Source organism: Argentina silus, assembly GCF_951799395.1.
Source record: "Argentina silus genome assembly, chromosome: 14".
Lineage (NCBI taxonomy): Eukaryota > Metazoa > Chordata > Actinopteri > Argentiniformes > Argentinidae > Argentina > Argentina silus.
The window spans coordinates 1,866,936-1,927,883 of NC_139668.1; the positions used below are offsets into that span (position 1 = coordinate 1,866,936).

General features: G+C 41.5%; 1 protein-coding gene across 2 annotated transcripts; it reads left to right on the forward strand.

Annotated features, from left to right (window-relative positions):
• Window positions 1–21,980: 21,980 nt before the first annotated feature.
• Window positions 21,981–56,149, forward strand: adarb1a (adenosine deaminase RNA specific B1a; the record flags this gene model as incomplete). Of its 2 annotated transcripts, XM_083684813.1 has the most annotated exons (11): window positions 21,981–22,080; window positions 27,455–27,481; window positions 40,921–40,995; window positions 44,089–45,017; window positions 46,385–46,499; window positions 47,720–47,888; window positions 48,318–48,469; window positions 48,818–48,986; window positions 49,946–50,127; window positions 54,170–54,348; window positions 54,529–56,149. In XM_083684813.1, the coding sequence occupies 11 exons, from the start codon at window positions 21,981–21,983 to the stop codon at window positions 54,703–54,705; spliced, it is 2,274 nt and encodes a 757-aa protein (XP_083540939.1). In that variant the 3' UTR covers window positions 54,706–56,149. The 2 variants fall into 2 exon arrangements, with proteins under 2 accessions (XP_083540939.1, XP_083540940.1); XM_083684814.1 differs by lacking the exon at window positions 27,455–27,481.
• Between the last annotated feature and the right edge of the window lie 4,799 nt (window positions 56,150–60,948).

Here is a 60,948-nt window from a genome sequence, read left to right on the forward strand (position 1 = left end):
AATGTTTTATAGAGAAACACCAAAGGCAAACTTGAAATCAATCTGCAAACTTGTCTGTTTTCATTATTGAGCACCATATTCTAAATGAAATGATGTGTTCCTCCGGAGGCTGGACTTTATTAACTTGCTAATAGGGAGAGAAAGAGAGAGAGAGAGGCTCTCCATAGGAAATCACAAAGGCTAATATTAGCTCTCTGTTATAACACATGGGAAGACGCAGAATGAATAGAGCGACTGCTAATCTGATCTAGTCATTCCCTGTGTAGAAAGAGAACCATGAACATAGAGATTCAATTTCAACCTTGAGAACAATCTGGTAATTAACAAAGGCCTAAAATGGTTCATTACAAGGCTCCAGAGTCTGGTTCCGGCGAGCTGGAAATGCCAAGACACGACAGGATGCCTCTTCTAGTTTCAATGGACAGAATCTCTCTATTCAAAGAAATTTCCAAACCATCTTTATATAGGTACTCCTGCTGGAAGCATTAAAATCTGAAGACACATCCCTCTACTGGGGTATGGAAGTCAAGTTTCCCCGTTTGCTCTCACTACAAACAGCTTACCATTGGTCACATTCCACATTCGCTGTTGTTGTTATTTTTATGTTTCAATGAACTTTTTCATGAGTTTGGGTTTTGAGTTTGGATTATCATAGTTAAAAGATGATTGGAAAACGCATTGGATTTTTCTGATATTTCAGCCAAATAATGGCTTCCTTGACTTCCATCGATGTGTCTTTGGTCCTCATGTTGACAGACACAAATAGCAGACTCCAAAGGCAAATGCAAAGCCTAAAATCAATACTAGACATAGACAACTCTCTTATGCCTGCACAAATGATGTGACGTAACATACCTGACTAACCAGAAACATCTGTCAAGCCAGTTTTCCAATACCTTTGGTGCCCTGAAATAGGTACGATGTATAAAAAAAGGTTGTAATTTCTAAATGGTGAAACTAATCTGAAAAAAAGAAAAAAAACATTGAAATAAAGCTGAGAAACTCTATTTTAACCTCATACAGCAGTAGTTGTTTTTATTTCAAATCCAAACTGTTGGAATATAGAGCATAAAAGAAGACAAAATGCTTCCTATTTGCAACACTTAAGGAGGGCACTTTATCACATATCACTACATCACTTCTTCAAATTCATTTTGTGTTTATTATTTCCACATAATTTCCATTTTACATTAGAATAACTAATGTATTCCTTTTTTAATAGACACTCTGCTTGCATAAATGTGCTTCCTCAGAGGATGAGACAAGCAAATGAGTGTCTCCTGCCTCCCCTGTCCCTCCTCCCTCTGCACAGATAGTCAGGGCAGCTCTGTTCCAGGCTGTCTGTTTCCCTGTGTTCTTCTCTAAGGTCTCGCCCTGCTTCTGTAACATGCATTTGTTGTGCTGTCGCGCTGCTTTAATGAGTCAGAACTGTCTTTGATAAAGAAAGTGAACAGGCCAGGAGACATGCTGCTCATTAAAGAGATCCTACACCCCTCATATCCTCAATCATTTACCACTCTGTGTAATCCCTAACATATCTCCCCACATTGCACGCGCGCACACACACACACACACATGCACACACACACACACACACACACACACACACACACACACACACACACACACACACACACACATACACACACACACACACACACACACACACACACTCTCTTGCCTGGCAGGAGATATGGATATAAGCATGTGTGCTCAGTGCTCATACAGAGATGTTATGTGTGTGGGTAGTTTGAAGTGTGAATAGGGGTAAACAGAGGATGTAAAGCTGGTGGGTAGCAGGATATCAATGCCAAAACTTTCTCACCCCCTCTTATTTTTCTGGTCATTGGTTTTGTCGTTAATACATTTCAGTGCAACCAATGCACAACATTTTTTACGAGGCAAAGGTTGGCTATTGAGTTCTACAGTAATTGACTATTGATTCCAAGCACCCACTAGAATGCTCATACTATTATACTATAAACTCCTGTTTGGTAGATCTTGTTAGTAATATTCCTTAAGTGATGTCTTTATGTATGAAGCTGTCTTCCCACGACGCTCTCCCTGCAATTCAGTCTGAACATGAGTGTCTCTGCATTGCTGAGCAGATGAAGTATGACCCTGCCGGATGCTCTGTGACATGTGGAGAGTGATGGCACCCTGTTCTGCACATATTCATCAGAGAGAGCCCTGCACTTGTAGCCATTCCACGTTTATGAATTATAAATCATGTTGGGGTGCTGTTAATGGGGTTTTTGATGGGTTGTCTGGCAGCTCATGATCTGCAGGCCTCCTGGTTCAAACAGCGTATGGATCAGAGGATGGGTTGATGTCCTATTCTCTATGTCCATTTGAAATGAACGGCAAACAGACTTCTCTACCCTGTGCATTCACTAAATCAATCCACAGTCCAAGTTTCAATCCACTTTTTTTCAATACACACAAGGATGAAAGAACCACGATACAAAATATACAAGAACAATCAACAACAAAGGACAAGTAGCAACAAAGAAAACAGGCAACAACAGGCAAGTGTATCCCTCTAAAGTGTCTAATGTCTACCATACAGTGACTGCCCTGTAGTATGTCTGTAGACCTCATTCCCTAATCCTTTCTGATTTCTAAACAAACTCAATCCTAATGTCTATCCTTATCTCAAATTAGACTAGGTCAGGAGAGGACCTGTTTATCCACTTGAAACCTCTTCGGCCCACAGGGAGTACTATAATACTTTGTAGAGCCACCTTTTGCTGCAATTACAGCCATCAATCTGTTTGTATATGTCTCCACTAGCTTTGCACACCTAGATTGGAGAATATTTGCCCATTCTTCCTTGCAGAATTGTTCGAGTTCAGTCAAATTCCGTGGTGAGCGGCGATGGACTGCTCTCTTCAAGTCCATCCATCGGATTTAAGTCAGGGCTCTGACTTGGCCACTCAAGGACATTCACCTTTCTATCCTTAAGCCACTGCGTTGTTCTTTTGGCGGTATGTTTAGGATCGTTGTCGTGTTGGAAGGTGAATGACCTGCCCATCTTCAGCTGTCTAGCAGAGGGACGCAGGTTGTCCTCAAGAATTTGGGTGTACTTGGCATCCATTTTTCCTTCAATCCTGACCAATTGCATAGTCCCCGCTGAAGAGAAACATCCCCACAACATAATGTTGCCACCACCATGCTTCACAGTAGGTATGGTGTGTTTTGGGTGGTGTGCTGTGTTTGGTTTTCGCCAAACATAGAACTTGGAGTTCAGTCCAAAAAGTTCAATTTTAGCCTCGTCTGACCATAAAACCTTTTTCCACATGGCAATAGAATCTTCCAGGTGTGTTTTTGTATAGCACAAACGAGACTGACTTTTTCAGAAAAGGCTTCTTTCTTGCTACCCTGCCATACAGGCCAACTTTGTGTAAAGCTTGCCTCTTGGTAGCTTCTCTGATCAATGTCCTTCTGGTTCGGTCATCCAGTTTGGACGGACGGCCTGATCTAGGCAAGGTGTTGGTGGTGCCATACGCCTTCCACTTCTTCATGATGCTCTGAACGGTACTCAGAGGGATAGCTAAAGCCTTCGAAATCTTTTTGTAGCCTTCACCTAACTTGTGCCTCCTACAACTTTATCCCGGAGGCCTTTTGAAAGTACTTTTCCAACCGTGGTGAATTCTTTGCAGAACCATGCACTTCTACTAGTGGAATCCTCAAGAAACAGCTGGTTTTATTCTGAAGTAATCAAAACCACTACAATTGATGTCAGGTGGGGGGCAATTAGCCTGGTGTTTGATCTGGAAGTTGATTGGTTGCACCTGAGCAAGTTTATAATGGTATACTCTAAGGGGCTGATCACTTAACCAAACCAGGTATTTCACTAATTAATTTTTAATAATTGTCCAGAATTTTTTATTTTTTTATTTTCACTTTGATGATGAGGGTTATAATGTGTACATACAGCTAAAAAAAAGTTAGATTTGATTTATTTTAATTTCCAGGGTGTAATGTGACAAAAGGTAAAGATTTCACAGGGTATGATGACTTTCTATAGGCACTGTATAGGCTGACCCCATAAACCTGCAGACATAATTACCTTAATTTTAATTAATAGGTTTGGGAAACTGTAGGTTTGGGAAACCTGACCCACAGCAGGTTTGCGTAACCTGTGCAACAGCAAGTTTTCCTGCTTTACGTTTGCTTTATTTTCAACCACCCCATGAATGTAACCTGCAAATAGCATGTAAAATCAGACCCTCATAAACCTGTATTCTGCAGGTTTGCTTTACCTGCACATGTCCAGGTTTCAAGCAGGTTTCATTTATCTGCACCTTGTCACTCATGGCCTGACCCTGACCCATGGCTTGCACTCTGAACCTACTCTACTACATCAGTGACTCCCAGAGAGCAGCATGTGCTAGCTCTAGCAGAACGATCTTGCGTGGGAGGGAGAGGGGAACTGTGGGAGGAATTGACTCAAATGGGCAATTTGGAACATCAGGACTGATCAGGGTATTCAAAGCAAAACATCTTGACTGATTTTTTGTGAATGTGTCTACTATTGAATAATGAAAAAACAAATCCATTAGATTACAGGGTAAAATTCCGCTTTGACTGCGAGTTTCAAGTCTTTATGTTAAGAATTGACCATTATGCACAGGGTGTAGAAGGCTGGGACAGAATGCAGGAACATGTTAAGTGGTAACTAAGCCACTTCCTGTGGCTATAGGAAGCTGAGGTTCAACACAGGCATCACTATAAGTTCACAATGGATTGTGTAAAAGGACACTGTTAGCTCAATCACAGCCCACAGGCTAAGGGAGAAGGCAGTGGTTTTCTATGGGGCGACCACTGTGGAGGGTTAATTTGCATACACTTGCGTTAATCGGGAGAGTGGCCTCAGCTGTTCTGAAGATGTGACTCAAAGCACATCAATTTGAGGGGTAGGCTTCAAAAGCGGCCTACTTAGTTGTCACCATAATCAGTGGGGATGGTCCAGATAACTTTCTTTGACCTCCCAGATTACATTTTTGGACCTTCATGAGGGGTCTTCCAGATCACATTTTTGGACTTTCCAGATTTAGAAAAATATAACGTGGAATAAGACATTGAAGCTTCCATGAGGTTGTTCTGTGTCACATGTTGGGGTTTGGGGTTGATTAAAGTGCCGGTATAGGTCTAAAAATTATCTGAGAGTGCCACAAAAGTGTCTGCAAGTCTTAGCAAAAACCTGCTTAAAAACAGGTTCCAAAACCTGTTATTTCCAGGTATAATTGGAGCCTGTTTGTACGTATGTATGTTGTAGGTTGATTCGTATTCCTGCCCATCTGCAGGTGATTGAATCTGCACAGCTGCAGGTTAAATATTTATCTGCCACTTTCAGGTCTGCGGAGGCTTGTATGAATGTTATATATGCGGGTATTTTCAAAGATAGCAAGCTACTACACTAGTACTGAGGATGTGCTCTAGTGACGAGTAGCAGAGTATGCTGGGTTGATGTGTTTAAACTTATGTCCTTCTGTGGTGTAGGAGGTCATGTTAACTTAAAGCGGAATTTTACCCTGTAATCCAGTGGATTTGTTGTTTTCATTAGTCAATAGTAGACACATTCACAAACAATCGCATTTTAAAGCAATCTCTGAGTCAAGATATCTTGCTTTGAATGCCCTGATCAGTCCTGATGTTCCAAATTGCCCATTTGAGTCAAAGCAAGTAAACACAGACCTTGTCTTTCAATAGCTATGATGCAGCTGCAAGCGTATCCACACAAAACGTATAGGTGTTACCTATCAAATGTCATCATATTTGTAATATTATAAGCAGTTTAGTTTGGGTCTGGTTTTTAGGCGGAAATTAGTCAAATAGGGCATTCAGCAGAAGAGGTTTTAACATGGCTCACAAAAAAGAACAATCTGCACTAAAACCTTGTTTGACCGATGTTGCTGTGTAGGCCACCATGCCACCAGGGCATCCCAGAGGTCCCACCCTGCCACCCACTTCTCTCTGTTATGCAGATATAGGTTAGAGGATATTACCATCACTGTGTTTGTTTTTACAGGGATGTATTGGCACAATAGTGTGAAGTTTGATGATCCCTGACGCTGATCCACTTCCTGTTCCACTTCTCCAAGATCCTGTGAGTAAGACATCATGTGTGGATTTAGGAAGGCTGCTCAGACTGCCCAGATTTGGGTTTGTCAGAAAGATGGAACTTTGGTTTCTGGGAGCCGCTTACATAATGTTTACTGCAACTGCGTAGGTTTTAGAGTGGACCGGACTTAGAGGAATCTGCCACACACCCAACGGTAGCTGAGGTGCAGGAGATAGAAGGAATTCTCTGCACACTCAGCTTCAATGCAACATTTCATGCCAAGGTTAAAACAAGCACCAGGAGGCACATTTATCTATTGATTGAGTTTAAGTATATTTTGTTACATGTAAACGATGTACAAATAATGTATGTTTTACACTTAGAAAACAGGATGAGAAGGGCATAGCCCTTTCTGAATATTATTTAGGTAAAGTAGAATCTAGCTAGAGGTGTTCCATAGTGCAATCCAGATTTTGCTTCCCTGCACATTTCTCTGTCTGGAGTTTTGATGCCTTTGTAACACCTCAACAACTTAACTGCTGTTTCTAACTGCTTATGCAACCTATTTGTATTGCCTCTTCTTCTTTGTGATCAAAGTTTTTTTTATTGATTACAACATGAAGACGAACAGAACAACAACAAATGACAATAACAACAGTGAACAAGATGGTGGCAACAGACACATTACATTCAGTTACAATATACAGGTTGGACGATAATTAGTATATAAAAAAGACAATTCAGTTATTTATTTGATAAATATGTTATGTCAGAGGATATAGTTTTCCACGCCCAGTCTTGGCAGTGATGCATTCCTGGTTGACTCTTTTCTGTAGGTTACAGATCCAAACTATGTTCATGGGAATGTCTGGAGTGATCCACTGTTGCAGGACTATCTTGTTGGTAGATATGAAATATTGATGCCAGCAAATATCATTTTCAGTTGAACAGGTTGATTGAGATTGAGATAATTCAGCAGACATAAAGACACGGTCGATGCAAAGTGGATCTTGGTCAGTTCAGACCAACATTTACATACTCCCAAATAGTGATTACAGCAGAACACAAAACATCTGTAGAAATGTTCCAGGGATATTCAAGTTAGGAATATGACAATAATGGTGTGGCTGTTGTTTAATTTGGTACCTCCTATTGTAGAGTTTATATTAATATCAGTTCCCACATGAAGGTTTGGCTTTTGGCTATATTTTGTTAATTTTGTTAATAGCAAAACATATCTAATATTGATAATCTGACTCCAATGTAATTATCACTATGTGCAAAGAATTGTTGAGTTTGTGCTGAATTAGTGCAAGAAAGGTCAAACAGAATGAATCAAATGAGCCTGTAATAATACTGTATACTTATTATTTATTATTTACTGAACTATTACAAGGCGAATACTTCATAGAGAAATGTTACATCTTAATAGAGAGAGAGATAGAGGGATGACCACTGGTCATTCAAAAACAATGCTGCTCACAACATGATGATAACCTCACAACAGGACACAGGAAAAGAGAAAGAGGTTTTCCCTGACCTCCTTCGCTTTTTATATCACTCTAAAAAAGTATTTAAATTAGGAGCTGTTGATCAGGAGACCCAACCACAATCGATCTTATTACATCTGAACTTATGACATCACAGGTTTGACACCTCAAGACATTCCATAGAGCTCACAGCCATTTTCCTTCCAGGGGATGGTAAACTTAAGAATACTATATTGTACTATATTATATATATATATACTATAATGTGTTGCATAAACTCACCTTAGTGGATACGTTGGTGTGCCAAATTCTTAGATGTTGTGTTCAAATTGGACCACACAGTATCCCAATCTGGATCAAAACCAAGCTTGTTCAGCTTCTGGTCCCACAAAGATATGAGAGGGAAAGGCCTATTCATTGTATGTATTAAGATACTGTATGTTTTAAAGACAGTGCCCAAAGAGTTTAAAGTGCGTTTGATTCAATCTGACATAAGGAGGGGAGGCACACGATACGCCTGCAGAGCTGATCTCAGTTGCAAATAAACAAAGTATGATGATGCTGGAAGAACAAACCTCATTCTGAGTTCCTGGAATGAACACAACCTATTTGTGTCACACTGTCGATGTCACCAAAAGTAAGTGAGAGTAAATTACAATTGTTCCACAATGGAGTAGATTTACCTCAAAGGGCGTCCCATAATCTTTTGCATTGTGTTATGCCTTCATCATCATCATCATAATGATACCAAATCTGTAAGAACAGAAACTGCTGAAGGCGTCCTTCTCAGAGCTACTGAAGGGGTTGATTATCTCCATCTCTGTACATGTTGAGCTCTCTGGCCCCAGTCCGTTTTAAAGGCTGAATGAGTTCAATATTGAACTCTGCAATGCCAACGGCCATGCACATCACTCAGGATGGATTCAGGCCAATGCAGTCAAGCCAAATTAAATCAAATTACAGGGGTGGAAAATTAGAGTTTACTGCCTCTGATGATGAAAAGCACTTGTTTCCCACACCATTCTTTGTGAATGAATGCAATACCACCTCTTCCCTGTCCAAGCGCCCCTGTGTGAATGGTGATTACTCTAACTGGTAGAAGTTGTTCTATTGCAGTGGGATTTATTTCACGGGCTCTATGGCAGCTAATCATGAGCATTATATTCTCTAAATAGATGAATGCATTGCTTTATGAATTCATTGTAAAGTCCATTACCCAGTATTGTAACAAATAAGCCCATACATATAGGCCCATATACTGTTGAAATACAGAATATGCCCGGCAATCATGTAACAAATTATATTTGCGTAATGTACTGTATGAAACAAAAGGAAACAAAAACAGGGATAAATCCGATCCATGTTGTCAGGTGATCAGTATTTTCTTCACTGCGTTCTGTCATGTTTCATCTGTCCAGTAGTGTACCATCGCTGGAATGCTTTGACAGAGTAGATTGAAGCCTTACACACTCTCACGCTCTCGTCTCTCTGAGATTGACAGTTCTTTGTGGCCACGTCCTTCACTACCTGAGGGCAGAACACCAGTCGCCCTCCTCTGTCTGGCTCCTCCTGTCCCCTCCCCTCCCCTCTCCTCCTGTTCCCTCCCCTCCCCTTCCCTCCCCTCCCCTCCCCTCCCCTCCCCTCTCCTCTCCTCTCCTCTCCTCTCCTCCCCCTCCCCCTCCCCTCCCTGACTGTCTGTGTCAGAGCACACTGCAGACTTGTAGTTAACCAGGCCGCCAACCTGCCTGCCTGCTGCCTCTGCTAGCATACGACTGCAGGCCATGCAGACCAGACAGGCCTCCAACGCAAGAGTTTCCGAGGGTGTCAGCCACTGCGTCACACTGCTATCCTATTGATCAGCATGGCTGGGGTGCAGAGGCATGGGAGGAGAGGGGAGGGGAAGGGAGGGGGATGGGAGGAGTAGGGAGGGGAGGGGGATGGGAGGAGGGGGGGGGGGGGGAGAGGGGAGGGGAGGGGAGGGGATGGGCGGGGAATGGGAGGAGAGGGGAAGAGGATGGGAGGAGAGGGCAGGGGAATGGAAGGAGAGGGGAGGGTAGGGGGAGGGAGGGGAATGGGAATGGGAGGGGAGGAGAGGGGAGGGGAGGGCAGGGGAATGGGGAGAGAGGGGGGGCAGGGGGAGGGGTGGGGGATGGGAGGAGATAGGAGGGGAGGGGGATGGGTGAAGCATACTGCAGATGTGTCGGTCACGGCAGCATGCGGAGTGGAGGGTGTATAGGCAGGGTTTAGGGAAGCTCACAGCCAGATGTGTCTCCTGGTCTGAGCGGCTCAGTATCGGGACAGCTGTCCAGTAGACACACACACACACACACACACACACACACACACACACACACACACACACACACACACACACACACACAAACACACACACACGTACACACCAGTCCTGATTTACACGGCACACATGTTATCTGTTCGCCATCGTTTGACGCTCACTCTGTCGGCTTCTGCAAGGTGTGTGTATTTATTTGGACAGCGCTATTTGCACAGCTGTAGGTCATGTCGACTCAGCAACCCAGGGGGGTGTGGTGCTGCCCTGGGGTCTCGTCCTGACGTGGTCGTGCAGTGCATCTGGAGTCCTGACCGGAGGGTGCACTGTATTGTAGCTGTCACATCCAGTTCAGATGGAACTCCTTCTGCTAGAGAAGTGAAAACAAGGACAGGTCACGGTTTGGATTGTCGCTAAACACTAACGAAGCGTGATGAGTGTGAGCGTGTCCTTCTCGTGTCCTTGTGTCCTCAAGCCTGTGAAGTCAAGCAAAGCAGGTTTCATCGTGGTGTGTATTCATGGCCCGGGACGGACGCAACCCCTCAGTTTCCCAGGGCTTTTATCTTTATGGCCACCACAGTCAATGAGTCCCCAGAGCACGGTTGAATTACATGGATTCCGAGGCAGTTCGATGCGATGTGTCTCTTACTGTATTAGAACACGTCTGTCTTACAGGCTGCAAGTGTCTGACTGATTCTCTTGTATTGACGAAAGTGAGTACGGCGAAAGGGGCTCCAAAGGGAGTCAATATTATGGTGGGAGGGGGCACAAGAGGTCAAACCCCAGACCCTCCACCCTGCATGGCAATCTGCAAGTCACAGATCTGCAAGTCATAGATCTGCATGGAGAGTTTGCATATCATGATGTTTTTACAGTATGATGTTTGGACCAGCAAACCAGTCATTTAGGCATTCTGTCGTCAGCAGTGTGCATCTTCTCTAGGGTCTTTTTCTGGGCAGATTATATCTGTGTGGATTATTTTCCACCGTCAATCCCCACTGTAGGTGATCATCCTCCATAGGCCCAGGAATATAACCCTATCTTAATCTCCTTTCTTGGAAATTATTCTGGAAAACAGATTAAATGCAGAGTGTGAAAGCACCATCTGCTCTTGTGAATTTCACCCCCATATGACTGTGCTGACATGTGCTGTATGCAGATGAATATATTGTGCTTGGAACAAATTCTGTACATCGATCCCCCTAAGAGCTGAAGTTGCAGTTTTTATTGATGCAGATATAATGGTGTAATGGTGTGTTTTCCCATGGTTTTCAATGGTATCATTACACTATATTGAGCGATCGGCGTTAGCCAGGCTACCATTGAATATGCCAAACCGCCTTGGCTAATTTCCCAGCTGTTTGACCACCGATTTTGATGCCATTTCGTATGTCTGTCTGCTCACCATGCCAATGTCTACACATCCACTCAATACTGAAACTAATTTAGCCGTTTTCATTTACCAGGTACATAAAAAAACAACCAATTAAGTTGCGGCAGTAGTACAGTAGTTTCAAGGTATGGATGGATGGTTGGATCAGGGCTTGGCTATTAAATTCTCTGAGGTCAATTCAGTAAAAAAAAGGTTTAGTAAACAATGTGTGGTTTGGGTATGATTGAAACTATTTTGTTTTACCCATAGCTAACAACATGATCAACATTGCAGCTAGCCCCATGGGGTTACATCACAGCTAATTTTGCCTACATTATGTGAAAGCTAGGCAGATAATCATAATGACATTGCTGAAAGGGATGCCTTTGCCATTATAACGATATATGCCCTGTGTTGATTTATTTACATTTACATTAATGGCATTTAGCAGACCCCTTTATCCAAAGCGACGTACAACAATACATTTGTTTAAGTAAGTGAATCATCTATCCAAGTCATCATAAGACAAAGTAATCAATGTTCACACCAGGGGCCATTGGCAGTCGTAATGCCAGTAGGCTAATTTTTTATTTATTTATTTATTTACTAGCAGGAGAGAACTTGTACAGGGGGGTAGTGAGGGTGAAGCGGTCTTTAGGAGGGACTGTTAAGATGTAGCTTGAAGAGATGGGTTTTCAATCTACGGCAGAAGATCGAGAAGTGACTCTGCAGTCCTGACCGTTATGGGAAGCTCATTCCACCAGCGGGGCGCCAGGACAGTCAAGAGCCGTGACCGAGTAGCGTGGCCACTGCATCCACGTAGAGGCGGCAGTGCCAGGCGGGCAGCCGAGGTGGACGAGTGGAGTGATCTTGCAGGGGTTTGGGGGCTAACCATTGCTTGCAAGTAGGGAGGGGCTATTCCCTTTGCTGCCCGGTAGGCAAGAACCAGGGTCTTGAATTTGATGCGAGCTGCTACCGGGAGCCAGTGGAGGGCGTGGAGGAGGGGTGTAACATGGGAGAATTTGGGGAGATTGAACACCAGACGAGTGGCAGCGTTCTGGATGAGCTGCAGAGGCCTGATGGAGGAGGCGGGGAGTCCGTCCAAGAGTGCATTGCAGTAGTCAAGGCGAGAGATTACAAGTGCTTGGACCAAAAGTTGTGCTGCTTCTCTGGTGAGGAATGGACGCATCCTTCGGATGTTGTAGATGAAGAATCTACAGGAGCGAGCTGTCACTATGATGTTCGCCACACAGGATAGGCAGTTGTCAAGGATCACCCCATGGTTCTTGGCTGTATGGGAGGAGGTCACAGTAGAGTTTTCTACTGTGATGGAGAAGTCTTGGAGAGGGCAGGCTTTCCCTGGGAGGAAGAGCAGCTCAGTCTTGTCAAGGTTGAGCTTTAGGTGGTGGGCTGACATCCAAGCAGAGATGTCTGCAAGACATGCCGAGACACATGTTGCCACCTGTGAGTCAGAAGGGGGGAAGGACAGAAAAAGTTGAGTGTCATCTGCGTAGGTGTGGTAGGAGAAACCATGTGAAGAAATTACAGAGCCGAGAGATTTGGTATAGAGAGAGAACAGTAAAGGCCCAAGGCCTTGGGCCCGATGAGCCATAAATCTAGCTTGCTATCTGCTCCAATTCCGGTAATGTAGTTCAGGTAGTTAAAAAACGTTTCTGAAAAGGTTTGCTGATAAAAAGTTATGTTGATAATATTTCTGGTTGTCATTATACTGTCCAAACAATGGGCCTGACAGCCTTGAGCGATCCGCTGATTTGTGACATACTTCAGACGAGGGTAGCTGCTAGCTAGCTAGCAAATGCATAAAATAAAAGAGAATACGCAAGAATGGATGTAAACTTTGAATCCTAAGCAACCTTCCCGGTGCTGAGCATATGTTGTTTGAAGTACAGTAGACCAACATACAGCACTAAAGCAGGTACTGTATCAAAGCTGTGTGCTGGAAAACCTTGTTAGTGCATCGGTAAAGTTATGGGTAGTGGTGCTCATTTTGAATTTCTCTCTGTCTCTGTCTTTTGCGGCTTTTGACGAGCCATAACTTCTCACTTAAAACTATTTTTGGTCATTAATAAAGTATACACACTCAGCTGCCATCATTAGAGGTCCCCAGACTACTAACCAGAAGCAGATGAAACCTCTACAGGCCTAGCTGTTTGTCTAATCTATGCTTGGTCTCACTGTCTCACTGCAGGAATGTGAGCCCTCAGATCCAGCTCTGCTTCCCTTGTCTTGTTTTTCATGCTGGATCACAAATGAGCTTGTTTAGGTTTCCATACATGAGTGATGCGGTGATGCTTGTCCTACTCTCATTCAAGAGGCGTAAAACCTGATGCATTCTGCCAAGTCTACTGGAGCGGGAGGCATCCAGAGGCTGGGAACACACCAGGGAAAAGGCTCAACTGCCCCCAGGAAGAGAGGGAAACTACCTACTCACGATCTCACAATACATACGCAAGTATGTTAACATAATGCTAGAACATTCAGCCCTCTTCAAAAATGCTGCTGCCTCTCTCTGGTTCTGAATAATGAAAGCTCTACATGCCCCTCAGGAAGAACATTCTCCAAGTGAGACAGTTTATGCTTCTCATTGCGCTCTGGGAATGTTGGATGTCTCTGCGTGGTCCAGTCTGGTGTTCGATAGAGTCAAAGGCTGTTGTAGGAAAGATGTTGACCCCACTAATACCACAGTAGTCGTGGGTCTGATGATAACAGAAACTCTCCACCCCAACAGTCGCTCCTCCTGGTGAAGTCTTTGAGTGAAAGCTTTGGAATAACTGTGCCTATTATACTGTATTCATCAATGGTCTATGCGCAGGCAAACTACACTCCATATGAACCATAGAAATCTGAAATGAAATCACTGGTATTCAAAATTACCAGCACATCTGCTGTGGTTGTGCCTGAGTGACCTGCCCTAGAGCGGGTCGGAGGCTCTGATTACTCCCCCATCCCAGTGTGATGATGGGGAGAAAGATGAAATGATGTGCTGACACCAGTAACTGATTATGCTGTCAAAGTGTTGATGAGCCCTGCATGCGGATGAGAAATGAAGGGAAAAGAGCCGTCTGTTTAGTGGCTCTTTTCTCTCACTCCGTAAAACACAATTTCTATGCATGAAAGAATGTTTATTGCTTCGTAATGAACAAAGGTTTTGAGGAATGACCTGACCAAATGATCATAACTAAAGGCTTTTTTGAATAGGTAGATTTTGGTCAAACGTTTCTGCCAGTGCTTAAGCTCATTTTAAAGTATGCTATAGCATTCAGTCAAAGATAAAGGGAAAAACACAATGAGAGCATTTATAAACATTGCTTTGGTTTATGCTGCAATGTTTGAATAGAGGACCTTGGTATCTTCATAACAAGCGCCTGCTTAACCCTGGAGCACAATTCGGCTGTTATTCATAAGAGATACAGTAGGCCTACGTGCAGATTTTTATAATGACACAGACACACACACACACACACACACACACACACACACACACACACACACACACACACACACACACACACACACACACACACACACACACACACACACCTGGTGGAACAGGACTGTTGCTATGATATTTAACTGGGGTCACTGTGTCCTCTCTCTTCTGTTCTGCCTCTGAGTACAGCTGTCCCTTCACCTACAGTATGATACTGCAGGACTAGCTATCTGTTATGTGCTGGTCTGAATGGTGGTTGCCTTTGCTTTCAGGCATCTCTGTTGATATTGGAGAGTTTAATGCTTTTTAGTAATTTCAGGGCAAAGTGTGTGTTGTTGAGAATACGAGGTTCCCTCCGAATTTAACCCCTCAAAGAGCAGAGTATAGAAAGGAGAAGAGATCCCCTGAGGGCAGCAGCAGGATGAGATCCCCAGAAATGCCTGTGCATATCTCAGAGACACAGGGGGGAAGGCATAGTCACAAACCTCCTAGAAACTTAGGGAATAGCCCTTGCAGCAATCGGGCATGGCCAGATATGACTAGCTATAGACCAAGAAATTGGAAAATCGTCAGAGGTAGATTCGGTTATCTAGGAGGTTCAAATGGGAGTGTCGGTGGACTTGTCAAGGAGAGTTGATAAATTCATACACCAATGATGTTCCACATTCAATTATTACCAATGGTGAAAATAGACAATTATAGTGCCCTGCGTAAGTAATGGGACAGTGAAGCATTTTTTCTTCTTTTGAATCTATACTCCAGAAGTTTGTTTTGAAATCAAACAATTACCATGAGAATCTCAGCTTTTATTTGATGGTATTTGCGTACATATTGGTTTCACCATTCAAAAATTACAACACTTTTTATACATAGTCCCCCTAATTCAGGGTACCCAAAAGTAATGGAATAATTGGCTTGACAGTTGTTTCTTGTAAGTCAGGTGTGTTTTGTCGCATAATTTGTGCAGGCATAAGAGAGCTGTCAATGCCTAGTATTGATTTACATTTGCCTTTGGAGTTTGCCATTGGTGTCTGTCAACATGAGGACCAAAGCGGTTTCAATGAAAGTCAAGGAAGCCTTTATTCGGCTTAACGATCTGGAAGAACAAAAACATAGCCAAAACCTTATGCTCACCATAATTAAACAAAAAAACAACTGTCCCACTGATCAGGAACATTCCAGAAGGTAGGCGTGAATGTGTCAGAGACTACCATCCGCAGAATACATCACCAGCCGAACTACAGAGGCTCCACTGCAAAGTGCAAACCACTAGTTATCTTGGTCTGGTCTGGTCACCTTCAGTTTGCTAAAAAGTACCTTACAAAGGTACAGAGGTCTGGAAAAAGGTATTGTGGACAGATAAGATGAATAGTATCATGTACCAGGGTGATTGCAAGAAAAAAGGATCTGCCCATAATTGACACCATACCAGGAGGTGTTAATGTTAGGGCATGTATAGTTGCCACTAGAACTTGCTAACTATAATTGATGATGTTACTGCTGATGGCAGCAGCAGAATGTATTCTGAAGTGTACAGAGACATCTTGTCTGCACAAGTACAAGCAAATGCCTCAAAATTAATTGGAAGGAGCTTCATCATACAGTAAGACAATGACCCAAAACATACTGTCATAGCAACTAGGGAGTTTCTCAGGGCCAAAAAGTGTAACGTTTTGACTGGCCAAGTCAATCTTCAGATTTGCATCCAATTTAACTCCTGATGATAAGATTTTGGGCAAAAATGCAGGCCTGGCAGAGCATCACCAGAGACATCCAGCGTCTGGTGGGGTCCCTGGGTCACAGACTTCAGGCAGTTATTGCATGCAAAGGATTGTCGACCAAATACTAAACATGAGGGCTTAATTTGCACATTTGATAAATCTGTCCCATCACTTTTGGGTACCCTGAAACAGGGGGACTATGCATACAATGTGTTGTAATTCCTGAATACCATCAAATAAAAGATGAGAATCTCTACTTTAACCCTGTCGTAATTGTTTGATTTCAAATCCAAACTTTTGAAGTGTAGAGCAAAAAGAAGAAAAAATGCTTCACTGTCCCATTACTTACACCGGGTACTGTATTTGACCATAACGGCAGCAGTTGTAGGGGATAATCCCTCATACCACCAGTACATCTTCTATAAATATGTGGAAGTAGGCCTTGTGTATATTCTCGCATTACTACATTCTGTAAGCTACACTCACCAGCCACTTTATTAGGTACACCTGTTCAACTGCTCGTTAACGCAAATATCTAATGGTGTGGGGGATATTTTCTTGGCACACTTTGGGCCCCTTAGTACCAATTGAGCATTGTTTAAACATCACAGCCTACCTGAGTATTGTTGCTGACCATGTCCATCCCTTTATGACCACAGTGTACCCATCTTCTGATGGCTACTTCCAAGAGGATAACGCGCCATGTCACAAAGCTCACATCATCTCAAACTGGTTTCTTGAACATGACAATGAGTTCGCTGTACTCCAATGGCCTCCACAGTCACCAGATCTCAATCCAATAGAGCACCTTTGGGATGTGGTGGAACGGGCGATTCGCATCATGGATGTGCAGCCGACAAATCTGCAGCACTCATTCTATCATGTCAATATGGGCCAAAATGTCATACATCGATATCCTCCGCTCTCTGTGCTTATTAAATCATGGAACCATGCACATCTTTGATAGGGTATAAAATCAAATAGGAGAATATCTTATAGTATACTGTAGATTATAGGAACATATGCATATCTACTTCATAGAAAATACATTTGGAGCTGTGGAGGCTAATGCAGGTAGAAATGTTGGTACCATTCCTCATTTCATTCCATGCATTACAATGAGCCCGTCCTCCGATTTCTACCAGCCTCCACAGCTCCAAACGTATTTTCTATGAAGTAGGTATGCATATGTTTCTGTAATCTATAATCTGTTTACATAGCTAGCTTTCTAGACTGGAGTAAAAGTCTATACCTTGATCTCAATGTTTTCATAGATCACATGATGAAAGAAACGATAAGATCATTGGATGATAGGCTTTGTGAATTTCCCAGCAATCTTTGTACAGCGACCAAAATTGCATTTAACTATTATTCAGAAATATTTGTTGTGTAAATGAAATAGATTTACTATCATCATCAATTCATATATCTTAGTGACTCTTGTGCAATGACCAAAATGACAAGTAGGGCCTACCCGTGATGAATGGTATAAATAGCGCTTGAAGCCCTACATAGTGTATTCAATTAACATAGACACAAGACACGGATACACACCACTTATTCAATACTATTTATGTCGGCCAAAGTAAGTGGGTCTGCTGATGATATAAATGAATACATGTAGGCAACTGCAAGACTACATTAAAGTGGCAGCTAATTATGGTTATGACTGGTGGTTACTACACTAAAGTGGCAGGTAATTATGGTTATGACTGGTGGTTGCGAGAGATAAAGGAGAATTGCTAAAATGTATTTAGCTGATGCAAATGATAAAAAACATGAGAAAAGTTGCGACAGGTTCATTAAGCAGCATTTGGAGATGCACAGCAGGTTGAATTTGGTGCACCACTGTAGGCTTGTTGAGTGCTAATAGATTATTACACCTCAGCTCATGGTTACATTTGTTCCCAACAATGTATGGTCATTTTATTTGTCAAAAATTATTATCCATTCCAAAATTCGTAGTGAAATCCTGATTGCCGAGGACAATCTCATCTCCCTTGGTATCAGTAGTGGAAAACATAATTTTCTACTACAGAAGTTGCGCTCACAAAGAGAGTGTGTGATATGTTGTGGTGTTTTTCTGATGGTCTCTCCCTGTCTCCTTATATCCGTCTCCCTATCTCTGTGCATTTCCTCTCTGATTTAGAAGTCACTTGTCCTTTGTGAGATGAGGTAAGGGTAAGGTCAGGTCTCCTCCCCCAGTGAATAACGGTATTGAAGCCAGCCATTTTGTTATCCCAGATGAGTTTGGGACCACATCCTCCTGAGTCCTCCTTCTCCCGTGGACCAGTATTATGGGATACAGTCTTAATACAGGATTGGACTTATTGGCTTTGTCACACTCAAGTTAGTGGTGAGGTCTCATGTATTGCATTGAGTTTAAAACATACATTATGTATTGATAGTTCTCATAAAGTTGTGTGGATAATGTCCTACCCGCAACATGGAATTAAAGTTTTATTAAAGTTTCTGGCCTGAACAAGCAACGGCATGCAAGATTAAATAAGGCAAACTGATTTTATTAAACATCTAGTTAAGTCGCAGTACCTATAAGAACCAAGTCTGTTCAAAGTCTGTCTCTCAATTTGCTGTCCCAAATTCAATAGAAAAACCTGCCTTTGTGGGATGACAAATCATATGAAACAGACTTAGGGAGTGTTAAGTTCATAATCAGTTTTGTTCCTCACTCTCGGTCTTCTTATCTTCATAAACAAAAACCTTTTGTGAACCTCCCATTAAAATACATCAGTCCCATACATTTTGGTCCACCATCTGAAATGTGAGTAGTGCAAGAGTTCCATCTACAGGGAATTTGAAGGTATTACATGAGCTGTTGATTTGTCCAGCCGTCTCATAATAATAATAATAATAATAATAATAATAATAATAATAATAATAATAATAATAATAATACAATTGTATCATTGTATAGTGCTTTCTCATGGACTCAAATCACTTTACATGTAAAAAAAAATATGAAAATAAAAATATAGGAGGACATACACAACATACAGCTCTATACATTAAAAGCCTGCCTAAACAGGTGAGTTTTTAGCAAGGTTTTAAAAGAGTCAACAATGTCAGCAGACTGACATTGTAGGGGAGAGCATTCCACAGACAAGGAGCAGCAGATGAGAAAGCTTTGTCACCCATAGTGCAGAGTCTGGTTCTGGGGACAGTGAGGAGGCCAGAGTCAGCGGAGCTGAGGGAGCCGGTGGAGCAGTATGGCAAGAGGAGCTCAGACACATAGGCTGGGGCAGAGCCATGCAGGGCCTTGTAAGTGAGGAGCAGGACTTTAAAGTCAATCCTAAGAGACAGGGGTGGAAATGCTTGTTAAGTTCTGATGTGAGCAGCCCTAGTGTTTAAACTCTGGACTTCTCAACTACATGACTGTGTTGTCCACAGGGCTGAGAAGCACTGAGAAGCATCTTATCACAGAGATGTATTTAAACAAATTATGTTTATGTAAAATTGTTTAATCATTATTACTTTCTCTGTTTCAGATCACTGGATGTGCCAAGTGCTCCCAGAGCCAGCAGCAGTTAGAAGACAGGTTGGTCACCCTTTTACAGATTAGATATATTTTTTTATTACCTCAAAAATGTTTCTAAATAATATGGTATTTTACCTTTGGAATGTACGTCTCCGATATGTGTCTATGAAGCCTATTATGTTATTATTAAGTATCAAAACATTGACATTTATTCTCCTCATCAATGTTTCGGCTCAATGGCCCTCCTCAGGGTGTTATTAATCCACTACCAAATATGTCCACAGGGAGGCAGTGTAGGCCAGAGTTTCCTGTTTTTCTTTTAGAACGTGTTTATTGGGTTCACTGGGGGAGACATACAGGTCCATTGGTGATGCATGCTCACTGACTTCCTTTTTCATGAGACCCTATTGCCAGTAACACAGAGATAGGAGGATTTATTTCATAATATTTGTGACCTCACACTTTTTATTCTTTAGCTACAAATCTGCCAAGATGAATATCGTAGTATATTACACTGCATCTTTTATACATTGTGAAGAGCTTAGGATTTAGGAAGGGGTTATTTGTTCGTTTTTCAGCTATTTCTTTCTTTATGCTTTTAAGAAGCAACACAATGTTTGTGGATTGACAAGGGGTTTGTTTCTTGAAAGCTGCTTAAGCACTAATATCAGAACAAACCTGACGAAGCAGATGGGTAAGTTTGCACAATATGGAATAAAAAATTAAGATTTGTATCTAAGGTCGGTCGTGGTCATTCAAGCGTGCAATTTCTCTATGCTGTTTTTGGATGCTGAGTTCCTGCTGGAATCAGCACCTTGGAGACATTGCCTGGCTGTACACAGGGCTTTCACCTTCTGGTTTAGCACTAATATCTACAAAGCTTTCAGGGAAAATCACACATTGGTCAACCTCATGATAGTATATTATATTCTGTCTTTATGTATTCACAGTCACAGTCAAATTCACATTTATTTTCAACGGTTGAAATAAAATAGATTATTTTGCTCGATCCCCTCCTCCACCCCCTGTCTTCCACACACTCTTTTTAAAATCATATTTTTTTCGATATTTAATGAATGGACAATTCATCCCTGTATTTGTTATAATGAAGTTTGAGAATCATGCTGGCCTGATTTATCTGATGCTTAATGGGAGACAAAGTTGACACTAAGTGAAGTGGAGCTACAGTACATGGACATGGCTAAATAAGTCTCCCTGTGACTGGAATGGTCCACAGATGAGGGAGAACTTGGCACAGAGGTCTGCTGGGCTCCTGGGCTGCTGACACAGAGAAACCAGTTCAGTTGTCCAGAGCCACAGTCAGCTCTGTGGCCATGCAGTCAGTGGATGAAATGAGCCAAAGTCCCTGAATGTGTGACACTGGGGACACCATGACAGTTCAAGTAGAGGTCACAGTATTTCATGAGTTTGTGGGTGATGGTGATCAGGCTGATGAGGTCAGGAAAGTCCATGACCCGGAGAGAGTGCAGTGATAACCAGGCCTTGGGAGGAGGATTGTGTGTGTGTGTGTGTGTGTGTGTGTGTGTGTACCAATATTGATAGATTATGATCTGCTGCAGGTCATCAGGGTCCCTGAGGAGAAGCTGAGATGGTTGCCACAGAAGTGACGTTTTTTACCATTGATATAAAACTGCAGGCTTGCAAAGCTTATGACGTGATACTGTGTGTGTGTGTGTGTGTGTGTGTGTGTGTGTGTGTGTGTGTGTGTGTGTGTGTGGAAGAGAGAGAGAGATAGTGTGTGTGACAGAGAGAGGAAGACAGAGAGAGAGAGAGAGAGAGAGAGAGAGAGAGCGAGAGAGAGAGGGATTGTGCTGTTCGTTTGACAGCCATTTACCACTCTGAGTCAATGTGCCAGACAGCACCATCCTCCTCGGTAATAGGAGACTGACTGCCCCTCCTCCACTTAGTCGTCTCTCACCCTCCTCCCTCCCCAAAGTTGTGTGAGGAAGAAGGGAGGGTGTGTGTGTGTGTGTGTGTGTGTACTATGCAGCATAGTGAGAGAAAAGAAGAGGGGCACAGTGCACATTAGAGCCTCCAGGATAGTCTTGGGGCTCAGAACAGCCCTGGTGAGCATGGCTCTGTTCCTGGACAACTCCCAGAGCATGGGGGCATTTTACTGCCTCATCCGCAGGAGGTTCAAGAGGAGGCGCAAGAAACGCTCAGAGCGCAAAGGTAACATAGAATACCTCCAATAGGGTTTGTTTGTGCATTTTCGTATTTGTGAGTGTATGTCGACCTGTGAACTGTTTTAGTCACAGTACATACGCTTTATGCATGTTTTAGATGGAATGATTACCCAAATAGTAATGTAAGTATAGTAATGATGGTGCATGTGTGCTTATGTATTTTGATTGCGTATGTACCAGTACAATAGTTGGAAGTGTGGAATTATTGCTGCATAAGTTGTGTCTGAGATACAGGCAGTTAGTGTTGCTTTTGGGAATATTGTATTTGAGTTTGTGATAACCTTGTGATGGACAGGAGATGCCCTGTAGACAGACACACACTATATTCAGTTGTCTCATCAACTTCCTGAGTAGCAAATGGCAATCTGAAGCCAAGCATACACATGGACAATGTTGAGAAGCTGTGGCAGTGGAATTGTGCATGTTAAAGTTTTAAGTCAACTTAAGCTTTTCCATATACCAGTTTGCCATTATAGCATGATTTATTGTGTCTTCATTCCCAATCCTGATGCCCATGTGTTTCAGTATGCTAGGAGTTTGTTGATAATCACGAAAAATATAGTGTGTATCTCCATTTACAATGGAACCAGAATCAGACAGGCTGAGTGGCTTCCACAGGATTTACATCAGTCAAAGTTCACCGCGAAAGACTTGTGGAGACAGAGAGACGGTGAAGGGGTTATTTTATTAACCCAGTTAAAGTTTAATATTTGTCAGTTTATTCATCTTAATCTTTGATCTTTGATTTTAATTTCCAAGTCTTTTAATCAGTATAAACAATAATATTTTCTACAGTATGCTGTAGTTATTACTCCAAAGAATACAGTGCTAAAATTCACCCTCTGTGTCATATGTATTCTATAATTTTCTGTGGCAGGATATAGGCACAGTTCCATGGCCGTGGCTTTCTGTAGGGTGAAAGCAGGTATATTAACTTTCAAATTAACTCCCTGACATGGGTACACAGGGGAACCATTTGTGCACATTGCAAGGTGAGCAGATAAGATTATTTTTTTTTTTTCATGCAGAAAGTATAATACCTCTTATTCAACCTCCTACTCATTACTGGTCTGTGGTTACAGAATTGGATGTGCAGCTATGTCTATACGATATAGACACATATGCAGCTATACGATATACGATATGACCCCTGCTTATGTGTTGTAGAAGGAGATGTAATTGGTGGGTTTGTTCCAGATTTATGGGATGGATTTCAAACAAACAACCAGACAAGAATGCAATATTCCTCTGTTTTTGGACTGTACACTTTTGCGTTTAACATTTTCCTCATTCAATGATCTATTCCATTGTAGTCATCTTAATCAAGCCTAATCTAAATACAATGATGGGTTCACTCATGATGGGAAGCACAGACATAAATAATTACTTTGATGTGGTAACCGTCTTTCAGATGCCACCCGGGCATGATAATTGATTAAAAGGGAATTCAGCATACTTCATTATCAGACTTAGTATTCAGCATTAAGCAGCAGCTGTTAAAAAGACATCAAATCTATTGTAGTGGAACATTATGTTGGTATGTTCGGGACTAAAGTTGTTGTTTGGTCTCTCGGGATGCAGTCAGTAATGTGCTGTGCTGAAGTCGTTTTTTTAATATCCTTGCTTCATTGGGTTTCAACATGATTGTCGACGCCCGCTCATATTTCGGTGGCTGAATAACTCACCCAGTGTGCCACATAATATGTGAAAGAAAATTCCCTGTATTTATTAAACGCTCAAGTCAGCGCCGCAAAAATTAATTTCCTATTCTGTCCCACTTGGAAATTTTCAATTTAGCATTAATCCGTGGAAAATGAGGTAAACAGCATTACTAAGCCGTTCCCTTGGTTTATACTTTGCACTCAAAACCATTATTTCCACTGTACCTTGTTAACTGGTGTGCTGTGAGGGGAGGCGAAGTGTGAGTTTAATCTACTGGGGGGAAAGTGAATTCCAGACGAGGTAAGCGGATGTGCTCTGTGAGGCGTCCGTCGCGCTAAGGGATGTGTCTGCCTGAGCCGCCGATCTCTGTCTGCCGAGCAGTCTTCTCTCTGATTGGCTGATACTGCCGTCTCCCCCTGAGGCTGTGCTGATAACTGGGTCTCCAGTGAACCCTGAGGCAGCGTGTTGTTCTTTGACACCGGCCCCCTCATACCTCCAGCTGACCTCTCAGACAGGAGGCACCTCTGGCCAGCCTGTCCCTGATCCCCCCTGCTTCTCCTGGCCGCCTGTCCGTCAATATTACCTCCAAACCTGCTAATCCAGGAGCCATGAGGTGTGAAATTCAACATCAGCCCCCTGTATCCTTCTCTCTCGGAGATAAAGGAGCACCTGGCCTGGCCTTGACTGAGGAATACAGCGATAGTCATCTGTTGTGAGATGCGGGGGTAGTGGTGTGGAGAAAATGGGAAGGAGAGCGGCAGAGCGGGGACCTGAAATCTCTCATCTGCCCCTCCTGCTGAGCCCTCGAAAAATTCTGAGTACTGGGTCCTGCTGCACCTGCCGTGTCCAAATCAGTCTCAAATCAGCCTCCTCAATTAACTGGTTTAGAGAGAGTGCATTGCAGGACTTCCAGTACCAATTTATTGAAACTCTAATAGAATTGCATATTTATGCTCCCTGGAAAATGATTAAAAAATTGTTTCTGAATATCCTCATTTTTCTCATAGCTGTTTAGACGTCGATGTTGAAGGAAAGAAATTAACAGGAAAACATTGTGACAGTTACAGGGGTTAATTACATGTCAGATGGGCCCTTGGGATCTCAACATGTACTTTCTTGGCCTTAGACAGTAGAGCATCATATACTGTAGGTGGCTGAGATCCATCACAATGAGGAATAATGAAGGTGAATCATACAGCAGAGAGGACTTGGCCGTCACTATGTAGAAGCAGACACCTACAGTACGTGTCCTGGCTTAAGAATCTGGCCTCCTGAGGTCAAGTCATTCTGACACATGCAGAGCTCTCTCAAGCATTTTGTCAGGAGCAATTTTCAGCACGAGAGCCCAGGGCTGCCTATGATCGTGTTAAATGAGTTTGAGTTGCCTGGGTGTCTACCAGGTGAACAGTGCAGTGGATGGAAGGTACTGTAGGAAGGGAGAGAGGCTGGGTGGGTGCTGTTGCATAAAGGAGTCAGGTCTGCTTGTAGAGATTGAGAAGCATTTTAAGTTCTGGTCTCTCTTGCTTTTCCCAGGTATTTTAAATGATTTTTATCACACGTTTCTTGTTTTCCCAATGTAATAACGGTATATGACATTGTATCTCATCTGACCATAACTTGCAAACTGAAAGAGATAATCCTCTTCATTGCTTTATCCTTGAGGTTGACAGTGACCATCCCCACTCCCCCACCCAGTGGAGGGGATTCTAAGGTAGCCGAATACAACAGTGCGTGAATGTGAGACTGTCCTCAGCAGAGATCTGGGGCCTTCTCTCCTGGAGTAGAAAGTTCACAAGGGGCCATCCTGACCATTAAGTGAGGCTGATTAGCATGTGGCATTGATACAGCGTTCCCTCCACCTTAGAGGCATACAAAGGGCCATCGTGTAAATTAAACCCGTCATTAAGATTTCACAGGTTCCCCTCAACATAATTTTACTCCCTTACTCCTTACTAGTCGGCAAGTCAATTGGAAATAATTTATTTTTATGATATGATTATTTATTTATAAGGTAATTTAAAATAGAGCATGTTGAGGGATCAATTTCTCTCATCAATGTTTTCTCAGCTGATTTCATGGTTTTATAGGTATGTTAGAGCGTTTTATTTATTCATTTGTGATTTTCATGTGATTTTGCCCTACTGTAAAGGTCACATTTCCCATCCAATATCAGCTTCAGGAAAAAAAGTTCTTGAGACTTTTAGGTTAATAGACACACCATTTGTATCTGACAAGCTGAAAAGGTCAACCAATAAGTTTCTGTTGAATTTGCTTGGTGAAATGTCTCTGTTTTCAATGCAATACCTACAATATGTGTATAATGTCAGGAATTCTTGGGTCAATATGTCAGTTTAGTTTTCAATTAGTTTATTCTATTTGATTGTTACTGCTGATTTTAAAAACAAACAACAATGCTCTGTCTCCTCCCTTGATCCAGGACTCATTTGCCAAGTTTATTTGGTTGGTGATCTGTGTAATTTTTTATGACATTCAGTATATTATTTAAGTTTTTGATTAATTCTTTATTAAGTTGTATTGGTAGCTTAATGATGAAACCTGAACCTGTATCGAGTACTGTATGTTTGAAATCTCCCCTGTAACCTGTTTTAAGGCTATTATCTGTGATAAAGTAGAAAGATACAGCCAGAGATTCCCCGTATGTTCCCTACAGTATACCTCTCCTTCTCTTCCCCTCCACCACCTCATCACCTCTCCATAGCCCATTGACAAGTTGCACCTGGGCTCGATATGGGGTCTGGTTGATTTGGCAAGTCTGAAAATGTCATTTCATGGAGAGAAAATGTAGGGTCTGGGTCTAAGAGACGTACGCTGATATTCAAGGAAGCTTTTTGTGCCAGGAGGCACCTAATATTTTACACGGTCGGCTCTGACTCCTGGATCGATCCGTCTACATTAGAGTAGTGAGGACAGTTTTGACTATTCCTCCTTGGCTGTATTTATAGCTGGCCTCCAGCACCACAACACTCTCCACAATCCATTCATCACTGTCTCCTCGTTCACTGGTTAACTCTGACGGCTGGTGTCTCCCAACATCTCCAATCCTTAGTCCTGCTTTCTTTCCTTCTGATGAGGCTTGAGCCTGTGTTCTTGTGGGTAATACCAATGTCTTTTGTAATGCGAGCTCTTGACGAGGGCTTATGTCTCAGAGGTGATGGGGAGTATTACTAGAGCGTCCAAGAAATGTGGCAAATCCTACAGTAAATGTGTCAGCACCAGAATGAGGCCTCCCTGAAATATGGGTAAATGGTCCTCTGTGGCTCAGTATGGTCCTATGTGGCTCAGTTGGTAGAGCATGGTGCTAACAACGCTAAGGTTGTGGGTTCGATTCCCGCTGGGACCATATATACTGAAATACATGCACTCACTGCAATGTAAGTTGCTTTGGATAAAAGTGTCAGCTAAAATGGCATATATGAAGACAGCCTCCAGTCAGGACCAGCTGTTCTTCTCCTCTAACACAGAGCTGGAGGCAGCTCTCCTGTTGCCTCAAAATTGACTGGAAATGTCAATTGTATGTCATGGTTACACAGTATCTATAATTCATGTTAGGTCTTCGGAAATTCCAACTACTCCCTGTGTGGAATTAATTTTTCTTATCTTCTCATGGGGCAATATACTGTATTATTATTATTACATTTTGATAATAATAATATTCTTGTTATCTCTTTTTTTCGTAGGTGTCATCAGCAAAACAATGACAGAAGGTATGTAGGGTTTCTATTTCTTTTAAATCACGTGTTTGTGTGCGTGCGTGCATGTGTGCGTGTGTATTACATTATGTGTCAGGATATTTACCTGGGTCTGTATATATTTGTGTGCAGTGGTGCATGTGTGTCTGAGACAGGAGTATATTTGAAGGTGAGCACAGACAATATAAATAGATTTTGTCTCTGGTTCTGGCTGTCTCAAATTCGGATGCTCCATACGACGTGCATGACATGCCGCTCTAGACTCTCCCGGGTTTTCTCAGCCATTTATCATCTGGAATCTTTTATGACAGCTACATGTTGGTCTGAAGGACAAGAAGTTTGTTCAATTGTGTTTTTGCAATTATCTCTATGTGATGTGCATGACAAAAGGGAGACAAATGAGACACTAGCATGGAACGGGAGTCATAGAGAGCAAGCAGGTTTCATAATATTACGTGAAGTGCTGAGGAGTCATCTTCTCTTTTAGAAACTAACTCAGGTCTTAACTTGTTACATTGCTAACTTTATTCTCATGAGACAATTGTCAATAACAATATGCTAAATGTGTTGTTACGACATGCTTGTAAGCGTACACTAAAGTACTAAAAATAACAAAAAACATCATTATAATGTCTTTAATGCCCAACCTTTGAACATGAAAGGCTAAGAGAGGCGATCCAGGCTTATGTGTTGATATGATGCTGATATCTGTGAGCTTTGACAGGGAACAGAATGCCACTTCACAATCCTTCAAGTTTCACCATTTTTCCTTCTTCAACATTGTACACAAACATACAGATAAACGACAACAATTTAGTTTGAAATGTTTCATTCCGCACCAGCTAATTTCTGTCACTTTTATCTTGCAAGTGACAACTTAAGCCTCAGTCTCCCTCTATCCAGCACACACAAAGAAGCCAGCGGAGGACCTGTCACACTGATAACATTGTCAGTGCTAATGTTTGGGAGGATGTAGTTGAGTGGCGCCGGGTACAAGGCCATTTCTGTGCACAGAGAGGAGATTATAGCCGAAGAGTGAGGCCTGCTCTGACAATCCTGTTGAAAAGTCAGCTCTGGTATTCCACTAATGAAAGGAGCTTAGACAGGCCTCCTTGGATCTAATTGAGTTCTTGTGACTTCAAAAGATGAAAAAAAATGTTGTGCGCCGTTGAGTATTGTGTGTGAGTTCCTCAGTATTTGCTGTCCAAACACTTCATAAATCAGCCCCCTGAAAATCAGACTTTATGTAATGTGAGATGATGAAAAAAGTCAACCAATATCATTATTCAATGTACATCCTTAGCTTGGCTAAACTCTTCATGGTGTTTCTTTACCAATGAAAGTTAAAAAAATCCCACATGTAAAATCAAAATGGTGGCTAGCAACAGGATATGTGACCTTTCTGGTCAATCATCATTATAGTGATGTACGCAGAGAGGCTAGCAGTCACTTACCATCCCATGCATTAATCCATTCCATTGGTATGATGTATTTGACTATAGCTGTGGTGTAATTGAAGAGGAGGTATGGGCAGGGAATATGAGCATTAGATCACTGTCTGGTTGACAATATCATTCATTCAAGGGAAGGACTACATCTATCTCCAATCTGACCGCTAGCCCTCTACAGAGAGACAGCCAATCTTACATAAAGCTTCCCATGGGACATCCATAATGACAGTGGTTCATCCTTCACAAGAACAGCTGGCACGAGAAGGGCTTAGAATATCCTAATGAAAATATGCACCTCAATCCTGTATCACTATGGTCTTGAGTCCATTGTCCTCCCCCAAGTCCCACCTCTAGGAGCAGCTTCCACATCCTGCTGACCCCCCCCCCCCCCCGAAACACATCCACCCCTAATTAAAAAAGAAATCTAAAGAACTATAACAATTACAATGGAATATATCTTAGCATGTACTGCAGGAAAAATACAAAAATATACCATAATGGATATATATATATATATATATATATATAGAGAGAGAGAGAGAGACCAGAGACCCTACATAAACAAAGATATTAATTCCAAAATTATATGAACTATTATCCTTGCATTAAGATGGACTCAATTCAACTTAAGTGATTTGTTGATGACATTTTTGCATTTTAGCTAATTTTAAGAGTGTCATAGAAAAGGGTTTGAATACTTATGGACATGAGGTATTTCTGTATTTCAATAAATTTACTGAAATTTCTAAAAACATGTTTTCGCTTTGTCATTCTGGGATATTGTGTGTGGATTGATGGCAAATTCTTTTAATTTAACCCATTTTAAATTGAGTCTATAACACAACAAAATGTGGAAAGAGTGAAGGGGTCTGAATACTGTATATATAAGGCACTGTAAATATATATATATACACTCACCGGCCACTTTATTAGGTACACCTGTTCAACTGCTTGGTAACGCAAATATCTAATCAGCCAATCACATGGCAGCAACTCAATGCATTTAGGCATGTAGACATGGTCAAGATGGCCTGCTGAAGTTCAAACCGAGCATCACAATGGTGAAGAAAGGTGATTTAAGTGACTTTGAACGTGGCATGGTTGTTGGTGCCAGACAGGCTGGTCTGAGTATTTCAGAAACTGCTGATCTACTGGGATTTTCACGCACAAACATCTCTAGGGTTTACAGAGAATGGTCAGAAAAAGAGAAAATCCAACCCAGTACTAGCAAGTACTAGTGTACCTAATAAAGTGGCCGGTGAGTGTAGATATAGATATAGATGTAGATATACTTGTAATAACTGTTCAAATGAATAAAACAAACAAAGTACTTAGGTCCTCTGATGAGGGGGGGGGGGGGGGGCGGGTGGCTGGACAAAAAAGAAAATAAAAGACTAAAATAATATTAACATATAATTACAATTTTCCTTTTAGGGGAGGGTTGGGGCAAAAAAAACTAAACTAAACTTTAACTAAACATTTTTTTTGTTTCAAAGCTGATCTATCCCAAAGAAAAAAACCCATCAACCCCCATGCTGCTAGTGGCTGGTACCCTTCAGGGGAGATATACAGTATTCTGCAATGGGCACATTGCAGCATATGTTTATGGCCATGGTTACTGATCATGTTCTGAACATCTCAGTGACCTGCTGTGCTATGCTGTACTGAGCGAAGCTTAGTGTGGCACTGTCCATGGTGCTGACATAGAGCTATGCCTAATGAAACCTATTCTGGGGGATAGCGCGGCTGCTGCCCTTTCAGTAATACTCATCTGGGCCCCTGTGCAACACCATTATGGCTCTGACACATGTTGAGCCAACAGGAGTGCTGCCTCCAGCTCTGTGTTAGAGAGGAGAGGAACAGCCCTGCTGGTCCTGCTGGATGACTATGGTCTGGAGGCTGCCATTACCCAGGTTTCATATCACAACAGGCTCCTTATGTCAGGGAGACTTCATTCTGGCGCTGATACATTCTTTATTGCCAAACTGTTCTTAATACTGAGCCTTTTAGCCTAGGTGTTCACTATTTTTCTTTTTATTCATGTGAAAGGGAGAGCTAATAAAGATGGCATTTTAGAGACAGGAAATGAGGAGTACCACAAATCCTCGTACTGTAGATGCAAATGTGAAACTACTGTCACCTCGTCTCTGACAGGAGACATCCCAGATAAAGCACAAGGCCAGTCTGGGAAAGTGACCCTTCACAACAAGATCCCATGCTAAGAGTGTCACAGAGCCAAACCCTCTCTGTCAGCTAAGATAGCAAAGATAATTATCTGGTCATTTCTCATGGGGCGTGTATTTATTTATGTCTGTGGATGACATGTAGAGTGGCAGTTTCTTGATTAACCGAATGTGAATAACAGCAGCGCACTGTCCCTTATCACTAGGAAAGGCAAAGCGCTTCGCCTGGCTGTGAGAGGGACAGCTTATGGGGGGAGCCTGGTGGAGGGGGAGGCGGTGATGACTCTGTGACAGGCGGGCAGGAGGGGGGGTGGGGTTGAGAGGAAATGTTAGAGCGCTGTATTTTATTCACTAAGGTGCATTGACTAAATCACAATACAACTATCTGTTATTATGTGTAGGGAAATCAACTTTTAAAGCTGCTCTCCGTAAGTCGGAATTGGCTGGCCCACCACTTTGTTTACAATGTGAAAAGTGTGGTGTTGCAGCTTGTTAAAGTAGTCAAGACAAGAAGAATGTGTTCAGGGGTAAAACATAGTAAGGTTTGAGGTCACAGCAGCACCTGGTAAATTTTCATCGCTCTGTATTGCATTATCATTTTCATGATTGAGTACACATAATGCCTGCCAAATTGAAAAAGAAAAAGCAAAGTCTATTCTCCGGTACACTACTGCCACATTGAAAAATGTAATGCAAATGCTTAAATGACAGATCAATTCTTATGTTTGTCATTTCATTTCCTTGCTTTTATCGCATGATCTGCGACAAAAAGAAAATGAATACTTAATATACAATTGACAATACTTTTCCATACTCTGATAAGCATGACACTGTCAAAATTGAAATGCTCAATCACATTGATAAACCAATCGCAATGCCTCATTTTGCTATTTAATGCACTCTCTATCACCGTGTAAATTGCACACATTGTAAGACAAAATAAATTCCATGTGCACTTTTATCTTAATTCTAAAATGTAGTACTTATATCCTCTCTTCTCATTCCAGGGGAAGTTTGCTCTCAAAGATAATTGGTTCTGAATGAGAAAGACAAAACTTTTCAGTTTGACATCCTTCTGCATCTGTATATTGTTGTATCTGGGTCTCTCCCTCTTAAAAGAGTTCTATTGAAGTGATACCCTGAATTGGTTAGCTTGAGCTGGTTGTTTTTCTGTGGTATTGCTTATCAAATGCATCCACTTCAAAGCTTTGTCACCAATGAAACGTCACACATCAGCTTCGTCTTATCTCACCTAGAGGAGGACTTGCAGGTTGGTTACTTTTGTGAAAGGACGCCAATTTATACTGTCAGCTGTTGTCAAGCATTTTTGACGACCATTTACTGTTGTCATTGAAAGAGATCTCTACGGTTTCCAGAACAAGGAATGTGTGAATGGGGACAGGGACTTTCATTTACCTGAAATGCAATTGCTTTTGAGTTTACTATTCCCTTTGCTGAAATGCTACGTTATCGCTCAGGCTTTCTCAGCCTGAGGCTCTGGGTTGAACACAGGTTGTTTTTCCTCTAGCATTTTGAGTTGAATGTACTGTACTGAGGACGAAAATGTGCAATTCGTCAGAACATATCAAATTGGGTGTCAAATGAAAGAATAGGAATACGCAAAGGCTTTGACTTCTGGTCAAACATTTGGAAAAACGTCTAAGAAAACATCTGCTATAAAAAGTATTTAAAGGTGTTTAAAACATCAAACCTCATTAATGTTCAAGTATAGACCCCGTTCGACAAATATCAATGCTTATTTTTCATTTTTTTAGGATATGGTTTGGCTTCTTTAAGTTTAAGAGTCATTGCTCAGTCTCCAGGTAATTTTGTTACCAAAAACCCACAAGTGTAAGATATTTTCAAATTGCTCTGCCTTATGAGGAACGAAGATAATGGAAGTCAACAAAAGTAAGAAATATAGGTAGAATACCAAATCAAATCGGTAACTGAATTACTGAAATTGAATTGGCTACATAACTGATTGTACAGGTTATACAGAACATAAAAGGGTTCTTTGGCTGTCCCTGTGGGAGAAGCTGATGTGTGGCAGTGACTTTTGGGTTCCATGTAGAACCCTTTTCACAGAAGTAGTCCTTGTACATAGAGTTGTATAATTTGTTAAACCTGGCTATCAATGGGTTTTGTTTGGCAAACGTTTGAAAGTGAAAAAAACGACTGCATCATTCTGTTACTGTGGAATTTCCCAGAAACTAAACCAGTCTTGTTAGTACAGTATGTATATTTGTCTCTGGGATTGATAATGGCTGCAGCATTATTTCTGTCACCCACCATTAGGCTAGATTAATTAGGCCATTTAGTTTGGTTTGAAAAGCATCACCCATGAATAATGGCACATGTGAACCCAGAAGGCTTGAATCAACAGAGAATGGTTTTATTAGGTAAGGGCTTTTCTAATTTTGCTTTATATATCTTTTAAGTGCTCTGTTGTGTGCTTATGGGCAGAAGACATGTATCCCTCTCCAGGCTTTGATCTTTTACAACCGACAATGTATTATTTCAATACGGAGGGTGTCCTGCATTGCCCCTCCTGATACTCCAACCTTATGCTGTGCCTTACTTGCTTTTGGACTGTTAAAGATATTGTATATGTCTAATCATTTATGAATTAGTGTGCTTGCAAAGCAACACACTACTGTAGAGCATTTAATAATAATATCAGTTTCCACACAAAGGTTTGGCAGAGACTTTTGGCTATATTTTGTTAATAGCAAATCGTGTCTAATATTGATAATCTGACTCCAATGTAATTATCACTATATGCAAAGAATTGTTGAGTTTGTGCTGAATTAGTGCAAGAAAGGTAAAATAGAATGAATCAAATGAGGCTTTAATAATACTGTATACTTATACAACTATTACAAGGCGAATACTTAATAGATAAATGTTACCTTCTAATAGAGAGAGTAGAGAGAGAGAGAGAGAGAGATGACCACAGGTCATCCAAAACAATGCTACTCACAACATGAGAACCTCACAACAGGACACAGGAAAGAGAAAGAATGTATCCCTTTGCCCCTGTTATATAGACTTAAGTATTTAAATTAGGAGCTGTTTTGCAAGGAGACCAATCGGAATTCAGATTGACACTTCAGAGAGCTCATAGCCATTTGTTATAATTGGGGGAAGGAAAACTGAAAAAGATATGGGCAGAATTGAAGTTCTCCCACTTCACTACTGTTATTCATCATACTCAATTTTCTTATTATTTTTCTATTTTCTTGTCACTGCTACTCCTACAGCTTTTATGTAAAACATATTTCAACTTTATAACAAGGTTCAAGTTGAGTTGCTTGTACTCAACTTTTATATATTTTTTAAAAATATTACCACTTATATGCACATTTTAATATGGTGACCAAAAGATGCAATTTTTAGAACACTGCTGTTCATACACCTTTTAAACGACACACTCCAAACCAACTTTAGAATGTGCAGAAAACTCCAATTTATAAACCCTGTGAAAGATTTATGATATCTGGTCAACTTTTTAAGCTATTAAACTTTCTGGAACTGCAAAAAGTCCTATTGGTTTTACATGGAGTTCAAAATTGAACTTAACTAAGATTGGAATTTAGCAACTTACAGGAAGTTCATGGCGGCCATTAAATGTCTTAGCAACCAGTTGTAGATGAACAAGAAATTAGTTTTATAAGCTTAATTGAGCAAATGTAATGTAAAATGTAAAAATAACACTTGTAAATTCAATACCTCATGTTGCCTACAGTCCTACAAATGCCTTTTCACTGATTAAAACAGCCGTATGGAAGAAAGTGAAACATTAGCTAGCTACCTATCTTGTTGGATAGCAAGTGTCTAGCTAGCTAGCTCTGTCTTTTACAAATATACTAACTAGATATGATGCCACTATTCAATCTAAATCTAAATCTAAATAGCTATGTAACTAGCAAGATGGGAATACGTTTTTTTCTTCTGTTGGACACTAAAAACATGCCATTTCGGCCAGCTAATTTTTTTTCTGTGGGGCACTACTGATGTCTAAATCAGCTGTTTCAGCTGTTGATATTCAAGAACTCTCTGTGGCTTAATGGTTATGACAATGCATTCAACCCTACAGACAGAAGTTCAAGTCCTGCTTGTGTCAAAAAATGTATCTTACTGTTTATCCCCCACTATCTCTTTATTCAACAACTTAAGTATATACATTGTTTACTGTTGGGTAAGTAAGTTTAAAGTTAAATGTACTTATAGTAGGCCTAGATTGAATACACTACTCCTCTTTCAAGATGGGCACACCCAGAACACTCTGGGCACATCAATTCAACAGAGCAATGTGTAGTCTGGCACTTTATGAACTTTTTGATGCTGCATACTTTTAACACGATGAGCATTCCATTGTGTTTAAATGGTCACTGTGAGTTTACTTTTCATTGGTTTACTTGAAGATTTCTCACTAAGGTAGTGTGCATCATTTGCAAAATGAGAAACAGCGCCCCCATTTCACTGCAGTCAGTGTCCACTATAATATCACTCCTCTGCACTATCTATCCCCCTGAGGCACAGCATATACAGCTAAATGTATTTTTACATTTATGGCATTTAGCAGACGCCTTTATCCAAAGCGACTTACAACAAATACATTTGTTTAAGTAAGTGAATCATCTATCCATCAATCATCATAAGATGTCAGTCATCATAATCAATGCTCGGACCAGGGGCCATAGGCAGTCATAATGCTAGAAGAAGATTTTTTTTTTCTTATCAGGAGAGAAACTGGTACAGGGGGGTAGTGGGGGTGAAGAGGTCTTTAGGAGGGACTGTTAAGATGTAGCCTGAAGAGATGGGTCTTCAATCTACAGCGGAAGATTGGTAGTGACTCTGCAGTCATGACAGCAGTGGGAAGCTCGTTCCACCAGCGGGGCACCAGGACAGTGAAAAGCCATGACCGAGTAGTGCGGCTGCTGCATCCACGTAGAGGTGGCAGTGCCAGGCGGCCAGCCGAGGTGGAAGAGCGGAGTGATCAGGCAGGGGTTTGGGGGCTGAGCATTGCTTGCAAGTAGGGAGTGGCTGTTCCCTTTGCCGGCCTGTAGGCAAGCACCAGGGTCTTGAATCTGCGAGCTGCTACCGGGAGCCAGTGAAGGGTGCGGAGGAGGGGAGTGACATGGGAGAATTTGGGGAGATTGAACACCAGACGGGCGGCAGCGTTCTGGATGAGCTGCAGAGGCCTGATGGTGGAGGCGGGGAGACCGGCCAAGAGTCCGTTGCAGTAGTCAAGGTGAGAGATCACAAGTGTTTGGACCAAAAGTTGTGCTGCTTCTCTGGTGAGGAATGGACATATCCTTCTGATTGTAGAGGAAGAATCTACAGGAGTGTGCTGTTGCTGTGATGTTCGCCACACAGGATAAGTGGTTGTCAAGGATCACCCCAAGGTTCTTGGGAGGAGGTCATATGGAGAGTCCAGAGAGTCATGGGGAATGAGAAAAGGAATAGGCATCAGAGAAGGCTGCTGGAGTAGCTGTGTTTTCCGGTGTAATCCATGTCTCTGTGAAAGAAAGGAAGTGGAGGGACATGAAGCAGGCATAGGCTGAGATAGCCTCTGCTTTCCGGACCGCTGACTGGCAGTTCCAAAGTCCTCCCGCGACAGTGAGGTCGTGGTCAGTTGAGCATGGTGGATTAGATTGGAAGGGTTGCGAGTGGGAGTGTAGCGTCTATGTGTCCTCCTGAGCGATGAAATAACAGGAATGGGGAGGAAGCACATTGTGATATTTGCCGGTATAGAGATCGAGGGTTTGTGGGAAATACAAGATGTAGGTAGCACTCAGAGTAGTGAAAAAACTAACTAATAGAATAAAAATACTTAGTAGTTTGGCCTTCCTCTCAGGCCTTCCTCGATGGACTCCACAGATTGACTCCTTCGTCTTTGTGTCAGGAGGCTGTTGCTCTGTCACAATATAAATGCAGATTCTGTGATTGCTGATGACTAGCAGGGTAGTAGCCCCTCCCACCTGACGATCAGTTAACGGCCAGACAGGTTTCACCACTCACTCAATCCCAAATGTATTAGTCCTGGTCCAAGGTGAGCAGGGGTTAAATGCCTTGCAGGATAGTGTCAGGCCCTCCCACTGGAGATTGACAGCACTTCACAGCAATTAGCTTCAAACAGCTGGCTTCCAATAGAAACTAGGTCCCTGAGATTAAGGCAGGATAGCCACAGCAAAATACACAAGCTACCAACAACACACTGACTTTAAACAAGATTAAGACTAATTTACTTAGACTGGAGAACAGGCTTCACCACTCACTCAATCCCAAATGTATCATACCTTTTTACTGTTTTTTTCCCGCTATCTCTCACTTTCTCATTCTTCAACAATGTAAGTATCTAAATTATATTTACTGTTGGGTTAGTTAGGTATAAATTAAGGTAACTTAGTAGTTACTTATAGTAGATTGAATACTCTACACTTTCACTCCACTGAACTACCAAGATTCAAGATTCAAGATTCAAGATGGTTTTATTGTCATATGCACAACAATTACAGAGCAATCGCTGGCAATGAAATTCTTAAGCCTTGGGCTCCTCCAACAGTGCAATAAGAAGTGTAAATAATAAAAATAAAAGAAACAACAACAATAACAATAGTTACCTAAATACAAAACTAAATAAATGTAAATGTAAATGTAAACAGACGTTTTTATCCAGATGTCGACTGGTATAAAGTGGCATTTTATAAAGTGGCATGTTATAAAGTGGCATAGTTAAAGTGTCATTGTGGTGAGCTAAGTAACTCAGGAGTTCAACAGTCTTATTGCCTGTGGGATGAAACTGTCCCTGAGTCTGGTGGTGTGAGACCGGATGCTGCGGTAGCGTCTGCCAGACGGGAGCAGCTGAAACAGTTTGTTGCTGGGGTGATGAGGGTCTTTAATAATCCGGTTGGTCTTCTTCCTGCAGCGCTGAGTGTAGAGGTCCTCCATGGATGGCAGCTCCGTCCTGGTAATGTGCTGGGCAGCTTTCACCACCCTCTGTAATGTCTTACGGTTGAGGGCGGAGCAACTGCCGTACCCAGGCTCTTTGCAATTCATACAAAAGCAATTCTTACAAATTCACCAAGAACGTATTTATCTTACTTGAAGATATCTCAAAGATAGAACTGTCACTAAACTTCCTCCACTACCAAAACTAACTAACTTTAATATTCAAATTATGATTATGATTAATTTGCTTTTATTCAAATGAATAAGTAATTATAAAGGCTGCCCACCACTAAATATTTCATAATAGATCTTTAAGTTAAACTCTGAATTATTCTTATATTTAATTTGCATACTGTAAACCGATTATGCCAATATCTAGTCTCAATCTTCCAAAGGGGGCGAACTCTATGTTCTCATGGATGCAATCGTTCACATAAAGATGCAAGCACATGAATCAATGCACACAAACATTTATTTAACGAAGCATGAATATAAAACAAGAATAAAGTAATGAGGGAGGCAATGAATGAATTAAGGGGTTTGATAACTGAGAAGCTTCACTAGCAAAAGCAAATAAACGAAAAGATGTGGCTCATGCTACACATCATGTCAATTAATCAAATAGCTGGAATATCGTAATATCACCTATTTGTGAGCTACAGTGTATGGAACTCAAATGAACAACCTGACAGTCGAAGACAATTTTGTGGAATATTTTAGCGTTTGCTAACTTCAGAACAGCATGGATAGTGGTGGCAGATTTAATAATAATGATTGGCAAGACTACAGTCTACACAATAAAAAATTTACCAATCTAACATTACATTTAGCACACAATGCCCTCCTTAGCCTTTTGCTTATGCCCTTTTTAGCCTTTTGCTAACGTTAACTGGTAGTAAGCGATGCTATACAAGTGGCAAACAGCTGTCGAGGTGACATGGTCTTGTCAGTCCTGAATTTGCTTGTCTCTCAGTAATGTCTGTCTGATGGCCCTGTTTCTAGACTCTAATAAGGGAGGTTGGGGGGTGGGTCAAGTTTATGACCCCCAATGACCTTGATGAGTCAAAGATCAGGAGGGTGTCACATCCCCATTCAATTCTAAATGTCTTTGTTCCAATTATTTGTTATTTTATGGTACACTGATTTCTGGAACGTTTTGATATGCACCGATCTATTCAAGGTACAATTTGTCACATTGTGAGTGTTTAATCACGTAAAACGTTATGAAATGTTCATATGTGAAACAGTGACCTCCTGTACACTCTTGGAAAATATTCTTAAAACATAACACACATCACATATCGATTAGCATGTCAACTCTCTTCATTCAGCACAGAATAGTGTAGTTTCCTAGTTTCTGAGGTCATAAATGTTTGAATGTTCCTTTGTTTCAGAAGGGGCTATATCTGCCATATGGTTCTGTACCCCCGTTGTGGTGGGGAAAGATTGAAGATGCAGGGACAACACTCCTTTGTGAGGTTATATTGTCCTTATCTGCAACCTAAAAGGATGAATGTGGTGTGTGCTAGGTGTGTGTGTGTGGGAGAGGGGAAACGGGTTCTCTTATGAGGGAGGCACATCCTAGTCTACATGGCAATAGTAGTCAGCGTCTAACAATCTAACGGTGTAACTGTGGATTAGCTACAGAGTTCAACTGGTAATATATAATACTGTAGATATGGGTTGCATTTCTTTCAATCATGATTTAATTTTATAATCGGTTCAGATAACAGTTGATATTCAGCAACAGCTTGCCTAATGCTTTATAACTATATGTCCTGGGTGAAATTGAAGTGTGTTGGCCTAAGGCTGTTTCTGTTTTACAATTATCGTATTGATTCACTCCTCTCCTCTTCTCCTTCCACTCCCTGACTTTCTCTCTGTCTGCCTGTCTGTTGATATAGTGTCTGAGGTTACCACCATGAACGTTTCCCCCAGTGGCAAGGGTACATGCCTCGGTCCAATGCTCGCCAGAATTGCTATCACTCCCATGCACATTTGTTCTGGCTACACTTAACTTAACACTTGGTATTTTAAGACACCTGATACTGTACCTTGCTCACCCATTCAACGATTCAGTCTTAGGTGATGTTTGGATTCCACCTTTATCACCAGCTAGGCTTATACACTGATGATGTGTTGCTGTGTTCTTATAATGCTTTACAGAATATCATGAGGTGAATGAAAATGTATTCATATTTTGTAAGTTCCATCCTCTGGGATTCTGGCCAGGCGGTCACGCTGTGATGCACGTTGAGTCATAGCTTTGTGGAATGTACATGAATAATACACACACAGCCCAATTCATATTATGCCAATGCACTGTTTCATTGGCGTAATATGAATAGGGCTATGTGGGGAATAGTGCTATTTCAGGAGACTTCTTCTGTATTCTGAAATGATCCTAAGTGTGTGAACTGTAGCGTTTTTCCAGAGGAGCTGTTGAAAATGAAGGGTAATGGAATGGATATTAAAGTCACAAAAGACTGCCTCAGGCTATTATGGCCTGTCAGCATGGACAAGATTAGTCCCACTGCTGAATATTTATATATGAATGAGCATAACCTTACAGTAGGAGCTGTTCCCTCCTCCCAGCCTCTGTCTAAGGTTTTTGGTTCTAGCCATGTGAAATTATACATTGCCCCAGAAGTATAGGTAAGGTTTAGTGTATCTCAGATAGTTGTATTTACTGGCAAATTACATTCTGCGAACCTTCATCGCTACAACGACTAATGTATTTCTTTCTTTTGGAAATACAAATCAGTTTCAATTGACCTTCTGTGTCCTACAACTTAAGAATCTGTGTGTGTGTGTGTGTGTGTGTGTGTGTGTGTGTGTGTGTGTGTGTGTGTCTGTCCTATAGGTCGAGCTGGGGTGCGGCAGCCGCGTAGCCAGCCGAGGTTCTTCACCATGGAGGGGGATGAAGAGGAGAGCATGAGTGAGTCCCTCTCTCTACTCCTCATTCACAACTCATCCTTGCGCTCAACAATTTGTATTATTCAGACAAGGGCTTCTGTTTTTTTTTTCTTTTTTGCAAAGTGCAGTGGAGTGCACACAATTCACAGTTATCACAAGCCATTTTATAAGATACCAAAATATATCAGTTATGATGTAGGCCTACATCTGAATGGCATAGAGCTATGGATAACACAACATTTGGAATAGATATTGTGGGGATATTGGGGAAATACAATGTGTTAAATCTGCTATCCCTGATGTATTAGTCTAGGATTGTCCTTGAGAACATGTCATTCAGCTGTGGTTCCCTGCTCAGGAGGTAGGATCAGAGTTTAATCCCTTATAACCGTTATTTCAGACCGTTTTTAAAGACGAATTCTAAGCTGGACCCCCTGCTCTTAACAAAAAGCCTCCAAAGCCCACAGATCACTGCCTCAGGATTCAGAGAGGACTTCCATTTCAGCCCTAAACTACTTACTATATAGAAGCCTTTATTGAAAGGATGAATTTACTCTTTATAAAGTTAAAATACAGGGCTCATGTCAGCATAACAAGTGAATTGCTTCATGGCATTCATATTAGAGTTGTCAGTCCTGGAGCGTGAGCTTCTCAGCATGCTTTACACAAATACAAGACAGTTATCTAGTTCGGAATTTGATAGGATGAAACACCATCTAAAAGGCTGAGAAGGAAAACCGTGATGGATAGAGTAAGGGGGCTCAATTGATGAGCAGATGGCAAATTCAGCACTCTGTTTTGGCTGCCACTGTTCTGCTCGAGGACCGTTAAATGGATCCCATTACACACTTTACACTTTATAATGTGTGTAAGGACACCACTAATCCTTCGTGGTTCCCTGTAAGCCAACCCAAACGGGAGAGAGTTTGGATTACGCCTGGTTGCACAGGGAGGGATGGTGGCAGGCCAATGGGTGGAAGTCGACAAGGTTATTCAAGGGCTTTCTAGTGCTGGTGGATGATATCTAGCCGAGTGCTATTCCAGTTGCCGTGCCGTCACAATGCACTGTTAAATCATGTCTCTCTCCCCTCAGAGCTGTAATCACTCCACTCTCCTGTTGCTCTGGGCATTTGGGGCATTGTGTTCTTCAATGTTTGTATTTCCTCTTGCATGCTTATTGTACAAAACTGTGAGCAGAGTCGATTCTCTTTCTGCTGTCTGCTCTCTACAGAGCATGATCATATTGTACCTCTTGGTCCAGAGCAAAATGATTGAAAAATATGTTATTGGATGTATTTTTTCATAGTTTGCGTTGCCGCATTTAAAGTCGGTCTGAAATTTTTTCGGGGATTTGTTATGTCAGAGTAACAAAATGTAGCACAAACCTATCAAAGTTCACTTTCAAATTAAAGTTTATTAAACTAACTTTAATTAATTGATATATTTTGCTCTGCTCAGACTGCTTCAGGACTGACTAGGCATGTATCTGTGGTGTTGACTGACAGCCCATCTAGCCAATCAATGTTACAGCTGGTTGCTAGCTACTACTAGCTACCCGTTCAACAATATCCCATTTCACAGATAATTTACTGTACTCACTAAAATCGTAGCATACCTCATATTGACTGGTAGAGTATTCATATTCAGATTAAGATTTGGTTAAAATCTGCCAACCTCTAGCAGCAGGAATAGGAAGCGTATGCTAGCTTTCACTAGCTATTCTTTTAGATATGTTAGCTTAGCTAGCTGTCGAACTCTACTTTGTTTACAGTTGAGGCGGGCACACCAGCCTTATCATGATTAAAGAACCTGCAACTGATGTTCAGGATGTCAGAAGTCACAGCTATTTACAATACTATAAAATATAAAAGGAAGCACATTAACATCTTCGAGTGTCATTATTTCGGAGACAACTTCGATATGAAATGTGCCCTTTGAAAGTCATGAATTACAATGAAAAACTAGCATTACTATGAGCATAATTTAGTGATTTCTATTTCAGTCCGACTTTAAAGCCAAAATCCCACTTTAGCTTTATGTATTGATCCAGCAAATTCCCTCTCATTCATGCACTTTTAGCAACCTAAAGTTCCACTTAATGCGACACATACTCTCTTCAAAGGAATTGTGAACATCTCTGATTAGTTTCCCATTATTTGGAGTAGCACTCACTATTTCATCTGATCAATTGTGACAACATGGAAAATATTAAGATGACTGAGATGAGATTATGAGATTGGTCATACAGTATGACATGTGTCACAGACAGCTTTCTTTTGTTGTTTGTTATTCATTTCTCTTGCACCTCCATTTTGAGAGGTGATGTCTCTCCAATATGTGCCCCCCTTCTCTCCGAGCCCACTACCTTCTACTCCTGCTGTTCATACATACAAGGATTGCCTTTTATCCCTGAGCACCGAAAGGAGTAACCTATCGAGCTTTTGCTGGAGGATGTTATAAATGAAAATTTACACAAAGTTCCATCTACTTTGTCAACAGGATCTGGTGATGTGTGTTCCTTCAGCCACAGCTCCCAGACAGACTCATCATACATTCTCTTAGAATTCATTAGAAAAACACTATTATTATAAAAACAGGCTTGACATGCAGTTTCATGCAGGTTATTACAGTGCATTTGTAGTAGTTATTCTGAGCCTTTTGCTCACTAACAGATTAATAGATACTGTATAAGTAGGAACTAGATGTCCAATTGAATTGTTCAATGGTTTCTTTACTTGATATCTAGCCTTTCTAAATCTACCTACCTTTATTTTTGTTGTTTTGATAGAGAGTTATCATGTCTCCGTTTGATGATTTTGTTTATAAATCAGTCCTTTCATTATAAGATATGTTTTCAGGGAAGTCTTATGATTAACGGTAATACTCCTATTACTATGTTCCGTGTTGAATACAGTAATTAACATAGATGTTTAGTTCCTATATGCATACTGAATGTACTTACTGCATGTTACTTACAGTAGTCACAAAAATGTACTATACAAAGGAACACACATCACTTGTTCAGTTACAAAGAGACATAAAGGAATCTCTAAATTTTGCATTTACAAGATCCTGCAACGAAGGCGTTGTAAGTTACTCTTTCTGGGCACCGCAGGTTCGAGCAGCACCGATGTTAAGGAAAACCGCAACCTGGACAACGTCTCCTCCAAAGAGGGGACAGGTGAGGCAGCACAGCTCTCCAATGGGTGTGCTGGGGGCGGCAGGAAGCGCCCCCTAGAGGAGGGCAATAATGGCCATGCACACCCCAAGTACAGGCCCAAGAAACGAAAGAAAACCCCTGGGCCTATTCTGCCCAAGAACGCTCTTATGCAGCTGAATGAGATCAAGCCAGGCCTGGCCTACAAGCTACTGTCTCAGACAGGCCCTGTCCACGCACCTGTGTTCGTCATGACTGTGGAGGTCAACGGGCAGCTGTTTGAGGGCTCGGGCCCCACAAAAAAGAAGGCCAAGCTGAATGCGGCCGAGAAGGCCCTGCGTTCCTTTGTGCAGTTCCCCAACGCCTCAGAGGCGCATATGGCCATGGGCCGGACACTGACGGTTAACACAGATTTCACCTCCGACCAGGCCGACTTCCCAGACATGCTGTTTAACGGGTTTGAGACGCCGGCCCAGCCGGAGGACTCTGTTTACCTGGGCTCCAACAGCAATGGCTCCTTCAGCTCTTTGGGAGAGTACCCCCTGCTCGCTGCCACAGGCGCTAACTGCCTGGCCCAGTCCCCATTACCCACCCCCTCCGCCTTCATCTCCCCCTCTAGTGGAAAGAACCCCGTCATGATCCTCAATGAACTGCGGCCGGGCCTCAAGTACGACTTTGTGTCGGAGAGTGGAGAGAGTCACGCCAAGAACTTTGTCATGTCCGTGACTGTAGACGCACTGAACTTCCAGGGTTCTGGCCGCAATAAGAAGCTGGCTAAGGCCCGTGCCGCGCAGGCCGCTCTCTCTGCGCTCTTTAACATGCAGCTGGACCAGACACCATCTCGCCAGCCGATACCCAGCGAGGGCCTGCAGCTGCACCTGCCACAGGTAAGTACTCAAAAACAGGAGATTAAGCTTTTTTGTTTCATAGCAGCATATAATGCAAAACCCACCTCTGAAATAGTTTTGTTTTGTAATAGTATGGTTAACTCTCTCTGAGGGTTTGAGCCCATAAAAAGGGGAGCAGTGTTTCAGACATGTCAGTTTGGCTGATCTTATGTTGCAGTGCACTCCCTATTAAATCCTCTCTGTTAAACTGACAGGTGGTCTCCCTACTGTCACCCCTCATTATAAGCCTCTGACAGGGTTTAATTGAAAACCGACGAAGCTTTTAAAGACAGGGCACGTTAAAACCTAGAAGTTTATCCTTTATGTACAGAAAATCTATTTCCATATCTCTTAATCCCTGCTCATAATCCCCGTTCTCAGATAACAATGTGTAAAAGTAAACTGTAATCTTAATTAGCATCATCTCCTGAACGCCATTCAAACACAGCTATTGACTATACAAGCTTCTCCCTGTTAGCCCGTTTTAGAACAGATCATTCAATGAAACAGCTGTTTGCATTTTAAACACCTAGATATCTGTCACTCATACTCAGTCAAGACCATAAATGTAGTAGGAGGCTCTTACACTTCACTTAGAAGTGATGTCTTCAGTTCTCTTCGCTTATACAGTAGTATAATTTGTTCCCCTTGACTTTTGATTCTCACTGATAGAAAGCAGTGTCTGAAAGAGATACCCTGGATTGGAGCCTCTGTAATTTTGTAAATTATTAGGTATCATATGTGACATTTCTTTATCTTTTTAGTTTTTTATTTAGTTTTTCAGTTTGCCATAGATTTTTGAAAGGCATAGTTTTAGCTACTTAGGATTGACCAGAATTCATGCATTTAAAACATAAAACATTTCCTCCTCCAGGAGTGTTTCCCTCTCTTCTCCTGCCTTCTCTCCTGCCTTGTTCCTCTTTGTCAAATGTTAAATGTAAATTCATTACATTTGCATTCACCTTTGCAGAATGATGCCCTCTCTCTAACTAGCCATAATGGATTGAATTTAAAATGGTCGTCGTTTATTCAATATACAAATAATAGCTGCTATTTCCACTTGGATTGCTAATGAAGCTCTAGTCTAGAGACACAAACTAGATGATAACAAAGACTTTGCAAATGTGTAAGTAAATACGTTTCATTTGTTCTCTCACATAATATCATTGATCATTTTTACACATTATTATCTTATTATATAGGCTTAAATTAGATTGAATTTAGTTTGACCAGTTAGGATATTGATCTTAATTGCATGTATATAGTTGAATCTGAAAGACTATTCTAAAAACTACTGTCGAAAAAAAAAGTTTTGGAAAAGTATGCACATTTATTTTTGGCACCTTTATTTTTGGTGGTTATCTCAGGTTCTAGCAGATGCTGTCTCCCGTCTGGTGGTTGAAAAGTTCAGTGAGCTGACGGATAACTTTACATCCCCTCACGCACGACGGAAAGTCCTAGCGGGCGTTGTTATGACAACAGGTACTGATTTTGGTTAAAATCAAGAGAGCCCCTGCTTTCTTTGAGCTCTTTCCTTTGAGCTCAGCTGGGAGCTCCATTGAGTCTAATCATGAAATATACAGTGCCAAGAAAAAGTATGTGAACTCCTACATAGTTTTCACACATAGTTTTCACATTTTGTTACGTTGGAGCCTGAAATTTATTTAGAAATTCTAACTGAAAAAAAAAGACTGCAGACAAATGCAGTAATGTCTTTTTTTGACAGTAATGGTTTTTAGTTTTGAGGAGTGACTCGGACGTTGTTGATGTTGTTGACCCATGGATAGTTTTCTCCCATCTTAATATTTGAGGTCTGTGGATCTTTCAAAGTCACCATTGGCCGCACGCCGGCACACCTACTGTACAATGTTTCATTATTCTCCGACTGCTCACTGGAAGAATGGCCTGATTTAGTAAGCACTATCCACTTTTTAATAATAGAGTGCATTGTACTCATTTTGGTATACTATTGCCAAGGGTTTACATACTTAAATAATTATAATACTTTAATAATTAAAATAGGACATTTTGGTTATTAATTTTTGTATTATTTTTACATTGTTTAATCATTTTTGTTTCACTTTAAAGGTCCAGTATGTAGATTTTAGCTTTAAAATAATGCTAAATGACCATGATAAATTGGTAGCAATCAAGGAATGAGAATACTTGATGAAGAACGTTCAGTGAAAAGTGCTGTATTGGTCCAAACTGTATTGGTCTAAAATGGTGGTGTCAAGTAGGACACTGGCCTTTACGTGCCTATTTCACGTAAAGTTTTGGTTTGGTTTGTTTAGGATATGGATATGCATATGTTTGGCGCTATTAGAAAACGTAGCATATGCACGTTTTCAAATGTTCAGTGTGGACAGCAGGGGCAGCAACACACAAAACTACATGCTTTACCTTTAAGTGTGTGGAGTAGATTGTGTTTCGGTTTTTAAAAAAACAAATATATTTTTTTTTAATTTCAGGCTCCAATGTAAAAAGAACATTTAAAAACTATGTAGCAGTTCACATTCTTTTTCTCAGCACTGTAGATGATTACCTAATTCATGCATTTTACAGCTTTTAACCATTTCCATGGGTTTGACATCGCTTTTGTCAGTTTATCATATCCACACTTCATCATTGTATCAACTATTATATGTTCTTAATCTATACCCCATTTTAAGATATTTTCCTCCCCCAATCTGTGCCTCCAGGCATTGATGTCAAGGAGGCTCAGGTGATCTGTGTGTCCACTGGGACCAAGTGTATAAATGGGGAGTACATGAGTGACCGTGGTCTGGCTCTGAATGACTGTCACGCTGAGATCATTGCCCGCAGATCCCTCATCAGATACCTGTACACACAGCTGGAACACTTCCTCAGGTCAGACTCACAGCAGAGAGCAAGGAACGGCCAACAGACACTGTATTTCATGATACAGGAAATTATAAATGCCACTGTGTTAAAGAGAGAGAGAGAGGTTGATGAGTACCAAATAAATCAATGCAAACATCATCTGTGCATCTCTCATGGAGACTGTAATTGATAGGGTGTTACTTATTAAGAGGGGTTCATTTCTGAATTACAGTAAGATTGATTCATTGATATACTGCGTGACAGGGCATGGGTTTGATTCCATGGCTGTGGTGCAGTAGGTTTACAGAGCTCGTTTGGAAAAAAGCCACATTTAATCACAGTTCAATCACAGTTTATACACAGGCAGGGACAATATCCTGTAGAGCTCAGTCATTTAACTGGTGGCATCTTTTGTTGTGTGTCAACTCACCAACCCTTCCTCTTTGCCTGCAATAGTACGAACAGAGACGAGCATCAGAGATCCATCTTTACAAGATGTGACAAACTAGGCTTCCGGCTGAAGGACAATGTCCAGTTTCACCTCTACATCAGCACTTCGCCCTGTGGAGACGCCCGTATCTTCTCACCCCACGAGGCGGGAATGGAGGGTGAGGATGGTCTGCCGTGCCATAAGTCATTTAGTGCGGAGGGTGAATAAAGTCGCCCAAATTGTTAACATTCTAGAGTATCAAGGGTGACTTTATTCACACAAAAAAGCATAAATAATGATGCTTAATTTTGTAGCCAATCAAAGTATTGTTGCTAGGTAAATACCACATAAAAACTTGGCACTCTAGGTGGTGAGTGTTACAGAATTCTTTGGCAGTTAGTGAGTTAACAGCCCATGTGTTCTCTAGTTTCTTCATTGACTCCAGTGGCTTGTGGATATGCTCCGATAAGGGACATTTAGAATGACCATGCCTGTGACGATGTCCTTTTCTCCTCCTCTCCCACAGATCAGGGAGACAGACACCCCAACAGGAAAGCCCGTGGCCAGCTGCGGACCAAGATCGAGTCTGGAGAGGGGACCATCCCTGTGAGGTCCAGCAACACCATCCAGACCTGGGATGGGGTTCTGCAGGGGGAAAGGCTACTCACCATGTCTTGCAGTGACAAGATCGCCAGGTCTGTATGTCCTCCACCACCACTTACTATATCTTTACTTTGCCAACCAGTAAACGGTGGTGGTGTGATTTATTCTTTTTAAGATACTTTAAATCTATTTGCTAGTATCATGAGTATCTTAGTATTTGTTAGCAGTTTAACAAAGCATGAACAGAATAACATGTACAAACAGCCAGATGACTCATGTACAGTAAATCAGCATGCTGAGCTTATTTCCTTTTTTCCTCCACCTCACATGAATCCTGCTTTCTTGTGTTGAACATTAAGTTTTTTTGAGATATGCTATTCAAATGATTGTGATTGTGTGAATTCCTGAGTCTTCCCTAGTTGCTCTCAAGTCCCAATCACTTGTGCATCTCTCTGTGATCGATCCTCAAGGTGTGATTAGGCCGTGGGCCTTGATTAGGCCTTTGATTCATTGCCATAGAAACCGTACCCCTGCTGGGACTGCATAGGACCCGAAACCACTCTATATTAGCAGCAGAGTGTAATCATGGACAATATTGTTGATTTCAGATTCCAGCAGTTTGTCAGATTGTTTGTTCAAGGTCTGTTCAGGCGTTCCCTGCTGTGATTAGCTCCAACAACGGCCTTTATAGCTGCCTACTAGAAATGCATTTATTGAGCCGCTAGTGTGCAATTAGATTGAGTTGCAATGCATTGTGTTCTTAACTCACCAACTGCCAAAGAATTCCAGAACACTCACCATCTAGAGTGCCAACTGTTTTATGTGGTATTTACCTAGCAACAATACTTTGATTGGCTACAAAATTAAGCATCATCATTTATGCATTTTTTGTGTGAATAAATTCACCCTTGACACTTTAGTTGGGCTATGGCTTTTGTGCTGGAGATCTGAGATCGATTGTCTTCCTTTCAGAATGTGTGAGTTTAGTGGAGGTGAGATCCAGTATAGCGCCTCGTGTGAACTCTCCTCTCCTCCTCTTCTCCTCTCCCAGGTGGAACGTGGTGGGGATCCAGGGGTCTCTAATGAGCTACTTCACAGAGCCCATCTACTTCTCCAGCATTATCCTGGGTAGTCTCTACCACGGAGACCACCTGTCCCGGGCCATGTACCAGAGGATCGCTGACATCGAGGACCTGCCTCAACAGTTCAACCTCAATCGGCCACTCCTTAGCGGTGAGAGGCCTTCATTTGACTTCAATGTCCAAACTGTTCCTGGATTGTCCTCCAAACATACTGTATCAGACTGTTATCTCAAAGTGGAAATATCTAAGTAACTTTAGTACTTTTTCGAACTTCTACTCCTGGACAATGTAAGAGGTTATAAGTATTGAGAGGATGTAGAGCTGTTCTCAGCTGTGCTGTTTTTTTTTTTTCAGATAACGTGATGTGTATATTAGTATAATAGTGTGTGTACACAGCTTAGCTTTCAGCTCTTAGTGAGTTCTTGGCCTTCGGTCATATCACAGCCAGTCTCTCACATCAGCTCATTAACCACAGCTGGTGCAGGACCAACAGAAGGTAATTGGGCCTGTTGAGAACAAAGTGCTGTAATGTATCTTTACTATTCGCCTAATACATCACCATTATCACTGTGTTGACTGCCAGTAGGCCCCTGTCTGTCACTAACTGGTGGTTGTATTATAAATCCATCATTATGGAAAATGGTATGGTGCAGCAATGTCAAAATCAAAACATTATAAAAGGTATGTAAAAGGTGAGACAACAAAAGTTATTTAAGGATCATAGTAAAGCAGTCAGAAAGTATCATTGAGGCAATGTCTCATACCAAATGTCATCCAGATGTCTAAAAATAAAGTTTGCAAGATAACATTATGATGTTAACGTCCCAGAGATGTCAGTTTTAATATTAGGACACACTGTTCCACTTAGATGTTGTTCTGGCGTATTCTTAGAAACATTGTATTGACATGTGACAAAGGTCACCTTCAGATTATTGCATTGTAGTTGTAAGCAATCATTGAGGCTCTGTCCCCAAGCAAACATTCACCATACAGACCAAATCTTACGTTGGTAAAATATTGGTATCCAGATATAAAGCTCTGCTGGATGTGAATTGTTATCTTTGCCTCTTACACCTTCAGGCAATTCTATCCTCGTTTATAGAATGGTAGAGAATAATATTGATCATGCAGTAGCTACCATATACAGTATATACAGTATATAGTAAGAAAGGGTAGACCATACAAGATTATGTGAGTATTTATACAGTAATATTATTTACACTGTCAGTAGCATGACCTAACATTCATTTAAGTATGTTAAAGGGAAATTCAATGAACACTTGAGTTTGGTCGATGCCTGTCGCACTGGATTTGAACCCTACTCTCCCACATACTCCACAACTTTACTAGTCACTGAGCTATGGACATATTGAGGTGTGCGGATATTCAGATTGTGTATTCATGGGAGAGGGGGTAATTCTCTTCTTCCTTTCTCTTTTTTTTCCTGGAGAAACACACCCGTTATAGTACATTTGAAGGAACTCTATTTGGACAGAAGCAGTATTTGAACCCTACAGTAAATGTCCACACTATTGTGTTTAAGATAGATGGCAGGAATAATGCAGTTCGAGACGAGAGTAACGTTCAACTTCTTTCGTTAACTGTGCCACTCACACTGACAACACATTCTCACCCCGCAAACCCCAACAGTCCTTACGCTGTTACCTGCACTACCTAGCAGCGTCAGTACTGCGCACTGAGTGCGCATAACATCAAATGCACATATATAACACACACGTCTACAGTATCACTTCTATCACTTAAGCCCACTGAGTTATAGGAGCAACTGATCCTGTGAGAATCAACTTAAAGTAATCACCTCTCATATAAGGTTGCTCACACAGAAGTGGTTATCTGAAACTTGTTTGTTGCTCATACTGTATGATGACAATCATGATAATATCAGACACAGGAAATGTTGTACATACATTTCAAGAGTGTCAGGATGCTACGTTTTGAGAGATATTTATTAGTTCCTAAACAAGGGAGTCAAAGGGAGAAATAGGCATGGGAAAAGTGTATGGAACATAAAAATAACCTAAAATAATTAATAGAAAAATAATTGGCTTGACAGGTGTTTCTGGTAAGTCAGGTGTGTTCCGTCACATCATTTGTGCAAGCATAAGAGAGCTGTCAACGTCTAGTATTGATTCTAGGCTTTGCATTTGCCTTTGGAGTCTGCTATTGGTGTCTGTCAACATGAGGACCAAAGAGGTGTCAATGAAAGAAACATAGGCAAAACCTTAGGCTTGCCAAAATCAACAGTTTGGAACTTCATTAAAAAGAAAAAAGCACTGGAGATCTCAGCAATCACAAACGGGCTTTTAGGCCAAGGCAGACTTCTACAGTGGATGACCGAATAATGGTCATCATAATTAAGAAACCCCCCAAAACAAGTGTCCCACTCATCAGGAGCACTCTCCAGGAGGTAGACGTAAAGGTGTCAGAGAGTACCATCCACAGAATACGTCACTGCAAGGTGCAAACCACTTTGCTAAAAAGTACCTAAAAAGCCTGCAGAGGTCTAGAAAAAGGTCTTGTGGATTAATATTATCATGTACCAAAGTGACAAAACATTTGGAGAAAACAGGGCCTGTCTAAGATTTACAGCATACCACCTAATCTGTGAAACATGGTGGAGGGGGTGTTAATGTTAGGGCATGTATAGCTGCCACTAGAACTGGCTAACTTAATTGATGATGTAACTGCTGACGGCAGCAGCAGAATGTGTTCTGAAATGTATAGAAACATCTTGTCTGCTCAAATTCAAGCAAATGCCTCCAAATTCATTGGATGGCGCTTCACCAATAGGCTAAATCTAGATTGTTAAAACATGGAACAAATAAAATAAAAAATAAAATAGTTATTTGTTCTTGTTTTGTGCATACATTTTTCAAATCATAATGCCATTGCTAACCTCTCCTGCTGGGCTTCAACCCAAATAGGGGGTGAAAACCTGAAGTGGGTCGTTAAAACTTCTGGCCATTGAAGGGACAATTAAACATCCAAAAAAATGTTTTGCACTGGCATCTCTGTCACAGCCATCTTCTCATTTCCTATATAGACTACTTTTCTATCCAGTCTCAATCCCACTGAAACACAAAATCCTTACTCCTGTCTTGCATGAAAATCCCTAGCTGTATTCTGTAACTCATAGGTTGCGTTATCAAAGCTGACTTGGGCTTATTCATGTCAAATGACGACTAAAACACGTCCCCCGTTTCTCCTTGCTGTCGCGTGTGAGAATATGTGATGACTACAACACCACTTTAAACCATTTCCCCTCTTCATCTCCCTATTCTGTCATTTGTGGAAGGAGGTAATCTATCAAACAAGCTGATTAAGCAAGGCTCTAAAAATCAAACCATTCTCTATTTCATTTTCATTTGAGTGATTATTTGGAGGGAACACCAATAATGTCAGCACTTTCAGTAATTTATACCAACAGAAGGATGGATCTTTTCAAACATCTTTAACAGCTCGTCACCACCTTGCGGTGGCTTTCGGCAGCACTTCACACGTCTTCACAACTCGTGTCTGTCACAGCAGTGGCATTGAGGTCACCCACCATTGCGATGGCAGTATGAACCTTTTGAACACTGGCCTACTGTATACCGCAGTGTGCATTGCCTAAACCGCTTTACCTATTTAAATGCCCAGACCCTTAATTTGCCGGAAATCCTACTTTTTAAAACGTCATGAACTAACATGGGTTTCTATGAGGATCATTGGGTTCCTATGACACATTTGAAAATGCATCTTGCTTTCATATTTTAAGCTTGACAACTCAATCCAATTTTTAAACATTAAGCACATTACACTCTCTCTCTATCTATCTATCTAGCAATCTATTAATCTATCCATCTATAGGATTCTATAGTGCAAACCATCCTTTAACTTTATCAACTACCAAAATAAGACTTTGCTATCCCACAAAGTTTCTTCAGGAACTTCCTTTTCTAATTCCAACCAACATTTGACTAAACAACAACCATGAAATAACAATGTCAATCCAACATTGCAACAGCTACAAAGATCCAGCATTTTCATTTTGACTTAAAAAACGTTGAAAAAGAATACACTCACAACCGTTGTACAACGTCAGTTTAGTGATCAACCCCATCTCTCCTCCCTTATACACATACAGTCCAGTGCTAAAAGTTATTGTTCCCTTGTCTCCCTCTGTTCTGTAGGAATAAGCAATGCTGAAGCACGGCAGCCAGGCAAAGCTCCAAACTTCAGTGTGAACTGGGCAGTGGGAGACCCAGCGTTGGAGATCATCAATGCCACCACAGGGAAGGACGATCTGGGACGGCCCTCCAGACTCTGCAAGCATTCCCTCTACAGCCGCTGGGTCCGCCTACACTGCAAGGTACTGGACTACATGTATGCAATCTCTCATAGTCTATGGTAACCTGTGGTTGTGATTAAGGCTTTCTTTGTCAAACAAGTTAAAGTTACCAACATAAATGCATCACATCTACACATCTTGCATTTGTTCAATTGCTTATAGTTCATCTATGTCCAATTGAAACCTGTCCTCTGCCCTAAGCTTTCATCAACTCTGAGAATCAAAGTGGCCAAACCCAGCTTGTACCACGACGCCAAGCAGGGGGCTCTGGAGTACCATGCCGCCAAGCAGACTCTCACCAAGGCCTTCCAGGCAGCAGGGCTGGGCGCTTGGGTCAAGAAGCCCATTGAACAGGACCAGTTCGCCCTCAACTCTTGAGTGGGCTGTGCTATGAGAGGGGAGAGGGAGAGGCACCAAGACTACCAGCGATTCACACTTCATGTGCTCTATGTATTTGCACCCTACCCTTCTTCTCTCTCCCTTACCCCACTGTCTCCTCACCATTATTACATTTTTACTTTGTGTGATTTATTGGTGTTTTAGTGAATCACTGTTTAGATTTTCGTTGATTTTCTATTATTGTTTGTCAAGAGTTGTGATTGATTTATTGATGTTTTATTCATTTTGTTATGTTCATTCCACTGATTATGTCATGCTAACACATGAAATCTGACAGTTGTAAACTGGAAACCTGGGATCATTTTGTATGGACTTTTATGGAGTGCTGAAACACTTTTTTTATACAGGTTGATGAAAACAAGCATTGTGATTAGCTGAAGGGCGTTCGAGGCATGATTTAATAACGATAATGTCATAGTTAAATCACCTATTATGATATTCCTACACTGCAGTAGATTTGTGCATCATGATTCCCTTTGTCGTTTTGGGAACTATATGTCTCAGCACAGGGCAGAAACCACCACAATCTATGGCAAAATAAATACTTCAAACATAGTTTTCTTGGATTTGTTGTGTAGCTGTTGTATAAAAGCATTAATGGCCTCAAGGCCGTGATTTATAGTCAATATTGTCATTTGGTACAGTAGATGTTATGCGTTTTGCCTAGCAACTCCCTTTACCCGTGACAATATTGACGCTAAGTCACAGCCTCTCTGACACTATTGCTTAAATAATCAACACATGCAAGAAATCAATAGAAACAAATTGATTATCAACAATACAGCCAGACAATACTTGTCTACACTTATTCTATGATTATACCAAGTAAGTCTACATTCTAGCTGACATCTCAGTAGCACCATCTTCTCCCCAGTATCCATGTTGTGACAGCTCCGCTCTTGCACTTTTGAAGCGCAGTGTGTTATTTATTTTTGCTGTGAAATGTGAAGCATTGCACTGCCTGAGGACATTATGTTAAATAGTTATTGTTTTTTCTATCCAGGAATTTTGATTGAGAATACTTTCTATACTGATAATGACATGTTTTACAAGTATCTATTTAACTCCTTAGGAAGCTCTTTCTCCTTTCCCTTTACAATGAATGACAAATAATACTAAGAAAAACATAGGGGACTATATTCTGCCATCTAAACAGCACAGATAGGAGCAGAGATAAGACTTTGTGCGCTGGCAGGGCTGTTTAGGGGACAGACAATGTCACCTATGGCCTTAGATATTTCTATGAACAGTCATTCTTGCAGCACGGCTATTTGCTATGCAATTGCTCTCATCCATGTGGATGTCATTCGGATGCAGTGGACTTTGTGTGCTGTTTTTCAGCTCTTCATCAATATTACTTTTCAATGATTTTAATGTACATTTCCCTGTTCCTTCTTTATCATAAACATATTGTCTTCTGTCAGCTGTTGTGTTATTCTCTTTTCTTTCTTGTTTTTTTTTTTACATACACCTTACCCTGTTATCTTTACATATGTGTTATATTTACAGTGTAAATCCGTAATGGGATAGCCCTTACATTTAGAGCCAATAATAGTCAACCCCAACAGAGAATCGCAAATATTTGTAGTAGTCACTGGAGTCCTGTATTTGGAGTACTCTTAACAGTAGTGGTACTGCTACCGCTTGATGTACATTGCACATCATGTATTAATTAAACTGTGAACATAACACCCAACAGTAAAGCTGCCTACTACATGCACATGTTGCCAATACAGTACCTCCTTCAAATGGCACCAGTCCCAGCAGGCATTTTGAGACAGTTTCCTTTATTGTCTATCCAATACATGACATGTGTCACCATGTATGTGCCTGTCGGGCAAGTGACTCCTGAGATAATCAAGTAACTCTAGACTACCATGGAGCTCACCAAAGATGATAAAGTTACAGTCATGGACTTTTTGTATCCTTGTAATTTACCTAAAGCTTTTTGTTTCTTTGTGATTATTATTTTTTATACTGGTCGATGTCATCTCTCTGGACCATTATTTGAATGATCTAAATTGTACACTCGCCAAGCACTTTATTAGGAATATTATACTAATACTGGGTAGGGCCTCCCTTTGGTCTCACAACAGCCTCACTTTTTTGTGGCATTTCAGAAGATGTTGGAAACATTCCTTTGAGATTCTGATCCATGATGACATGATTGAATCACGCAATTCCTGCAGATTTCAAGCTGTGAATCTCCCGTTCTACCACATCCCAAAGGTATTCTATTGGATTCAGATCCGGTGACTGGGAAGGCCACTGAAGAACACTGAACTCATTGTCATTTTCATGAAACCGGTTTGTGACGTGGTGCATTATCATGCTGGAAGTAGCCATTAGAAGATGGGTAAATTGTGGCCATGAAGGGATGCACATGGTCAGCAACAATGCTCAATAGGCTGTGGCATTCAAGCGATGATTGACTGGTATTAACAGGCCAAAAGTGTGCCAAGAAAACATTCCCCACTCCATTACATCACCTCCACCATGAGAAGGTGTACAGGTATTCCTAATAAAGTGTTCAGTGAGTGTATATTTCTGTAGCCATTCAAAAGTATGAAGATGTAGATAATTTGAACCTTTATGTGTTTCTAACAATTAGCATTTTGCCGGAAAAACATATACATAAACCCAACATGTATTTCTAACAAGCTTGCAAATGTTCTGTATTTTCCATGTATACTGATTGGAATCTGACTTCTGTTATGTTATGCAACCCCTTTTGTGTGGTTCATCATATCCACCCCGATGTAACACAACAGCTCTTATTCCTACTTGGCATGTTTCTTTATCTGTTCATTTTTGAGAACTGTCAGAATTCACTGGACCTTAACATGATTTGAATTGCTTGTTTCTTAAAATGGTCGCCAAATGTCAGTACCCGTGGTAGTATACCACGTTTATGAATAACCTTTTCAGTATGCCTGGATTTAATTTGAAAGTGTCTGCAATGTCCATTGTCCTCGCATGGGACATTTTGTCCTGAAGTTGATAGATGATGCATGTTAACTTTAAGGACATGATGCCCTGCAACTACTTATTGTGGGCCAGACACAAGCTTTCAGATCTGCTGTAAGTCATGGTGGCGGTACAGTGTACCACCATGCCTGCAAGTCAATGTTTATTTCTTGTTGTGCTTGAACTACAACAGATGTGAATGGAGGTGAAACCATTCTAAATAATGTTTGAGTGTGAACGCTCCCAACCTCTGGGTCTTATGGGCCAATTGCAACCAAATTATCTGACTTGCCAATAAGATTACAAGCCGAGTGCTTACATCTGGTTAGTTAATCCAGGGAGGCAGGGGATCAAGGGGGGAACAGCTAGTTAAGTTAATTAACTTGCAACCAAAAATCTGCCCAAATTTAGCTAAGGAACAGCTATTCCATTTCCTCTCAGATGTTGAACTGTAAGTGTGCTTGGTAAATTCGCTCTCTACCCCTGCCCTTCTGAATTATCAACCAATTAGAAATCACAATTGAGGTCACCCGGCTAAAGTTGAATAAAGTCAGAGAGGGATATGCAAAGTATATGGTCTTTGATGAAATGTATACTATCTCCGATAGTAGAATCCACGTTGTAATCGTTTCTCACTTGAAATAATTACTAAGGACGAAATGAGATGAATGAATGAATAAAAGCCTAACACAGATCCATTGCTAGTCAACCTATAACAGAAGAGGGTTGATCAAATGGCTACACATTATTGTAACATGTTTGCAGATAGGAATGCTCATTTAGTAATACAATGTATTTTGTCCAAGATGTGAAATTCTATTTAAATGACAGACAGGCTAGCCATCAAATGTGTGAATTAAAGGTGAAAATTGCTTCTCAGTTCTCCCTCTGTGGTGCCCCTCCCCCTCATGCTTTCAGCAGCTGAGGCTATATGATGCAAAGTGGTAGTCAGATATCAGATTTAATTCACAAATTGACAGCTACATGATATAACGTAGGCCTTTGCCCTGCAACGCCATAAATGAGGACAATTCACCGCAATGAAGTAGGCCTAGGCCAAAGTTATGGTCAATGGAGAACAGAGGGTTCATTTTCAATGTTGTTAATAGTAAGTGAATTAAAATTGCATGAGCAAAAATCAGAAATATTGTTTTTATTTCCAATGACTGAGAAAATAAAGATGGAATTGTAATCATAATTATGTTGAATTGTAATTTGTATTCAATTAAATAGTTGGACAAAGGATTTTCCCCAACTATGATGAAAGGCATGCTTAGTCTTGTTGAAAAGCAGAATTAAAAAAGCATGTTGCTTGCAAATGTTTGGTAGCAACTGGATTTTGTAATGTGGAGATGAGTCCCAGGTGTATATTAATTGATACTCTAGTCGCAGAGGGAATCTTGGTTGCAATTAGGATAATCTCTTTCACACTTGTATCTGATTTAACAAGAGACCAGTTTATGGTCATCGTGTTCCGAATTTTGGTTTCAATAGACCCTATGGGCCAATTGCAACCAAACAATCTGACTTGCCGATTAGCTGAGTGCTTACATCTGGTTAGGTTAATCCAGGGAGGCAGGCAAAACAGGTGATGACCATCAGCTGCCTGTGAAATTTTATTCACTTGCATCCAAAAGGCCTCCCAACTTTAGCTAAGGAACAGCTAGTCTGTTAGATATTCAGGTCTAATTTTATATCAAGATAGATGCTTTTTATTTTTTATTTATTATTAACAGTAGAGGAACTGTACAGAGGGGTAGTGGGGGGTGAAGAGGTCTTTAGGAGGGATAGTCAAGATGTAGCCTGAAGAGATGGGTCTTCAGTCTACAGCGGAAGATAGGTAGTGACTCTGCAGTCCTGACAGCAGTGGTAAGCTTGTTCCACCACTGGGGCGCCAAGACAGTGAAAACCCTTGACTGAACAGCGCGACCACTGCATCCTCGTAGAGGCGGCGGTGCCAGGTGGCTAGAGGAGGAGGGGGGTCACATGGGACAATTTGCAGAGATTAAACACCAGACGGCCAGCAGCATTCTAAATGAGCTGCAGAGGTCTGATGACGGAGGCAGGGATCCCGGCCAAGAGTGTGTTGCAGCAGTCAAGACGGGAGATCACAAGTGCCTGGACCAAGAGTTGTGCTGCTTCTCTCGTGAGGAATGGACGTATCCTTCGGATATTGTAGAGGAAGAATCTACAGGAGCGCGCTGTCGCTGTGATGTTCGCCGCACAGGACAAGCAGTTGTCAAGGATTACCCCATGATTCTTGAATGTCTTGGAGGATGTCACAGTGGAGTTCTCGACTGTGATGGAGACGTTTTGGAGAGGGCAGGCTTTCTCAGGGAGGAAGAGCAGCTCAGTCTTGTTAAGCTTGAAGTGGTGGGCTGACATCCAAGCAGAAATGTCTGCAAGACATGCAGAGACACATGTCACCACCTGTGTGTCAGAGGGGGGGAAAGAGAGAAAGAGTTGAGTGTCATCAGTGTAGCAATGGTAGGAGAAACCATGTGAGTAAATTACAGAGCCAAGAGATTTAGTATAAAGGGAGAACAGTAAGGGCCCTAGGACGGAGCCCTGGGGGACCCTAGTGGTGAGAGTATGTGAAGAGGACAATGACCCTCTCCACGTCACGTGGTAAGAGCAATAGGCCAGGTAGGATGCAAACCAGGAGAGTACAGAGCCAGAGATGCCCAATTCTGAGAGGGTGGAGAGTGGTGGTTTACTGTATTTACTGTATTGAATGCAGTGGACAGGTCCAGAAGAATGAGAACAGAGGAGAGGGAGGAAGCTCGAGCAGAGTGGAGGGTCTCCATGACAGCAAGGAGAGCAGTCTCAGTAGAGTGCCCAGCCTTAAAGACAGATTGGTGAGGGTCAAGGTGGTTGTTCTGAAGGAGATAGTGAGACAGTTGTTTAGAGACAGCACGTTCAAGGGTTTTAGAATAAGAAGGAGAGAAGGGATACTGGTCTGTAGTTCTAGACAGCAGACGGGTCAAGAATTGGCTTCTTGAGAAGAAAAATGAGACTCTGGCTGTCTTAAAGACAACTGGGACAGATCCTGTGGATAAAGAGGAATTGATTATGGTGGTAAGGAACGGAAGGAGGTCTTTGCAGATGGATTGGAGAAAGAGTGAGGGGATAGGATCGAGAGGGCAGGTGGTTGCCCGCTTGGAGGTGACAAGTTTTAATATATCATCAGGGGAGAGGGGGGAAAGAGCTGATAAACCAGAGACTGAGGATAGCGCAGAGGGTTTGGGAGGAGTG